The sequence below is a fragment of the Nyctereutes procyonoides genome, unplaced genomic scaffold (genome assembly GCF_905146905.1).
Source record: "Nyctereutes procyonoides isolate TBG_1078 unplaced genomic scaffold, NYPRO_anot_genome, whole genome shotgun sequence".
NCBI classification, from domain to species: Eukaryota; Metazoa; Chordata; class Mammalia; order Carnivora; family Canidae; genus Nyctereutes; species Nyctereutes procyonoides.
In genome coordinates this window covers 5,026,435-5,096,073 of record NW_026575128.1, presented here as the reverse complement: position 1 = coordinate 5,096,073, position 69,639 = coordinate 5,026,435, and the positions used below count along the sequence as shown (strand labels likewise).

The 69,639-nt window shown below is 52.3% G+C and overlaps 2 protein-coding genes across 7 annotated transcripts; one reads left to right on the top strand and one right to left on the bottom strand.

Annotated features, from left to right (window-relative positions):
- Window positions 1-29,263: 29,263 nt before the first annotated feature.
- On the top strand, window positions 29,264-37,498 carry ZC3H12A (zinc finger CCCH-type containing 12A). 2 transcript variants are annotated; one of them, XM_055342079.1, is made up of 6 exons: window positions 29,264-29,383; window positions 30,185-30,659; window positions 34,755-34,894; window positions 35,137-35,371; window positions 35,872-35,978; window positions 36,057-37,498. In XM_055342079.1, the coding sequence occupies exons 2-6, from the start codon at window positions 30,265-30,267 to the stop codon at window positions 36,914-36,916; spliced, it is 1,737 nt and encodes a 578-aa protein (XP_055198054.1). In that variant the 5' UTR covers window positions 29,264-29,383; window positions 30,185-30,264; the 3' UTR covers window positions 36,917-37,498. The 2 variants fall into 2 exon arrangements, with proteins under 2 accessions (XP_055198054.1, XP_055198053.1); XM_055342078.1 differs by having other exon boundaries at window positions 29,264-29,395.
- A 6,879-nt stretch (window positions 37,499-44,377) lies between these two features.
- Window positions 44,378-68,552, bottom strand: MEAF6 (MYST/Esa1 associated factor 6). 5 transcript variants are annotated; one of them, XR_008666652.1, is made up of 9 exons: window positions 68,432-68,552; window positions 65,489-65,604; window positions 61,836-61,923; window positions 61,635-61,680; window positions 51,224-51,416; window positions 47,287-47,316; window positions 47,124-47,181; window positions 46,468-46,501; window positions 44,378-45,955 (listed from the first exon to the last, which is right to left on the bottom strand). XR_008666652.1 is itself a non-coding variant. In XM_055341901.1 (8 exons), the coding sequence occupies exons 1-8, from the start codon at window positions 68,519-68,521 to the stop codon at window positions 45,947-45,949; spliced, it is 606 nt and encodes a 201-aa protein (XP_055197876.1). In that variant the 5' UTR covers window positions 68,522-68,552; the 3' UTR covers window positions 44,378-45,946. The 5 variants fall into 5 exon arrangements, 2 of the variants coding, with proteins under 2 accessions (XP_055197876.1, XP_055197877.1); XR_008666654.1 differs by having other exon boundaries at window positions 47,124-50,590; XR_008666653.1 differs by lacking the exon at window positions 47,287-47,316.
- Window positions 68,553-69,639: the final 1,087 nt, after the last annotated feature.

The window sequence follows — 69,639 nt, the reverse complement described above, 5'->3', positions numbered from 1 at the left end:
GAGTGTCCAGTGCAGCGAACAGGTGCCCGGGAGGGAGGTGCTCGTCGGAGTTTGCGCATTTGTCTCAATGTGTCGGGGTTGGGGGGGGGGGTGACTGTGCGTTTGTGTCTGTGCATCTGTGTGATTGTCACTCACATGCGTCTGCGACTGTGTCTCGGTCCCTGCATGAATGTGTCTGTGGCCCTGGGACCCTGGCCCCACCTGAGCACCCTGTCACCAGCACCCGCATCAGCACCCGCCCCCCCAGAGCTCACTCTGTGCCGGGTGCTCTACCCACGTGGCTTCATGTATCCCTCACAGAAGAAGCTCCCCAACTCCTTCACCGAACCCCACGCGCACAGGGCCCCAGAGGGTAGGCCAAGCTCCAGCCCCGTGGTGCCACCTTCGAGGTCCCTCGGATTCTAGCTCAGAGCCATCTCCCAGGGTGAATCTCCCACCGTACCCCTCCTCAGCCAGGACCCCCAGCCGCTCACATCAGGACACTGCCCCTCGCCTTGCAACACCCAGAAAACACTGCTTTCCATGGAAGCACCCCTACAGGACCCAGCCACCTCCTCCAGGAAGCCTTCCTGGCTTTCCAAGTGTGGGCCCCTTCCGCCCACGCGCTGAGCTCTGCTGCCCCGCGGGCTCACCCGTCCAACTCCGCATCTGCCCGGAGCTCCAGACGGAGGCAGGGCCTGATTCTCCCCCTGAGCCTCCAGCACAGAGTAGCTACTGGGGGAAGGGTGGCTGAGCCTGCGGTGCTGGCCGGGGGGGAGCAGGGGGGGCCCGGTGTCCGTTCCCTGAGGCTTCGTCCAGCTTCACTCGGGGAGGCCGCTCCGAGGTCTTTCCTGGCTCATCGGTAAGGGTCAACGGCCTGGTCCGAAGCCCTTGCCCACCCGGGGGCGGGGAGGGGGCCCTGAACAGGCGCAGACTGAACTCTCCCCTTGTCCCCAGACCTGAGGCCAGTCCCCGAGACCAGGAGCCCCTGCCCCTCCCTGCAGTCACTGTGTCACCATCCGGGAGGCAAAGGACCCTCAGAAGAGGGCGGGGCAGAGGGAGAGGGACATGGGCGGGTGGGGGAAGAGGAGACCAAGGTCCTGGATGGGGGGAGATAGGAAGGGGGCTAGGGGGGAGAGGGGGTGAGATTGGGGCAGAGGGAGAGGGATGTGGGCAGGTGGGGGATGAGGAGCTCAAGGTCCTAGATAGGGGCAGATAGGAAGAGGGGAGGCAGGGGGAAGAGGGGGTGGGATTGGGGCAGGGGAGATGGATGTGGGCCGGTGGAGGATGAGGACCTCCAGGTCCTGGGTGGGGGGACAGAGAGGGAGGGAGGGACGGCAGCGGGGAGGGGGTCGGATCAGCCATTTCTCTGGGTGTCTGCGGCTGCCGCCCCGGGGAAGGACTGCTGCCTGGCGTCCAGGCAGGCCCCAGCCCCTGCTAATTACCATGATTAGCACTGAGCATGCAGCCGCATTTTATGACTCTCCAAACCAAAAAAAAATAATTAAAGCAATTACTGTCATTAACACTCTGCCCTCTTCACTGGCTTCCCTGGGAGCGAGCAGCCAAAAGGCCCCGGGAGTCGTGACTGGACCCTGGGTGCCCCACTCCTCGGTTTGCAGCCCCCTCAACCCCCCCCCCCGACTGCCACCACCTGCCACCTCCAGGAGCACCAGCCCAGACAGTCCAAGCCCCAGCAAGACAGGAAGGGCCTCAGAGGGAGCCCAGCAACCTCTCCCTACCCAAACCACCCTGCACCCCCAGCCCCCCAACTTCCCCCCACACCATATGTACCTGGAAAAGCCAGAGCCAGGCCCTGGGAAACTGCATGAGAGGGTGCCACTCCCAGGGAGGTGCTCCCCAGCACCCTCCCCGCCGCCCCAACAAGCAGGACCCCCCCAGCCCTGCACCCTCTGGGCGGCCATCCCCCACCACAGCCAGGCCCAGTGCTCCGCCACCCCCAGCAGAGGGTCGGGGTCACCCGAACCGCAGAGTTTCCGTCTCCTTGTCTGGAGGACGGGCTGTCCAGTCGCTTGGGCTGCTGTTTTGTAAAACACCACAGATGGGGGGTGGGGGGGCATCTGAAACAACAGCTGGTCAAGGTCCTGGAGGCTGGGAAGGCCAAGGCCAGGCTGCTGGAGCTCAGCCCCGCCCGGTGAGAGCCCTCCCACCTCTGGAGCCATCTTCTCACCTTCCCTGGGTTAGTGCACTGGCGGCGGGGACGGAGAACTGGGGAGAGGACAGAAGCTCTGCTCTGGGGTCCCTTCCTCTAAGGGCACCAATCCCATCACGGGGGCCCCACCCCCCTGTCCTTCCCAAAAGGACATGACTTTCCAAAGACCCCATCTCCAAATACCATTACGTGGGGGTTTAGGGCTGCAACAGGTGCATTTGGGGAGCCTGGGGTGGGGAGCACCATTGCATCCCTAGCTTGGGCTCTGAAACGTCTGTGAAACAATCCTCTCCTCGGGAGCCTTTGAAGACCACTGGAGACAATCGCAGGAAGCACCCACAGCAATACCTGGCCCAGGGTAGGCCCCAGGCAGCACCGCCCCCCCCCCCTTGAGATCCCCTCCAGAGAAGGGAATGGCTGGGGAGGGCAGGAGGAGTTGCTGAGGAGGTGGGAGAGGGGGCCAACCCCTACTAGGCTGTGAGGATATTGTAAACCACGGTGCCTGTGACCCAGGCTTATGGCCCTGCCATCCTACCTGGTGTCCCCACCCTGTCCCTGCCTCCTGCCCTTCCAGCAGATCCTCGACACACAGCCAGAGTGAGTGTTTGAAAGGCGAAGTCCGAGCACAGAGGATTTTTAGGGCAGTGAAAAGACTGTGTAGGATTCTGTAAAGACGGATACATGTCCTTACACATTAGTCCAGGAATGAACCCCAGTTTGTTTTTTTTTTAATATTTATTTGTTTGTTTGTTTGTTTATCCATGAGAGACACAGAAAGATGCAGAGACACAGGCAGAGGGAGAAGCAGGCTCGGCTCCATGCAGGGAGCCCGACGTGGGACTCGATCCCGGATCCCCAGGGTCACGTCCCGGGCCGAAGGCGGCTCTCAACCGCTGAGCCACCCAGGGATCCCTGACTCTGGCATTTCTGTACGCAGCAATTATAACTAAAAGTGACAGAAAAGACTATATTCTGTAGCACCGGCTTGCAAGTTTGACCTGTTTAATGGAAGTATTATGTCCACAAAAGAAATAATCTATTTGCAACATGGATTTTTTAAAAAGTCTTTAAACCGCCCCCTCCCTAAAAGTCATACAGGTTTAAATTTTTAAAAATGAAGACATAAATCAAATCAACTTCTCTGCTCAGAATCCTGCGTGGATCCCCATGTCACTCAGAGGGAAAGCCAAAGTCCCTCCAATGGTCTCCGAGGCCACGTCCCGCTCCTGCTCCCCCCACCCCCCGCCCCCCCACTGGCTCTGACCCCAGACGTGCCCAACATACTTCTGCCCAGGACCGGCCCACCGCCCAAGCCCCCTTCCTCTAGGTGCAACTCGCTGCTTTCAGGACTTTGCCCACCGTCTCCCCGCTGACGCTCGCCCCCCTGCCACCACCCACACTGCCCGGCCCGTCCCCTTGCCCTGTTTCACTTTTCTGCTCTCCCAGGGTGCTCAACACCTTCCAACACACTCTGCAATTTTCTTGTCTCTTGCGGTCATTGTTCCATGTCAACCCTAACCCAGAAAGGCAGGGATCCTTGTCTGTTTTGTTCTCATGATTTCCTAGAACCACGCCTGGCGCACAGGAAGGCACTCAGTAAATATTTGTCTCATCTAATTGAGGAACTGTGGCCTTACCCACGGGCATTGTTTCCCCTGGAAGAACCAGCCGTGCCCATGGGGCGACGTGAGCCACCAGAGACGTCAGCAGCGGTGGCTAAGCAACGTGCCCGTGCCCTGGATGGCGCAGGACAAGTATTCCAGGGTGACACCAGGAGGGAGCCGGGAGGAAGCAGCACTGGGTGTGGTCCTGGAGGTGGATTGATGTCATTGCCTCAGCAGCCACCGGGGTCCTGCCAAACCAGAGGCCCAGGGCAGCTTCCCTACTGGGCTTTCTTTTAAAGTGACACTGAGAGGGGCGCTTGGGTGGCTCAGCCGGTTAAGCATCTGCCTTCAGCTCAGGTCATGATTCCCAGGGCCTGGGACCGAGCCCCGCATGTCAGGGCTCTCGGCTCAGGAGTAACTGTTTCTCCGTCTGCCTCTCTGCCTGCTTGTGCTCTCCCCCAAACAAATAGATTTTTAAAAATCTAAATAATGATAATAACAATAATAAAGTGATACTGAGCCATTATTTTGAAATGCAAAGTTCAGGGACGCCTGGGTGGCCCAGGTCAGCCTTCGGCCCAGGGCGTGATCCTGGGGTCCCGGATCAAGTCCCCCATCGGGCTCCCTGCATGGGGCTTGCTTCTCCCTCTGCCTGTGTCCCTGCCTCTCTCTCTGTGTGTGTCTCTCACAAATAAATAAATAAAATCTTAAAAAAAATAAAGTAAAATAAAACGCAAAGTTGATATCCTAACGGATGGCTATTACTTAAAAACAATCACCGAGTAACAGATGATGGCCAAAACGTGCGGGAATGGGAACTCTTCAGGCACTAGCGGCTGGAGTGCGAAAGGGAGCAGCTGCGGAGGAAAACCATAGGGCAGTTGCTGGAAAACTCAAACATAGTTACGATCCCGTTATGATGCCACATCTAGGGACGAACCCCAAAGAATCGAAAGCAGGGATTTATTTTTTTTAATTTTTTTTATTTACTTATGATAGTCACAGAGAGAGAGAGAGGCAGAGACACAGGCAGAGGGAGAAGCAGGCTCCATGCACCGGGAGCCCGATGTGGGATTCGATCCCGGGTCTCCAGGATCACGCCCTGGGCCAAAGGCAGGCGCCAAACCGCCGCACCACCCAGGGATCCCGAAAGCGGGGATTTAAATAGCTGTTTGGGCCCCAGTGTTCACAGCGGCTTCATGCACAGAAGCCAAAAGGTAGAAGTAGCCCAACTGTCCATCGATGAATAAAAGAATAAAAAAAAAAGAATAAGCAAAATATGGTCTATACATGCGATGGGATACTGCTCAGCTTCCAGAGGAATGACACCCTGACTCCCGCCACAACCTGGGCCAACCTCACAGACACGATGCCCGTTGAAACAAGCTAGTCACTGGGGCACCGGGGTGGCTCCGTCGGTTAAGTGTCTGCCTTGGGTTCAGGTCATGATCTCAGGGCCCTGGGATCGAGCCCCAGGTCAGGCTCCCTGCCCAGCGGGGAGGTTGCTTCTCCCTCTCCCTCTGCTGCTCCCCTCACTCATGCTTGCTCCTCTCTCAAATACACAAATAAAATATTTTTTTTTACAAAATCAAAACTAAGCTAGCCATGAAACAGCCCACGCTGTATGGGTTCCACTACTATCAGGGACCTAAAGTAGTCAGATTCAGAGAAAATAAAAAAAAGAAAGAAAGAAAGAAAGAAAGAAAGAAAGAAAGAAAGAAAGAAAGAAAGAAAGAAAGATGATTCAGAGAAAGCAGAATGGTGGGTGCCAGGACTTTGGAGAAGGGGGGAGTGCGCAGCTGTGGCTTCACGGAGACAGAGTCTCAGTTCCAGAAGATGAAAAATTTCTGGACATGGACAGTGACAGTGGCTGCACAACAGCGTGAACGTGCTCACCATGATCTGTACACTTTGTTGAAATGGTAATGTTCATATTATGGATATGTGTACTTTACAGCAATAAAAAAAAATGTTTAATTTTTTTTTTAAAGCAGAAAAATGAAACAGAAAATAACAAGGTTGGGGTGACTCTGGGTCCAAAGAGAGATGCTCCAAAGGCACGGCACGGGGGTGGGCTCAGGCCATCCTTCCCCCACCCCACCCCCCAAGCATGGAGCCCTCGAAGCCACTGGCATCAAGCGACGCTACACACCTTATTGGGATCCAAGTTTGGCTCATATTTCTTTTCGGGGCCCATCTAGAATAACTCTGAGCTCCTGGAAGTCAAACTGCACAAAATTTATGTTCCTCTATGAAGTTCCCTTTTTCAAAACTTTGGAAATAGACCTCTATTTCTACATATAATATAGAAATATATTATAATTAACATAATTAAGTAATATAATTATTATAAGCCTATAATAGGCTCCTCGTCCTCTCCATCTCCGCATCTGGCGAGCTGGCCCACAAGCCCGTCTAGAGTCAGCCGGCTCTGCGCACAGCTTTGTTGATGCTCTAATTACTATTGATTAGGGCCCATGCTCTGTGGAGTTAGACGTTCACTTGTGGAAAGTTGATAAGGCGCAGACGATTGCCATCCCATAAATAACCCCAAGGTTTTCGAGGGGTTCGCCGTGTGGGATGTTAACCAGTTTCTTCCTATCTAACTTGGTCATCTGATTCCATCACTGTTTCTCTAATGAGTTTCCGTATCCTCCTTTGAAACAGTTTTGTTGGAAGATTCTCTCATTGAGTTGAACAATATTTTGATCGTGCTCCCTAGGTAGTGCGTGAGAATGGCATTTTTTTAACATCTTGGGAGTTATACTTGGGCATCTGGGGAAACTGGACAGGGGCTCGTACGTCCCAGACCCAGTCCTGGGGCTACTGGTCCCCTCGCCACCTCTGTGCTCCTACTTCTCCCCTCCCCTGCCCCTCCCTTCCTTTCCTTCTCACCTTCCCTCTCCCTCTCCCTCCTTCTTTCTCCCTCTCCCTCTCTCTCTCTCTCCCTCTCAATCATCCGAAAATCCCTGAACTCCTCGGCTCCTACCCCAGTCCCAGTCGATAAAACCGGGTGACATCCATAGTCCTATTTGAAATGTGATCGTTGCAAAACCAAATATTCACCATCTCAGCTGGCCTTCCTGCACTTAGAGGTCTTCCTCAAGGCCTCTTGCTAGCAAAACGGGTGCTGTTTGCCTTCCTATGTAGAGGAATAAATTTAAAAAATATATTTAAAAAATTTTTTTTAATAAATAAAAATTTAAAAAGTAAAGACTTTCTCCTACAGATGATCCATTACAATATCTTAGGACTGATTATTGTTATTATAGAAAGAGTGCTTTTTTTCTTATTTTAATTATCTTGTGATTGGCATCTTTCTAAACCCTTTAATGGGCCATAATTAATTGTTTTGAGTTAATTTTATTAGGTTTTCCAGTGATACAATTGCGTCTTTGGCAAATGATCATTTTCCCGCAGTTAAGTTTGTAATCGTATTTTCTGTCTTCTCACATCGGCTGTAATACGTGTGCTTCGCTATGATTAAATGTGTTGAGCTATTTTGCATACAGCTATTGAGAGAAATTTATTGGCGAGCAAGGAGGGTAGGGACTAAGAAGTCAAAAAAATAAAATAAATAAAAAATAACAGAAAGGAGCATAGTAAACTGTGTGGGGAGATGGGACGAGGCCTGGACCGGTATGTCTGCCAGGAAAGAGCCATGGGGAAGAGAAAGTTTAGATGATAAATCAGCAACTAGGGCAGAAACCGAACACAACTGTAGGTCTGCACACCTGAAGCCCACCTGAGGGACCAGGTACAGTGGGCACCCATCACCCATTCCACCTTCCTAGGTACCACAGTGATTATTTTAGGAAAAGGCACATGATGGGGCACCTGAGGGGCTCAGCAGTTGAGCGTCTGCCTCCAGCTCAGGACAGGTCCTGGAATCGAGTCCCGTGTTGGGCTCCCTGCATGGAGCCTGCTTCTCCCTCTGCCTGTGTCTCTGCCTCTCTCTCTTTGTCTCTCATGAATAAATAAATAAAATCTTAAAAAAAAAAGAAAAAAGTAGAGGGGGCTCTTGATCCAGACTCCCACCAAACAGGCCCTCATCCTCCTCGCCACATGACTCAAGTTGGTCCAATCAGAAGCAAAGCTCAGGAATTCTGTTGGATAGTTGGCCAAAGGGCAGCCTCTCTCCCTCTCTCTCTCTCCCGGAATTTGAAGGAAAAAGCCTAGAAGCCACTGGCGCCCAACACAGAGAAGCTGACCTGTGCACCAGGTATAACTCACTTTGGATCAGACCTGTCGAGGCTCAGGCTCACCTTTGTGCTTTCGGAATCCGTAACCTCTGCCTGCCTCTTTTTTTTCTTTTCTTTTCTTTTTTTTTTTTTTTTTAAGATTGTATTTATTGGGCAGCCCAGGTGGCCCAGTGGTTTAGCGCCGCCTACGGCCCAGGATATGATCCTGGAGACCCGGAATCAAGTCCCACGTCGGGCTCCCTGCATGGAGCCTGCTTCTCCCTCTGCCTGTGTCTCTGCCTCTCTCTCTCTCTCTCTCATGAATAAATAAATAAAACCTTAAAAAAAAAAGATTGTATATATTTATTTGGCAGAGAGCGAGCGAGTGAGCACAAGCAGGGGGAGGAGCAGGCAGAGATGGGGGGGGAAGCAGGCAAGGAGCCTGATACGGGGCGCATCCCAGGACCCCGGGCCCACGCCCTGAGCCGCCCAGCCCCTCAGCCCCCCAGGCACCCCTCTACCTTCCTGCCCTGGTTAAGCCCCTGTGCCCCGGGCCGTTCTGTAATTCTCCGTATAAAGCGTCCCGACCAGTACGCCAGGAAAATGATGATATTTTTAATAGATCCTCTAACTCTCTTGTAGTGTATTCATCTGAGAAAAGGTGTGAGGGCGGAAAAGTAATTAGAATTCTCAGTTTATAAACATCTCTGAAAATGTGAATCCAAGAGAGAAATTAGCAGATATTTTAATTGTCTGCTCCATTTCCACATCCTCACACTTGATGTACCTACTTCCTAAATATATTAGTTAACGTTTCTATAAACACTTTTCTTTTTTTTTCTTTTTTTTTTTTTTTTATAAACACTTTTCCCAGTTGGCATCTTCACACATCTTGACTCACTTGGTTCCCACAACAAACAAGAGACACGGCTGGTAAGAGCCACACCTTACTTTGTGCAGCCCCACACGGTTTGCAAGGCTCTTGCTCTATTTTGCCGCTATTTTGTGCGGCACCAGTACGTCCGGCTCTTTGTCCGGCAAATCCTGAACTCCAGGAACACGGGTGTACTTGTAGGTCGTTCTCTCAGCCCACAGAGGATTGTTGGACATTTCTGCGTATTCACCGGCGTCAGTCAACACTGGTCCCTGCCTCGTTCACCAGGTGAACAAACTCCTATTCATCCCTGAAAGCCCATTTCAGGTAAGGCGCATCATATCTTTCTCCCCAGAGAGGCGGACAAGGGGATGTGGTCCTCAAAAACTGTTGTCTTTGCCAGATTGGTCGAGGTAAGCCAGCTGGTTGTTGGGATGGAAGGGGAGGTGGGGCCGACTGCTGGCCAACTGCTGTGTGGTTTGGGGTAAACGTCATCCATCACCAAAGGAAAGATACTGGCCATAAGAACCCGCTTCAGGCTTGGCCAGATTTCCCCTCTTTGTCGTCTGCAGGGAGAAGGGTCAGGGTCAGCCTTGGCCTCGGGCCATTTTTTTTGTTTGTTTGTTTCATGCTCCTGCCCTCAGGCCAACCCAGCCAGTGTTCGGGCCTTTAAACAGGCCTCAGAGAGACTTACAGATAAACCTCAGACAGGTTCTCAAATTGGTGTCAAAGAGACCCTCACCTGGATCCTCAGATAGACCTTGGACCCTTCAACAGGCCTGGATCCGAGCGCAGACCTCCCTATGACCTCGACTCCCTCTAACACACCCTCCCCAAGAGCCAGAACCTGGCACCCGCCGTCCACACCCCTGCTGGAGGTCTGTGCCATGGCCTGCAGGGCTCCTAGGTGATTTTATGGGTCCAAGGGTCTGGTTGGGGACAACTCAGGTTCCTGGAGGCTTGCAGCTCGATTTCCTGACTCAGAGCAGGTGGGGCGGTTGGCCTCCCCCTGTCTTAGTGCTGTTCTGGGGACTCTAGTAACCAGAGTGTTCTCCCCATAGAGTCAGGGGGCAGAGGGCAGAAAAGGTGGAGAGAAAGCTGCCCCAGTGGGGTTCAGAAAGAGTCAGCAGGGGGCAGGAGGGCAGTGAGGGGATCAGAAGCGGCAGCCCAGGCCCTTTCTCTGCCCTCGCCCAACAGTCCTGGGGGGCTCAGCCTGGACGAAAGCCGCCGTTAACCCAGCTCACGTTTCCCTGCCCTCCCACCAGGCTCCGGAGTCCCTTTTCCAGAGACCACCTCTGACCATATCGATCTGCCCAGAACTTCCCAGGATCCCCACTGCCTGGGAGATCAAGTAGAAAGAAGCCCTTCCTCCCGTGCGTCACCATCTGGCCCCCACGAACCCCTCCCAATTCTTCATCTTGCACACGCACACACCTCCTCCCAGCCAGATTCGGTCACTGCACTTCCCGCCCCCACCTTTCTCCTGCCGGCACCCCCCGCCTCCCCACCCACACCAACCTGGGCCACCTTTGCCTCTGGTACCGTTCACTCTACCCTTGCGGGGTTCACGAGGCCGCTCTCCCGTGGGGGCCCCACCAGCCCTGCCCCTCCCTCCTAGGATCTCAGGTTGCATCATTGACACCTTCCCCCCCCCCAAAAAAAAACCCCAACAAAATGCTGCGCTGGCTGAGAAGCGCGGGGTGACTCAGGCCTGAGTTCCATTGCTAGCATTTGCTCCCATGGAGTCATCGCTCAGCCATCGGGGATTTGGGGAGCACCTGGCACATTCCTGACAGTCTGGGACCCGGGGCACAGCCATGATCGAGCCCCGGGTCCCCGCCTTGATGGGTGGGACTCGTACCATCCCTGAAGAGGACAATCGGGTGAAATCTGGCCCTTGCCGAAGCCTTAGGGAGTCGGGCTGCCTCTCCAAAGTCTGGTGTCCCGGGAATCCGAAGGGGCCAGCCCCCCTCTCCCCCATGAGCTCAGAGCACCCCGTGAGCTCACCCCCACAGCTACCTGCCTTGGAGCGGGTCCGAGGCCCCGGGGTGCTGGGTGCTGGGTGCCGGGTGCCCCCCCCATCGCGGCCCCTTCACCAACAGCTCCCTGCACACCGCGCTGCTGATGTTTAATTTTGCTGAACACCAAGTCCCAACCCCGTGTTAATTGGTTTTACTCCAGCCTTTTGTGCCTCCCATTAAACGAGGAAATGCCACCCATAAAATTTTAATTTTAAAAGCCAACTTGTTTGTTTTATATTGAAATTCCCCGGGCAGCTCCAGCAGAGGGAAACAGACACATTTTTGTTTCATTAAAGCAACTTGAGTGAGGATAAAAAAGAAGCTGAAAAATTAGATTTAAAAAACAGAGAGCGAGAAGCGTTTAAAGACAATGAAGGAAAATGAGCTGCCGCGGAGGGCGGCGAGGGGGTCCTGGGCCCACCTCCGCCGACTGCTCTCCTGCGGGGACACCACGGGCGCTGAAAATCAGCCACCACCCGGAGGGACTCAGCAACCCCCTGCACCCCAGGGCCAGCAGCATCCTCTTCCTTGAGGACAAAGTGCACCATGGCTAAGCCGACTGTGAGGCCTTGACTCACTTACCAGCTGTGTAACCAAGAGCAGTGACCTCAGTGTTCTCACCTGCAGAATGGGAATAATACTGTTACTTGGTTTATAGGGTTCTTGTGGGGCTGAAGCAGGTCCATACCTTGCAAACGCTTAAAACAGAACCCAGTATATGGCAAGTGCTTAATAAATGTCAGCTTTTGTTATTCTCGTCCTGCTGCTCCCCTTCCACGCCACACTCCTAACACCTTTCCCTCTGCTGAGCACACCTGCCTGCCTGCCCCCTCGTCTACACATGCCCTCACTGCGCAAGTTGTCCCTTTAATGATGTTCCTGAGCTAAAGACAGCTAAGAGAGATCAGCGGGGGCGGGGGGAGGTCTGAGCAGAGGATCAGGGAGCCCCCATTCCATGATCCGATTCTTGCGGCCCAAACTAACTCATTAAAATTATATTATAATCCTTCCAAGGAACGCCAGTCTCCCTGGGTTCAGATCCCAGCTCCAATGACCAGCTGCGTGTTCTTAAGACATTGGGCCTCAGTCTCTCCATCAGTACAATGGGAACAAAACCTGAATCAGCCCCACATTGTCAGGAAGGACCCAATAAAATGAGCTCCGCAGAGTGTCCAGCACAGCCAGGCGCCCAGTGAATAGCTGCTGTTCTGCATCCGGTCTAGGGGGCTGAGGCTGTGGGGGTGGAGAAGGAGGGGGGTCAGGCAGTTCCAGGATGGGGGTGACCTTACTTCCCATTTCTTAGCTGTTGCCACAGGGTAATTATTACCGGCACTCCCTTTCATTCTCAAAAGTGCCCTAATCTGGATGAGTCATGATCTGGTCCTCTTATTTCAAATCCCCCACCTCCGCGAGGGGCCTCAGAGCTCGCCCTGGGGTGCCAGGAAAGGGTCCTGGCCCTCTGCCTGACTACCGGGTCCTAACCCTCGGCCTTAACCTCACTCCTGGCTCACACGGGAAGGGAGAAGCCCAGGGAAAGACCCGGGGCACGGGGAAGGCGCTGGGATTGGGGTCTGTTGGGAGCCCTGGCCTCTCCTCCGCCTGCCCAAGGGCCAGTTAGGCACCTCTAACCCTAACTTCCTCTTCTGTCCTAGCAGGGCGGGGGGGGGGGGGGGGGGCGGGGGGGGGTAGGTTAATAAACCAAATCTCATCAATTGTTGCCAAGATCAAACCAAATCGGCACACAGATGTGAAAGTTTCCTGAGTGTTGCTCCCAGGCTGTGACAGCTGCTCCAGCCAGCAGAGTCCCAGGCTCTGTTCCCCAAGGTAGGCAGAGATGGGGACGCCAGGGGTGGCCCGCCCCACACCTCAGCACCCGGCAAGCCCCGGGATTCACGGCCCGCGTCCTGCCCTGCAGACCCTGACCCTGCACCCGACTCATCCTGCAACAGCTTCAAGGGCTGCTTCTCAGAACAGCTTCAAGAGGACACCTGAGTGGCTGCAGAAGGGCATCCATTCTCCTGGGCAGATTTCTTTTCCAGGGACCCCAAAGGGTACACCGAGGAAGCCCTAGGACTTGGTGACAGTTCTGAGAGAGGGGGACCAAGTGCATGGGTTCCTGGTGGACCTGCAGGCTCCCTCTCTGTCCCCCTCCTCCTCTCTCTGTCTCTCCCTCTCTCTCCTACTCCCTCCCTCTCCCTCTCTCTCCTCTCTCTTTTTAACCAGAGCATCTCTTTTTGTTTTTGTTTTTTTAAGATTTTATTTACTCATTCATGAGACACAGAGAGAGAGAGGCAGAGACACAGGCAGAGGGAGAAGCAGGCTCCACGCAGGGAGCCCGATGTGGGACTCGATCCCGGGACTCTGGGATCACGTCCTGAGCCCAAAGGCACACGCTCAACTGCTGAGCCACCCAGGCATCCCGAGCATCTCTATTTTATATAATCCAAGATATTGCACAGAAGTTTCCACTGTTAGAATATTCTTTTCAAAAAGCACTGCTCTGTTCCTCCTCTTTCCCTCCCTCCCTCCCTCCCTCCCTCCCTCCCTTCCTTCCTTCCTTCCTTCCTTCCCTCCCTGTCTCTCCTAAGGTCCTCAGGTGCAGCAGAGCAAGAGAGACCCCTGCTTGGGAAGGGGGTGTAGGAAGGACCAGGGCAGGGTGCCAGAGCCAGGTGAGGATGGGCCCAGCACAGGTATCAGAGCCCCAACAGGGTGAGGAGAGCATCTGTCACCAAGGGGCAGCCTGGCCTGCGGTGTTGGGGTACAAATGGGCTGAGGGGCAGCCTGATGCAGGTGTCAGAGGCCCGTTGGGGTAAGTGGGGCAGCCACACTGGGGAGAGGGGCCCAGGGTGGGAAATCAGAGGCTGAGCTGGACGAGGAGGGGTCCCTAGGTGGGCCAGCCTAGACTGAGGGGCTGAATGTGCAGAAGGGCCGCCCCACCTAGGGGGGTCAGAGCCGGAGGGCTCAGGGATGCAGAGGGAGTGGGACTGCCCGGGGCCTTCATCAGTCAAGCACGGGGCTTGCCTCCTTCTCCGCCCGCCCAACCCTTCCTAAAGCCAGAGAAGCCCCGGGACGCCTTCCCAAGTCAACTGAAGTCACCAACCATCCCCGGGGCACCTGGCACTGCCAGGTGCCGGGGAGAGAGCCAGGTTAGGGCTTACGTCAGGCACAGGGCACAGACACGGGGCCGCCGTCCAGAACGGGAGCGCGGGGCGCATGGAGCGGGCCGGGGTGACCTCCCGGGAGGGACGGGGAGCCGGCCAGACAGGAGGCCAGCTGAGGGGCGCAGGGTGAGCCGGCAGTGACTCTGGACCGGGTTTCCTGCCCGCCCGCCCTCGCCGGCCCAGTTCATCCCATCCCCAAAGGCCACAGCTGCCGAACGCCTCACGGAAGGCCTGTTGGTCCTGGGACCCTGAGGACTACAGCCCAGGTCCAGGTCCTCGGGATGGACCGGGAGCTTCTGGGCATCTCCCCGCCTTCGTCCAGACTTGCTCTGGGGGTCCCCTGCAAGGGAAGGTCCCAGCTCGGCTGTCTTCTCTGAGGTCCTGCATCCCTCCTAAATGAGAAGTCCTGCTGGGGCGCCTGCCTTCAGCTCAGGTCAGGATCCCGGGGTCCTGGGATGGAGCCTGCTTCTGGCTCCCTACTCAGTGGGGGGAGGTCTGTTTCTCCCCCACCCCTGCAATGCTCCCCCTGCTTGTGCTCTCTTCGTCTCTCTCAAATAAATAAATAAAATCTTAAAAAATAATAAAAAGAAATTGGGAAGCGCTGCCTGGTGTGGTGTTCTGTGTTGTGCAGACCAGCCGCTCACTGAAGGGCCTTTGCGGGAAGAGCACCTGCCCCTGGAGGCCCGCGGAGAGGCCCCTGCAGTCAGTGAGCCGGGGCTTGTGTCAGAAGCATCCTTCGGGCCGGGCCGAGGCTCCCTGCGCATCCTCATTTGTGTCCCCTCAGCTCCACCCTTCCCTGGGGGCCGCTCTGGACCCCTCGGCCGGCACCCTGACTCCCCCGGGGCCCCAGGCGGCCCCCTCCGTTAGGGCCTGCAGGTCGTCGGGCCGCGCAGGAGAACACCTGCTGGGACTCCGTGTGCCCCGCCTCCCGCGGGCGGAGGGCCGGCAGCTGCCGCGGGGGGAGGGGGGGTTGGTCGGGGTCGCGGGGTTCAGAGCCGAAGCTCGGCGTCCCGGGCGCGCGGCCTCCCCGCGGCCACCGGGAGGGGGCGCCCCAGGCCAGCCCACGGCCCGCTCGGCGGAGGGGGCGACCCGGGCGCGTCCCCGGGAGGAGCGCGGGGGGCGGGGGGCCTGAGAGCGCTGCGGGGGGGGCGAGGGTCAGCTGCGGGGGCAGCCGGGTCACCGGGGGCTGGGGAGGGGACGGGGACGGGGAGGGGGCGCCTCAGCCCGCGCGCGCCGGCCGGGAGAGGGCGTGGCACCGCGTTCCTGCCGAGTCATCCCGGGGAGGACGCGTCATCGGTGAGGTCAGGCCCCCGAGGGGCTCGGCTGCAGCTCGGGGCTCCGGGAGAGGGGACACGGGAGTCCCGCCGCCCGTGGGTGCAGATGCAGCCGCCCGGGGCGCGCTCGGGGCGCAGGTGCCGCGGGGCCGCAGGTGCCTCCTCCGGCGCACACCGCGCTCCTGGCGAGCTCGCGGCCCGTCGGGGCCTCCTGAAACCGCGCGTGTTGGGAGCGGAATCGAGGCCCGGGGCCCGGGAGGGGGGCGGGCGGGGGGGCTCCCACGCTCCCAGCGGCCTCCCTGCTGGCCGCCCCGCCCCCCGCGGGACCCCGGGCCCTCCGGGCTCCTCCTGAAATGCGCCGGGTCCTTGCGCTCCGCTCCGCGCGGTGGGCGCTCAGGCCTTTAGGAGAAACCTCCCTCCTTGAGGATGGACCTATTCAAACCCAGGTGGTGTCCCCGCAGCACAAAAAGTGACCCCCGGGGATCCCTGGGTGGCCCCGCGGTTTGGCACCTGCCTTAGGCCTGGGGCGTGACCCCGGGGTCCCGGGATCGAATCCTGCGTCCAGCTCCCTGCATGGAGCCTGCTTCTCCCTCCGCCTGTGTCTCTGCCTCTCTCTCTGTCTCTCATGAATAAATAAATGTAAATCTTAAAAAAAAAAAAAAAAAAAAAAAAGCTCTCTCCCAATTAGGAAGAAGTAGGTTCTCCGTTGAAGGAATCACATCTCTTGAGAAGGGCGCCTTTTTTTTTTTTTTCTCCCCTCTCCCAGCCAAGAACCTGCTGCTCTGAATGTTTTTAAAACCGACTGAATGGCCTGTCTCCATTCTGCTTCAGATGCCAGGGCCCCAGGCACGAGGCGGAATGTCACCCGGTGATGGAGTCAATAGATTGAGGATAGCTTCACTAGGAGAATGTAGGATTTAATTTTTTTTTTAAAGCTTTGGATTTATTTAGGTCGATTTCTTTCTTTCTTTTTTTTTTAGGTCGATTTCTTTTAATTCAAGACATGCATTTGGGCGGGTCAAGGGTCAGGTGAAGTACAGATTGTCAAAGAACCTTCCCCATTGGACACTTTGCCGATTCAAAAATGCTTGAATAACAACTTTCCAGGAAAGAAGGATGCATTCAATATACATACCGGTTGTAAGACAGCCCCAATTTCAGTAATATTCACTTTTTAAGTAAGTGCACCTTAGAATGGGGAAATATGGATTGCATATTTGTTGACCGCAAAATGCATCTACAGAGCCAAGGAGGATTTTCATCGATTTCTATATTGTGATCAATTAATAAATATTTATTAATGCTTAATTAAGCTGTTTGAGAAACTTTTGAGTGCTCACCAAGTAGGCATTCGCAGTAACTCAGTCCTTTTTGTCGTGACTGAACACTGCCAGCCCCGGGGGGGCAGCTTTGCCTCTGAAACTGTTTTTGAATTATTTTTATTACCATAACAAATTCATAGTCGACACCCATGATGCATCATTGGTTAAAAGACAAAAATTCTTTTTTTTTTAAATATTTATTTCAGAGAAAGAGAGCAGGGGCAGGGGCAGATGGAGGGAGAGAATGCTCTAGCAGACTCCTCACTGAGCGTGGAGTCTCACACGGGGCTCAATCTCTTGACGCTGAGATCATGACCAGAGCCAAACCCAAGAGCCAGCTGCCTAGCTGATTGAGCCACCCAGGCGCCCCCCAAAAATTCTTTAAGAAAAAGGATGGTAAACTACAATCAGGACAACCCTTTTAAAAAAAATAGATTTTATTTATTCATGAGAGGCACAGAGAGAGAGGCAGAGACACAGGAGGAGGGAGAAGCAGGCTCCATGCCAGGAGCCCAATGCGGGACTCGATCCCGGGACTCCAGGATCGCGCCCTGGGACAAAGGCAGGCGCTAATCCACTGAGCCACCCAGGGATCCCCTTTTTTTAAGATTTTATCTTTAATCTGTACACTCAAGATAGGGCTCGAACCCACAACCCCGAGATCAAGAGTCACACGCCTCATGGACTGAACCAACCTGACACCCCAGTCAGGACAACTTTTTAATGAAAATATTTCTGCAAATTCCACATATGGACACACTGTTTACATCTGATGGTGGTTTTCACACATTATTTGATAAATGCTGTTGGGACCACCAAGTATCCACCGGGATGGCTAGATTGGGTCCTTATCTTACATCTATGCCAAAATTATGCTCCAATAGATTTTTTTAAACTATATACATAAAAAAATGAAACCATTGGAGCACCTGGGTGGCTCAGATGGTTAAGCATCTGATTTCAGCTCAGATCATGACCCCAGGATCCTGGGATCGAGCCCTGCATCAGGTTCCCTGCTCAGCAGGGAGTTTCCTTCTCCCTCTCCCTCTGCTCCTGGCCCCCACTCATATGTGCTCTCTCCTTCTCTTTCTCTGTCAAATAAATAAAATCTTTAAAAAAATGAAACCATAAATGTGTCAGGAAAAAAAAATAGGAGAATTCATGTTATAATCTTAGAGTGGAGAAGGCCTTCCTAAGTATCACAGGAACCCCCCAAAAGAAAATAATAAAAGAAAATGAAAGAAATAAAAGAAATAACCTGTCCATGTACATTAATTTGGAAGTATTTTCCCCCTTGGGTAAAGAAAAAAGAAACTCACAAAGTCAAATAACAATCAACTCATAGGAAAAGAAAACATGTGAAATACTCACAAAGCATTCATTTCCCTCATCTTTACAGAGCTCCCCCAAATCAGGGATAAAAGACCACTAATCCAGTATAAAACAGGCAAAGGATGTAAACAACTGGCCACCAAAAAAATGCAAGTCGCGGGCACCTGGGTGGCTCAATCAGTAACCAGCTGGATGTCGACTCAGGTCGTGATCTCAAGGGTCATGAGATCGAGCCCCACGTCCAGGCTCCACCATGCTCAGTGTGGGGTCTGCTTGAGATTCTCTCCCTCTGCTCCTCCTGCTCATGCTCTCTCTCTCTCTAAAATAAATAAATAAATCATTTTAAAAAATGTAAGCTGGGGGCAGCCCAGGTGGCTCAGCAGTTTAGCACCTGCCTTCAGCCTGGGGCATGATCCTGGAGACCCGGGACTGAGTCCCACATCGGGCTCCCTGCATGGAGGCTGCTTCTCCCTCTGCCTGTGTCTCTGCCTGTGTCTCTACCTCTCTGTCTCTTTGTTTCTCATGAATAAATAAATAAAATCTTAAAAAAAAATGTAAGCTGGTCTTCAATGTAAGAAAAAAGAACCCTTTGAGGCTACAATGAGATACCATTTCTGTTGTTTTTTTAAAGATTTTAATTTATTTATTCATGAGAGACACACAGAGAGAGACAGAGACACAGGCAGAGGGAGAAGCAGGCTCCTTGCAGGGAAGCCCAATGTGGGGACTCAATCCCGGGACCCCGAGATCACGCCCTGAGCCAACAGCAGATGCTCAACTGCTGAGCCACCCACTCAGGCATCCCACGAGTTACTTACCATTTTTCATCTGCCAGACTGGCTGAGATCACAATGTCTGATGACCCACTGTGTTGCCAAAGAAATGTCATCTGGGTCATTTTCATCACCGCTGATGGGAACGTAAGGTACCGTTTGTAGGAAGAGCAATTTAGCAACAAGTGCTCTAAAGGTAAACTCTCAGGTACCTGCAGTTCTGGACTGAGCTGTGTCCCCCTCCCTAAACCTCATATGTTGAAGTCCTCACCCCCAGGACCTCAGAATGTACCTTTCCTTGGAAAGAGGGTCATTCCTGAAGTCACCGGTGAAAGCGGGGTCATACCAGAGTAGGGGAGGCCCCTAATCCAAGAGGACTGATGTCCTTATTAAAGGAGGAAATCTAAAAAAATTAAAATAAAAAATAAAATAAAATAAATAAAAATAAAGGAGGAAATCTGGCCGCAGACATGTGCCGAGAGAATGCGAACATCAACACGGAGATGGGGTGACGCATCCACAAGCCAAGAAACACTAGAAATTGCCAGCAAACTGCCAGAAGGCCTATTTACCTTCACAGCCCTAGGAGTGAACCAACCCTGCCCACACCTTGATCTTGGACTTCCCGGCCTCCCAAAGTGTGAAATAATCCGTGTCGGTTGTTGAACCACCCAGTGTGTGGGGCTTGGTTTCAGAAGCCCTTGCAAACGAAGACACCCTTTGACCCAACAAGATGAACGTATCCTGCTGTGTATGGGCGCAGTTGCAGAGCGCCGAGCACCCCAGAGTCTAGGCTGCAGTATTGCTTTGCAACAGCTAAAGATTAGAAAGGCCCAAATGTCTAGCAGCCGAAAATGGCCTAAACAAATTAGGATGCGCGCTTATGATGTAATTGTTTTCAGCTGGATATTTTTTGGTGAATAACCAGCAATGAGGCAGCATCACATGTACCGACTGGAATTAAGACGATTATTATGAAGCGCACAAAGCCAAGTGCGGTCAGTTGTGCAGAAATGAGGGGAGATCCAGCAAAATAGTATATGTGCAAAGATTTGCTTGTAGATGCACAGAATCTGTCTTGAAAGGTGTTTAAGGAACTGCTCACTGCAGTGGTTCCTGGAGAGCTGAACCACTTCAAGGACCGGGGAGGAGGAGAGGCTTTGGTTCTACTACAAACACACCTATACCTCTAGAACCTTTTACATTGTTTATGTATCACCTGTTCGGGAGAAAGAAAAAAAAAAATCTTATGCGGAACGTCGAAATGGCTCTAATACTTCAAAAACCCATACTAAAAGAGCAAAAATATAGCCATTTTAGCTTTTCATCTTTGGGAAATAACAGCTATTTGTCCCTGAAATGGGTTATTTGAGGAGATCCTATCTCCTCTCCTCTCTCTTCTTTTAGAATCAAAGCACAAAATTTGTTTTTAAAATAACTAAATAAATCACAGAAATGAAGCACAGAATGCAAGGATCCTAAACTCACATGTAGTGAAAGCAAAGTCTATTTTTTTTTAAATTCACGGCATGTACACTTCAATCTATAATGATCATTTCAGCATACAGTCAGCCCCCAAACCAAGCCTGAAAAATGTGTTTAATTCATTCGTCTATAACTCTGACTTGTTCTCCTAAAATTAACTTAAATTCTGTTAAACAATGGGCATTACTTACTAAATAGGAAAGCATCCGAAGTCACCTTTAGAAAATAAGGAATCGTGGGACGCCCGGGTGCTCAACGGTTGAGCATCTCCCTTCGGCTCAGGGCGTGATTTCGGGGTCCCGGCATCGAGTCTCGCATCCAGCTCCCCTTGAGGAGCCTGCTTTTCCTCCCCCTGCCTATGTCTCTGCCTCTCTCTCTGTGTCTCTCATGAATAAATAAAAAATTTAAAAAGATAAAATAAAACATAAGGAATCGTAATTGATAGAAACTTTTTAGTACAATCTTTGGGATCAGACGGATGTAAAAAAATAAATTTTCTCCATTTATCTTCTTTATCTTGCAAGAAAGTTGAAAATTTTTTTTCATTTAAAAAAGCGTTTGCAGGCTCATTTATGGCTGTGAAACCAGTCTGAGTGTTCAAGCTTGTTGGGAAATGAAACCTAGGCTCACTGTGTATGGTCGTGCAAGCGGTGTGTGGACTGCACACCTCCAGGGGGTGCCATTCAGACCATACTCCACAGTAGGCAGTGCCCCACCTGTGCAGCTGTGCATATCCATCCCACAACTACTGATAGTGTCAGGAGCCATGGAGGGCTTTTGGGTAGAGGAGGGGAGGTGTCAGAGCTGGGGCCTTACAAGTATTGTAAGGCCGGATTCTCACACACACAGTTCCCCACCTCTCTGGGTTGGCCTCCCTTGTGGGGGCTCTGGCCTGAGCTCTCTCTGAGCCTCCCAGCTTTGGTTTTCCTGAGGCTGGGGGCACGGACCATCCGCCAGGGTCTACCATCCCTTCCCTGGCCTGACCAGCCCAAGGTCCTCAGTCATTGCTTGGGAGCTGAGCAGAGAGGCCACAGGAGGGGACCCCGCCATGCGCCTACCCTCTACTTGGAGAAAAACAAGGAGGCAAGAGGGGAGAAAAAACAGGTAGTGATGATTTCACAGGGAATTAGGGGAAATTCAAGCATTCCAATGATCACGAAACATCAAGAATTAGTGGACTGGGAGCCAGAGGCCCTACTGAGCAGCTATAAATCCCCAAGCAAAAAAAAAAAAAATTAATAATAATAATAATAAAAATTTAAAAACCCAAGCAAATCTGGTGACCTCTGTGGGCCTCACCACGTGCCAAACAGCAGACCTTGAACTAGCTCGGCCGTTTGCTGGTCTTTTCACCACTAAGAGACTGCCCTAGTAATTTCTAAACAGCCCCACAGAACTCAGGTTTTGTACAATTTTATCCTCGAAGCTGTATTTTAGGCAATTATCACATCCTTAATAGTCATTAATTGCTGTTCACCATTATCAAGGATATTCTTGCTTGTGAGAGACAAAATTGATGTGCTTGCTGAGCCAAAAGGCTTAGAGTTAGGGATAGCTTCAGGCAAGGCTTGATCTGGCTGTGGTAACCAAGGACCTATGTTCCTTCAGTCTTTTGGCTCTGCCTCCCGTGATGTGTCACAAGGTGGCTTCCAGAAGCTCCTGGCACTACTTGCTTTACTCATCTGCGATTGGCAAAAGCCAGAGAGCTTGCTCCCCAGTTAGCTGGAAATAAAAACCCGGCACCAGGACTCATCAACCCAGATTGGCCTGCGTGGGGTCATGTGCCTTTCCCTGGCCAATTACTAGAGCCTGGAGAATGAGATACACTGACTTGCTCAAGCCAGTTAGGCCCTGCCTTGGAATGGGGTCAGTTCTGGCCAGATCACATGGCTGGGAAATTCCCAGTACTGTTAGGAGGGGAATCGGGCAGGGGCGCCATGGGGACCACCAGCTGGCTTCCTGCCGCGTGTTCATCAGCCAGCGAGCCCACAGACAGCCCATCACTGCTGACCGGCTTGGGAGCTCCACTCCAGTGACCTCTGGGATCTTGTGAGTTGGTCCAGATGACACCCCCGTGCGTGGGCAGGCACGCTAACCATGTGAGCTGACGTCAGCTCGGCTAGCAGCAAGCTCCTGACCCTGTGGTTAGACCTGGCCTAGATGCGAGCTCATCTAAGTCCACCTCCCAGTTCTCCACTCCCAGCTGAACCTTCACAGGGGGCTCAGGGGGAGACCCCCAGGGGAGGGGGGCTCGAGCTCTCATGTTCCCAGGCCCACGGCGGCCCTCTCAGGACGCCAGGGGCCACCTAGGAGCCACACTTGGCAAAGAAGGTACAACACAGATGCCCACCGCAAAACATCCCTAGAGCCCCTCAGGCTCGCTCACATATCGGGTCACCGTGTACTCACTGACGTCTGTGCCCAGTCCGGTCCTGGGGAGCCACAGTCAGGTGGGGGGACAGTGGGGTCCCAGACCATCACGGTTCAGGGTGGGAACACAGTGTAGGAGGCACGGGGACCCGGGGACAAGGCCAGGCCCCTTCCCCTCCCAGGGTCCATGCACCCCAGCACACTGGCTCTGCAGCAAGGCCACCTTGGCCCAGCCCCTCACTCCCCAGCCCCCGGGGAAGCCCAGGGGCCTCTCTGGCAGCTCCAAGGATATCCCCACGGTTGTGTTCCCCAGCATAGATTAGGGAGCGAACATACAACCCCAAATTGGGGACCCGACCTCAGTGCACACCATTAAGGCTTCACAGAACTCCCCTTGGGTGCGGTAGCTCTGGAGCTGGGGCCTGCAGACTCACCCTTCCGCCTCCCTTCAGCCCCCACAGGCGGGCCTCACCAGGTAAGGAAGCACACGGTGGGGCCAAGGGGAAAACAGCTGCCGCACCCACCCCCTGTGACAGACACCTGTGATGTGACCATTCGTTCGGGTTAGGCACTGCCCGGATCTAGTCCCCAAGTGAGTCACCAGGACTTCCAAGCACTTGCGTGGGTTTGAACCTCAGGTCTGCAGCAAACGGGGCCATGGGATGCCTGGGATGGAGAAAGCCCGGCCAGTCCCATGCTCAGCTGTGCCCAAATTAACTCGCTGCGTGGCCGGGGGCAAGTCCCTGTCCCTGGCAGTCTCCCCATCTACACAGCAAAGGTTCCCGGCTAGTAGAGTCTCTCTGGGGCTTTCCAGCTCTAACCACGCAGAATGTGAGCAGAATTCAAAGTTCAGAAAAGAGGGAGCTGGGGTAGCGGAGTTTGGGGGGCGGGGAGGACCAGCCAGGGAAAAGAGGCAGGCAGGAGGGCCATCTGGCCAGGGCCCCATAAACAGAAAGTCCCCAAGTGTAGACTTTGGACACTTATCTCCCAATGGAAACACACTCGGTCACAGCACGTATACACACAGAGCCGTGGAAACGGACGACGGCGTCGGCCCCTTGCCAAAACACACGGCCCTCGAGGCCCATGAAGGTCTAGACAGATAGGTGTGGTTTTTTTATCACCTTTTCACTTTGGGAATTGATGTTAGATTTACAGAAGAGTCGCAAAGAGTGTGCCGAGGTCCCGTACAGCCCTCACCCGGGCTCGGGTTCCCTAATGTTATCATCTTCATCTCACACATCTTCATCTTGGCCCCACTTGTGACAGCTAAAACGACACGGCCCCGATGCGAGCCTGTCACTAAAGTCCAGCTCTGCTGCGGACTTAGCACTCTCCCTGATCCAGGAACCCACCCAGGGAACCATGTCGCATCCACTCGGCTGGTTTCTCCGGAGTCCCCTGGGGGCTGTGACTGTGTCTCTTTTCAGGCTTTTTAAAAATTAATTAATTAATTAATTAATTAATATGATTTTTTTTTTTGAGAGAGAGAGAGAGCAAGCAGGGGGAGAGGGACAGGGAGAGAGAGAACCTCTAGCAGACCCCCTACCACCGACGAGGAGTGTGGAGCCCGACGAGGGGCTCGATCTCACGAGCTGAAATCAAGAGCCGGACGCTTCACCACCAGCCAGGTGTCCCCCCAGCCGTGCTTTTTAGAATCCTTTCTGTTCTGAGGCGTCCCGGGCAAGGGTTTTGTAAAAGGTCCTTGGGTTGGCATCCGACAGAGGCGTCCTCTAGGGTCGTGAGTTTGGGGGAAGAAAATCACAGAAGGGACGTGCGCCTCTCATCAGGTGACCCCGGGAAGCACGCGATCCACTCCGCTCACTCCAGGCGATGTCAACCTTAGAGACTTGGTCAACGTGGTGTCTACGAGGATTCTCCACCGCAAGGTTTCTATTTTCCCGTCTCCTGCTCTATGGCTCAGAAGCAAGGGGGGCGCCTGGGTGGCTCAGGCTGTTAAGCAGCTGCTTTCGGCTCAGGGTGTGATCCCAGGGTCCTGGGATCGAGTCCCGCATCAGGCTCCCTGCTCCTCGAGGAGCCTGCTTCTCCCTCTCCTGTTCACCCTGCTTGTGCTCTCTCTCTCAAATAAATAAATATTAAAAAAAAAAAAGTCTAGTGCGCTGTCAAGGGAAGGGGAAGGGGGTGGGTTAATCAAGCTCCGTCTCCTGGACAATCGACATAGATTATTTCGAATTCTTCGGTAAGGAAGATTTAGTTCTTCCTTCCCGGTGAGCTATCTATTCAATAATTTATTTCTACTAGTGTGGACTCATGGATATGTATTTTATGCTTCGGGTTATCATCTAATATTCTGTTATTTCTTTTATGGCTCTAATTGTGGCTGCCTTGGCCACTGGAGTGATTTAGCTCCTGGGTCCCTTTGACACACCCCATCCTTTTGTGTTTTGAGCACTTGCCAACTCTGGGCCCACCAGATGCTCCAGGCTCACCCTTTTCTGGCCCCAGCCCTACAATCAGCCATTATTCCAAGGAAACAATATCTTCTTTAAAACCGATCCTGCTGGGGATCTCTGGGTGGCTCAGCGGTTTAGCGCCTGCCTTTGGTCCAGGGCGTGTGTGGTCCTGGGATCTGGAATCGAGTCCCGCGTCAGACTCCCTGCATGGAGCCTGCTTCTCCCTCTGCCCGTGTCTCTGCCTCTCTCTCTCTCTCTCTCTCTCTCTCTGTCTATTATGAATAAATAAAATCCTAAAAAGAAAAAAAAACGATCCTGCTGATATATCGTGTACAGTAGTCCCACTGCATCTGAGCATATGATGAAAAAAGTTACTTCGTTCCACTACTGTTTATTTTTTTCCACTGCTGTTTAAAGCATACCTCAATCCTTTTGTAGCTCTACTGTGATGTCTTCTTAAAATATACTAGGAGATGAGGCGCCGGGCTGGCCCCGTCAGAGGAGCACGTGACTCTTGATCTTTGGGTTGTGAGTTCCAGTCCCATGTAGAGATTACGTACATTTTTTTAAATTAAAAAATAACTTTAAAAAAAATATGAGAAAAAAATAAAAAAATATATGAGGAACATCAAAAAAACATGGGAGGGACCTGATTTTTTTCTCTGCTTCTGTAAGTCCTGGATGAATTTAACCTCTGTGGCCACTCTGCCAAGGCCTTGGGGGCAGCCTGCCCACCCTTCCTACACAGGTAACCCCCCCACCCATGAGCTGCCCAGTGGAACCATAAAAGCCAAGGTAATTCCTAGCACCTTTCTCTCTCCGGGTCCCCCATCCCTAGCCCAGGGGGTGGGCCAGTCTGGGACCCCTGAAGACCTCACCCAGGCCGGCCAGATGCAGGCAGGTGGCAAGAAAGCAGGCAGGTTCCGGGAAGGAAGCTGGCAAGCCCAGCCTCCAAGACGCAGGCGTGGGCTGGGCATCATCACGTCCAGAATGCTCCCGGGAATCAGGGCCAAGGTTTGCAAAATCCAGCTGTAAGTGGAGCAGGGGTTCCCCGGATTCTGGATTCTGCAGAAGAGTCAGCTTCTCAGGAAAGAGCCGCCTTCCTAAGCCGGAAGAGAGTGAGACTCTGGCCCGCGCGGCTAGCTTTGGGAGGGGACGGAGCTTCGTGACTCATCACCCCGTCGTGCCGGCTACAACTGGCGCAGCGCTGGACCTCCCGGAGGAGGTCCCCTGCGGGCAATCACAATCCAGAACGTAGGGACACGGGCCAGGCGCGGTGGGAGCAGAGGAGCGCTGGAAGAGTCTCGGCGGGCCTCCCGGAGGAGGTGACATCATCAAAAAAGATGAATGGAACTGGGCAGGCAGCCGTCGGGGGCGGGAAGGAGGCGAGGGCACTCCCAGGCAAGGACGAGGCACAGAGGCACATGCAGAGCGCCTCGGCCCAGCCCAGGGAGCAGTCCCCAAATGTGAGGCATTCTCGCTGGGGTTGACGTATCATCATTACGGTGATCAACCTGGCCTTGTTTCTCAATATTTTTACTATCTTAAAAGTAGTTATGAGGCCGAGTAAACACCTAATGTCACTGAGCTTAATGTTAAAAGGGTTCCCGTGAAGATGGGGGCACAGCAGAGTGCTTAACAGGAGCTGAGACCACTGAGGGCCCCCCTGGAAAGGGGGCTTTGTTTGCCCTCTGTGCCTGGCTTGGGGTCAGCCCCCCCGGGGTTGCTATGCCTGGAGGGCGCAGGAGGGAACCGTTTGGGGTCTTTAGAGTTAACGTAGGTAACAAAGCAGGGACTTGGGTACATGGGGTCAGGCAAGTCCGGAGGAGCAGCTTCAGGGCCTGGCTAAAGATGCACGCACGCACGGCACGTTCCCTCCTCTCTGGGTCTTCCGTGACCTCCTGAGACAGGCAGGTACTAGAGGTGGGTACCTCAGAGCTCTGCGAATCCCAGCCCCGCTAGCTCCGGGCCCCTGGGCCAGTGACTTCACTCTGTTTGTTTCTGTGACTCTAGTTAAGATTATGTACGAGGATATCCAAAGCACACTCCTGGTAATAGCCACATAGGTAAATAAATAACAAATCCCAGAAATAACATCCAGTAACAGAATGGCTGAATGACCAGTGGTATATTCCTAAAACAGAATGTTATTCAGTCACCAAATGAGTAAGTTATAGGTATACAGGCAATAGAAAGGCATTTTCTTTTTTTTTTTTTAAAGATCTGATTTATTTATTCATGAGAGACACACAGAGAGAGACAGAGACACAGGCAGAGGGAGAAGCAGGCTCCCCACGGGGAGCCTGATGTGGGACTTGATCCCAGGACCCCGGGATCACACCCTGAGCCAAAGGCACACGCTCAACTGCTAAGCCACCCAGGCACCCCAAGAAATGTATTTTAAAAAGCAATGTGGTGTTGCCTGGCTGGCTCTGTCGGTGAAACCTGTGACTCTTGATCTTGGGGATGTGGGTTCGAGCTCCACATTGGGTGTAGAGACTAGCTGAAAATAAAAGCTTAAATTAAAAAAAACAACAATGCTGTGTGGAAAAGGGGAGTCATATAACTATAGAACGATGCCCTTTGCACCCCAAAAAGCAAAACCCAACTAAACAACATGTTATCTTGGGATTTCTACTAAGGTTGGTAAAACTAAGAGAAACATTGAGGAAATGATTAGCATAATTAAAACAAAATTCAGGAAAGTCCTCCTTCGGGATGAGGGAGGAGGCTGCAGTGGAGGCAAGTGGAAGGTCTTAAAGGTACTGGTATAGGTCTTGTTTATATAAATGTATATATTTATTTATTTATTAGATTTTATTTATTTATTCATGAGACACACAGAGAGAGAGGCAGAGACACAGGCAGAGGGAGAAGCAGGCTCCATGCAGGGGGCCCATGCAGGACCCGATCCCAGGACCCTGGGATCACCCCTGAGCTGAAGGCAGACGCTCAACTGCTGAGCCCCCCAGAGGTCCTGGGTCTCATTTTGTAATGAGCTAGTGGACATGCGAATATCTTACTGTTGTTACTATCATTCATTCAGCTGTCCCCGTGCAGCGTATATGGTGTCTTCACATCGAAGCTTCCAGCTGTCCCACTAATTCCCTATGGGGCCCAGGCCTGGGGGAGGCAGCTCTGTTACCAGGGCCCCCGCTCCCTGAACCTGTTTCCCCATCTCCAAAGGGAGCTGGTGTAGGTAGGGTGGCTCAGGCTGTGTCCTCCAGCTTGTGGGTTGTGTTCCCTTTTTTTTTTTTTTAAAGATTTTATTTATTTATTCATAAGAGACAGAGAGACAGAGAGAGGCAGAGACACAGGCAGAGAGAGAAGCAGGCTCCATGCAGGGAGGCTGATGTGGGACTTGATAGCAGGGGTCAGGCACAAGTCTCCCCTCTGCCCAGAGTCACTCACTGGTGGTTTCGAAAGTGGCAAAGGTGGCAGCTGGTCCCTGGATGAGGAGCTCCTGGCCCTAGTCCCAATCCTTTCCAGATGAGGCAATTAAGCGCTTTCTGAACTTCTGGGGGGTTCAATGGGCACCGCGGTCTGTCTGTCTTCCTCACCTAAGCCCAAGGGGTGGGTAGTGGGAAGCGCTGTGCTCCGCTCAGAGCCCAGGACTGCCTGACCCGGCCCCGAAAGCGTCCTCCCCGTGGGGGGGTGTGTGTGCATGCGTGTGCAAAGCACAGTGTGCACACTCACGGCGACCGCTGTAAGCACCTCTCTGCTGCTTTTTCACCCCCCATCGAGGGTACTTCCTGGCTGTGCTGGTCCATCCCGGCCAGTGTCCTCACCGCCCCCCGCCGTGTCCCCGCTGCGGTCCCGGTGCACCTGTTGCGTGTTCCCGGCTCGGTCGGGGGCGGGGGGGCGGGGGGGGGAGCCCGGGTCTGCCGCTGCGGACCGACCTCCAGCGGCGGGTGGGGCGACCTCCGTGCACCCGGGTCACTCGAGGCGCCCGTGGCCGAGCGGTGGCAGCCGGGGCGTAGGTGTCGCGCGGCGCGGAGCGCACCCCGGGGAGTCCGCGCGCGCCCGGCTGGGCCCCGGGGGGTGCGCTCCCGCCCCGCGCACGTAGCGGCCGCCGCGGCCCTGCCCCGCCCCCCGACCTCGGGCCCCGCCGGCGAGCGCGCTCTGGCTGCGGGGGCGGGGCCGGGCAGCCCGGGGGCGGGGCCTGGTAACCCGGGGGCGTGGCCCGGCAGCCCGGGGGCGTGGCCCGGCATCCCGGGGGCGTGGCCTGGCATCCCGGGGCGTGACCGGGGCGGAGCAGGAAGGGGCGGTGGCCGCTCCGCCCCCTGCTCCCGGGCCGCGGGCCGCCTCCCCGCCGGCTTCCGCGTCACGGTGCCGACCGCCACCTGCCCGCTCCGTATAAAGGCGCCGCCGGCCTCGCCCCCGGGACTCGGCCCCATGGAGACGCCGCGGGCCGCGGCAGGTGCTCGGCGGGGTGAGGCGGGGGCGCGGGGCGCGGGGCGCGGGGCGCGGGGAGGGCGGCGGAGGGGGCGCGCGGGGCGGCTCGCCGCGGGTCCTCGGGAACCCCTGCCTCCTCCGACTTAGCCCAAGTTGGGGCGGCCGGGCGGGGGGAGGCCCAGGGTCCCGGGGAGCCGAGGGAGCGCGGCGCTCGGGGCCGCCTCCGGGACACCCCAACCGGAGTTTCCCAGCAACTTTTCCCGCCGGTGGGTCGCCCCGGAAACTTCCTCTGTCGGGCCCGGGAGTCGGGTCGCGGGGCCCCTCCTGGGCCTGGGCTGCGAGCGCCGAGCGAGCGGAGGCGGCGGCCTCGGCGGGGAAGCCCCCCTCCTCCCCCTCCCCCTCCCCTTCCCCCCCTCCTCCCCCTCCCCTTCCCCCCCCCGTTTCCATCCCGGGGCCCCGCCCCGCAGCGGTGGGGGCGCGGCGACGTGGTGCGAGGCCGCCCGGGACCTCTGGGTCCCCCGGGGCGCCGTGGGGCCGGGGGCGGGGTGGGAGGTGGAGCCTGGCTGCCCGAGTTCAAGCCCTTGCGCCACCAGCTAACAGCTGGATGGATGACCTGAAGCCAGTTCTTGAAAGTCTGTGGCTCGGGTTCATCCTTTATAGAGTGGGGATGACAACTCCCAGCCAGGATGGCTTTTGAGAGGGGAGGAGAGGCGACACATGCAGATGGCTTTGCCTGGTGCCACCGAGTCCGTGTGGCCTCGACCTGCCGGGTGGGAGAGAGCAGCCCCCCAGCCCTGCATCTCTAACTCCTTCCGTGGTCCTACAGGAGCTGTGACAGGTGTCTTCCATCGGTCTGAGCTGTGATTGGCACGTGGAGAGAGGTCCGCTCAGGAGGCCGGCCCCACCATGAGTCTGTGGGAGCTTGACGGGCGCAGCTGCCCAGGTTCCCCCAGGCCACCTCGGGAGCCCAGCGCCCATGACGACGCCGCGGCTGCGGAGATGCAGATGAAGGTTGATTTCTTCCGCAAGCTGGGCTACTCGTCGGCTGAGATCCACGGTGCCCTGCAGAAACTGGGGGTGCAGGCCGACACCAACACAGTGCTGGGCGAGCTGGTCAAACATGGGTCGGCACCCGAGCGGGGGCGCCAGAGCTCCCTGGACCCCTGCACTCAGCCCCCCCTGGTCCCCCGGGGTGGGGGCACTCCCAAGGCTCCCAGCCTGGAGCCCTCACCCCCGGAGGAGAACAAGGAGGGCAGTGACCTGAGACCTGTGGTCATCGACGGGAGCAACGTGGCCATGAGGTACGTGTCGTTTCTGGGGTCGAGACGAGGGCCTGCGGCCAGGAACGGTGGCCATATGCTTCTGTCTCTGGTAGAGGGGCTTGCTGGAGTCTGACCCGTTCTCACAGGCTGCTCTAGAGGAAGGGAAAGCCCTTGCTTGAGGCTCTCCCTTAATCCTGATGGCTTCTTAGAAGTGGGTTTGTTAGGAATGTTTTGGAGTGAGGATAGGAGCTCAGAGATGCGCTCATGAGCACGCTGCCGGGAAGTGGTAGAGCAGGGATTCGCACTCGTGTCCTTCTCTGCCTGGCGTTCACCACGGGCTCTTCGTCTCTCCCTGAAGACCAGCACTCGTTCTCGGTTCTTCTCCTGCAACCCAAGGCCGCATGCTGGTATGGGATCAGGCTGTGGGGCCGGCTCGCCCTGTGGGAGCCAGTCACTGCAGGTCTCTGAGCTTTCCCTCTCGGTCAGGGAGACCTAGCGAACCCCTGCTCCGGGGACACTGTGAGGAGCGGAGGCACAAAGCCTGGAAACGCAAGCTCAGTAAGCGGGAGTTGTCGCCACTGTTACTTAGGGTCTGGGGCCTCTGAGGCCTTGTTGTCCGAGACCTGGACCCCTGAGGAGGCAGGACTGGGTGCTGTGACCAAGAGTGACCTCGAGGATCTGGCTTACATTGTGGGGCGGGGGTGCGGGGGGCAGGTCAGCAGTGACTTGGGTCGCTTCTGCTACAGCCCAGCTACCTGGGCTGCGCTGGGCCTGGGCTCCCGCACACCCCCTCCCCCTGGGGCCAGGAGTCCACCCCACTGAACCTCCCCTTTCCGAGAGGACTGTCACAGGGAATGGGGCCAAGTGAAGCCCAGATCTCCCTTCAGTCCAGGCCCCGCCCTCTGGGTCAGGGTGGGGTGGATCCTTCACCAGGAAGAGTCCCAGTGGCCTGGGTCAGGGAGACCCTCCGACCCTTGTGAGTGAGCCTGGGCAGGGCCCCTCCCCCAGCTGCCCCAGGGGCCTTCCAGGTGGGCGCCTCCCACTCCCAACCCAGCTGGGCCGAGTCAGCGGTCAGGCTGCTCCAGGCCCAGCTCCCCCGGTGTGCAGGCCGCCCTGCCCGCCCCACCTTGATCGGTCTTCCTGTCTCTGAAATGGGCTGAGCCGAGGCGGGAGGTTGGGTAAAGCCGGCTCCCCCTTGCTAGTGGCAGCAGGTCACCGCCTGTGCTGTGAGAGGGGGTCTCCTCTGGGGCCTGTGACTTCTTCCCCAGGGCCAGCCATGTGCTTTGTGTGTTTGTATCCCGGCGGGAGGAGGGGGGGGAGGCGGGGCGGGAGGCGGGGGGGGGGGGGGGGGGCGGAGGGAGGGGGTTTCTGAGCCGTCCTCGGTAGCAGGAGGGGAATTCCAGCCTCTGACTTCCTGTCTCCGCGGCGGTTCCTGCCCTGCTGCCCCCCCCCCAGGGCAGGCCGGCCCCCACCGTATGCAAATCGTGGGGAAATTCACCTCTGTTTCCTTCTAAGGGAATTTTTCTCCTCTCCCGGGGCCCAGCCCAGGCCGATCTCTTCACCTGGCCGGCCTGGCCCGGTCCTGCCCTGGATCCCGGGGTGGGAGCAGCCCAGCCGAGTCCCCTACGACCTCCCACAACTTAGCCAGCCTAGTTAGCCAGGCTGGGGGCGGGGGGTAGGGGTGACCTTCTGGGCAAACCGGACTGCGCGGGGGTGGGGAGGATGTCTGGTTTTCCTGTGCCAGTGGAGCTTCCTCCATTGCAGCAAGAGGGACTCAAGTTGGCTGTAAGGAGCCACTCCTGGCCCGGCTCGACTTGAGGAACTGCCTGGTGGGTTCAGCTCCTAAGAGCCAGGCTCTCACTGCCTGCCTAGCGAGTGTTTGGGAGCGAGGGCAGCTGCGAGCAGACCTGTCCCCGGCCCAGGGTTTGGATGCCCGAGGCGGGGCGCCGTCCTGGAAGCTCGGGCGTCCCAGTAAAGTCCTGGGGCTTGCAGACGCTGGCCGGGAGGGGGCATATGCATGTACACGCGTGTGTACGGAAGCAGGCACGGTGGGTGCGTGTGCCGACGGCTTACCCGAGCCAGAGAGCCACGCTGGGGGTTTGGGGAGGCCGCAGAGGCCCAGGGAGTGCGGATGTGATGGGGGGGGGGGAAGCACCGGGCTTTGTGAAGAGAAACCGGGGATCCTGTCCTGGAAGGTCCGGGAAGGCTTCTTGGAGGCAGTGCCATTTGGCTCAGGGTCTGGAGGAAGAGGAGGAGCTTGCCAAAGGCCTCGCGTCCCCTGTGCCCTGTCCCCTGCCTGCCCCTACTCCACACTTGGGAGCTTCCCTCTCTGCTGTAAGAACTTCGGGGCCTGGACATGCAAGCTCTGTCTCTTAACCGCTGGCCGGGGGACCGTAAATGAGTTGCGGCTCCTCAGGTTCCTTCACGGTGGCCTCGAAGGGACCAAGGAGGCGTGGGCCTCGTATGGCCTCCCGTAGGAGCTTGGGACCCCCTCAGCCCACCTGGCCCCGCCGCCAGGGCTGGTGCTTGTACCTGTCTGAGCATCAGCACTGGGGGCGGAGGTGAGCACAGGCTCCATCCCCCTGTCCCCGTGCCTGCACCTGCTGTGCTCTGCTCTGGATCAGTTTTGTCAGGGGAACGAAGGGGAAAGGGGCCTTTACGTGCAGGACCCTCCTCAGAGGCTCGCTGAGGGGTGCACTCTGAGCTCTTGGGTCAGGGCCTTGCTCGTGGCCCCCGGTACGCGTGAACCCCGGTACGCGTGAACGTGCCCTGGGAGCAGGCTGGTGGGCAGGGGCGGCCCCAGGCTCTGCCTCCCACTGGACTTTGGCTCCCTGACGGTCTATGGAGACCTTCAGACTGGGGGCCCTGGCCTGTGCCCCCCCCCAGCGCCCTCTGTGCCCCCCCCGGCGGCCCCACCCCCGTCTCTGCCTTCTCTTGGGACTCCAACTACCACCACCCACAGGATGTGGTCGCCCGTGGACTTGCCTCTTTTGTGTAACGTTCATTCTGTTTTATTTGCCAAACACAAACGTCAGGGCTGTTGATGGAGGGCTTCGTGAGGGGCAGGGGCTGCTGGGGAGGGAGCCGCAGCTGGGGCCTGAGCCCCCCCCCACAACACCCAGTGTTCCCCGGGAACCCCCAGCCCCCTCTTACCCTCCCAGGAAGCCCGTGGGAACTTCCACTACTTTGTGGGGCTGTCTCTGACCTCAAGGAAACAGGAAAGTTAGGCCACGGACACGGGCTTTTCCTAACGAGACTGCAGACGGACAGGCCCGTTTTTTTACAGATAGGGAAACTGAGCCAGAGCAAGCCAGAGGCTGCCAGGCTGGCTTCTGGATCCAGCCAGGTTTGGATGGGGTGACATCCAGCCATCAGACCCTGCAGGGCGGATGTCCCCTCTCCCAGCCCTCCTGCTAACAGTCCCCTGGCTGCTTCCAGATGGTCTTTCTGCCTCAGCTCACACCCTCCTGAGGGGGGCAAGGAGGGGCCCCGGGACAGGCATTTGGGGGAACTGGCAGCCTCGGGAGGAAGCTCTTTCACTTTCAGGCTGCGACACTCCTAAGCCGTGTCCCACTGTCACCACCCGCCCCGGTTTGGACCATGGATCCTGCCTCCTTCCCTTGAGCCGTCCTCACTCCCGGGCCCTGGGGCCTGTGTGGGACTGAACTTTAATCCACGTTTAATCCGGAGCAATCTGGTTTCTCTCCGGGTTAGTTTGTCCCTTCCCACCCCCACCGCCAGCACCGCCCAGCGGGCGAGGGCGGAGCAGTGACTCAGGGAGCCTGTGTCCCCGTGGTCCCGGCCCCCCCCCCCCCGCCCCCCGGGTGGGGCAGGAACCAGAAAGCTCCCGCAGCCTTTCCCCCACCCCCAGGTGTGTTGCAAGCGGCCTGACCCTCCTCCACACGGGGAGCGGGTGCCACCGGATTCCTGGGCGGCTCCTCACTGTCGGGAGATGGAAACTCAGGGAAAGTCCCTGGTGTGGCCATCCGGGACGCTGTGGGAATCAGCGGGGAATGCGGGCCTGGGGCCAGAGGGCAGTGGGCTGAGCCCCGCGTCCGCACGCCTGGCCAGGGCCCAGGGCCCTGTGGGCCGGCCACCCCTCGCAGGCTGACCCCGACCCTCCTGGTCCTGCAGCCACGGGAATAAGGAGGTGTTCTCCTGCCGCGGCATCCTCCTGGCGGTGAACTGGTTCCTGGAGCGGGGCCACACAGACATCACGGTGTTTGTGCCGTCCTGGAGGAAGGAGCAGCCTCGGCCCGATGTGCCCATCACAGGTGAGTGGCACCCCCATCCCGCCTCACCTGGGGTGGCCTCGCCGCCCCAGCAGGGCTTCTGCCCAAGAGAAGACCCTCAGGCTGTGTGACCGGCCACCCCTAGGACTCAAGCAGGGACCAGCGTCTCCTTTCCCAGCTGCCCCTTCCTGCCTTGGTGTACCTGTGGCTCCGAGCCCCTGGGCCTTGGCCGCCAGGACGCTCAGGGTCCAGGCCCGGCCCTGACCTGTGCCGCCATCTCCCAGACCAGCACATCCTGCGGGAGCTGGAGAAGAAGAAGATCCTGGTGTTCACCCCGTCGCGGCGCGTGGGGGGCAAGCGCGTGGTGTGCTACGACGACCGCTTCATCGTGAAGCTGGCCTACGAGTCTGACGGGGTCGTGGTCTCCAACGACACCTACCGGGACCTCCAGGGTGAGCGGCAGGAGTGGAAGCGCTTCATTGAGGAGCGCTTGCTCATGTACTCCTTCGTCAACGACAAGTACGTGCCAGCCCTCGGGTCTGGGGTCCCCGGGGGGAGGCAGACGCGTCCTCGGGCGTGGGGGGTGGGGGCGCAGCTCTGCTGGGGCCACGGCCTCGCATCTGGGCAGCTTTGGGGGTGAGGGATCTGGTGCCAGGTGGAAGGGGGCATCGGGCTGGGCCAGGCCGGGCAGGGGGCGGAGCAGAAGTGGGTGTGGGGGGCTATGGTTACTGGTTCCAGCACTGGGTTCCTGGGGACCGACCGCCCTAGGTGCAGACTTCCGGGAGCCCGGCCTCCCCACTGCCCCAAGAGCTCCCCCCTTGAGGGCTGCTCTGAGGGCCCCTCCAGCCGGGCCCCCTGGCCACCCCCCTCCTTAGAGCATTCACGCTGGCTGCCAGGGACGACCTGCAGGACGATCGATCGCCAGTTTTAGGGACTGCTCTCCCTCCCATTGTCCCTGGTGGGGTCGTGGTCTGGCCTCTCCCCGGGAAGCCCTTCCATGCCTCCCGCCTGCTCCCCAGGTTCATGCCCCCCGATGACCCCCTGGGCCGGCACGGCCCAAGCCTGGACAACTTCCTGCGTAAGAAGCCGCTGACGGCAGAGCACAGGAAGCAGCCGTGCCCCTATGGTAAGAGACCCTCGGGGGCCCCTTCCCTGTCCCAGCCCCAGAGCGGGAGCCCCCCGCTCTGACACCCCGTCCTTCCAGGGAGGAAGTGCACCTACGGGATCAAGTGCCGGTTCTTCCACCCCGAGCGGCCCAGCCGCCCCCAGCGCTCGGTGGCCGACGAGCTCCGCGCCAATGCCCTCCTGTCGCCCCCGCGGGCCCCGGGCAAGGACAAAAGCGGCCGGCGGCCTTCACCCTCGTCGCAGCCCGGCTCCATGCCCACAGAGCCTGAGCCGTGCGGCCTGGAGGGGACGCTGGGAGCACAGGCGACCCCGGGGCCGCAGCGAGAGGGTCCCCCGGCGCCCTTGGGCCCCGCGGGCAGGAGCCTCCCACCTGGCGGGGGTGGCCCGGGTGGGCGCACAGACTGGTTCCCGCAGACGCTCGACTCCGTCTCGTACACGTCCCAGGAGTGTCTGGACTCGGGCATCGGCTCCCTGGAGAGCCAGATGTCGGAACTGTGGGGCGTCCGCGGCGGAAGCCCTGCTGAGCCGGCCCCAGCCCGCGGCCCTTACGCGGGTTACAGCCCCTACAGGGCGGAGCTCCCGGCCCCTCGGGGGGCCTTCCCCGCCTTCGGAGGGCCCGTGGGTGGCGGCCACTTCAGCGTCCCCACGGACTACACGCCCCCGCCGGCTACCTTCCCGGCCCGGGAGTACTGGTCGGAGCCCTACCCGCTGCCCCCACCCACCCCCGTCCTGCCTGAGCGCCCAGGGCCAGCCGAGGGGGGCCCGTGGGGGGCGCCGGGCAGCCTGGCCAAGGAGCGAGCCAGCGTGTACACCAAGCTGTGCGGGGTCTTCCCCCCACACCTGGTAGAGGCCGTGATGGGGCGCTTCCCGCAGCTGCTGGACCCGCAGCGGCTGGCGGCGGAGATCCTCTCTTACCAGCCCCAGCACCCTAGCCAGTGAGCCAGTCGGAGGGGCCATCGAAGTAGGGAAGGGAACCCACAAACCAAAGATACTGTAGGATTGGTCCTACCCCGCCCGGTGGCGCCGTCGCGGGGCAGGAGCGATCACCCTGTTGATGCACATTGTATCTGTAGTTTAAGGAGACGCTGCCCTAAGGCGTCGTGGCTGAAGCCCAAACCCTCCTTTCTCGGAGGGCGGGGAGGGCGGCGGTGGGGAGCAGAGGCCTGGGCTGGGGGCCCTGTGCGCGGCCCCCCCTCCGCCCCGTCCCTGGGACGCCGGCCTCGGCTGGCTAGTTAGGCACCGTGTGCCTGCCCTCCAAGGGCCCCTCCTGTACGCCAATGAGGCCTCTTGGGTGCTCTCGCGGGGCACCCGGCTTCATGTCAGTAAGCAAGATGCTTCTTAATACCCCCTCCGTCCTGCTCTGTTCGCCGTGTCCCAGCCCCCAACCCCCGGCCTCTGTGCTGGGGGTCCTCTCGCCCTCCCGCGGGGGTGGGGTGCGTGTATGTACCTGTACAGGTGTAACGTGACTATCCTAAGTGTAAGCCCTTGCCTCTCTTAACGTGTCAATAAAGTTTAATGCGAGCCCTGTGTTGTGCTTGGGGTGTGGCCGGGGCCTTTGGGCAATGGGGGGTCCGCAGATGTGCACCCACCCAAAGTGCTCTGCCCCTTGGGGGCAGGGCCTGGAGTGGAGGGGGGGACCCACAGGCGGGGGTGGGGGGTTGGTGGGGGAGGTCCCGGAGTTGAAGCAGGTAAGGGCTTGAAGTCCTGAGGCCGTGGTGTGGGGAGGGGGTGGCAGGGGTTGGGGGCAGGATTGGTCTGTTCCCCTTTTCTCTTCGGTGACCAGAGCCGAGGACAGAAAACCACCTGGCTGAGAAGAGGGCTTCTAGGACAGCTGAGGAGACAAGGGGGGGGGGGGGGGGCTGGGTGCTTGGCTCCAGCCCCTTCCTCCCAGGCAGGTGATGCCAGCGTCACCTCGGAGGTCGGGGGTCCTGCTCCCCAACTCAGGAACTGGCCTGCCACCAACTATGTCACCGGGGCAAGTGACTACCTCTCTCTGGGTGGGCCTCAGTTTCCTCATCTGTGAAGCGGGGAGCATGCGTGTTGAGCACATGACCCAGTGCCTGGCACATAGTAAGTGCTGCAGGCTGTGCTCACCTCACCATCCTGAAACTCTTAGCGGCCCCTAGGAGGAAGGAAGCCAGGCAGGGATATACATTTTTTTTTTTCAGATAAATCAGATCTAAAGGTTAAATATTTTAAGTGAAAAGCTGGATTATAAAATGATCCCAAAACAAACACTATCAGCAGGAGAAAATGGAAAAAATAGGGGTTTTTTTGAAAAAATACAGTCTTAATCATTCTATATTTGGACACCGCACCTAATCTGTACTTATTGTGAAGCTTTTACAGTATCTGTATTCTTTCTTTCTTTCTTTCTTTCTTTCTTTCTTTCTTTCTTTCTTTCTTCTCTTCCTTCCTTCCTTCCTTCCTTCCTTCCTTCCTTCCTTCCTTCCTTCCTTCCTTCCTTCCTTCCTTCCTTCCTTCCTTCCTTCCTTTCTTTTTTTTTAGAAACTGCTTTGCCACAGAACAGCTGCACAGCCTGGTGAAGAAAACGCCAGCCTGGCCATCTCCCTGCGCGCTGAGTTCTTCACCCTGAACATCTTTTTTTTTTTTTTATTAGAGAGACAGAGCAAATTGTGTGGGGGGTGCAGAGGGGCAGAAGGAGAAGCATATCCCCACTGAGCAGGGAGCCTGACCTGGGGCTTGATCCCAGGACCTGGGGATCGTGACCAGAGCAGAAATCTAGAGTCAGACGCTCAGCTGACTGCACCACCCAGGCCCCCACCGAGGCCCCCACCCTGGCCGTTCTGTAGAAGCCTGCATTTGAAGCGGGAACCCAGGGGCAAGGTGGGAATGCTCTGAGCAAACGTTCTCTTGCAGCCCCCACTCGTGCTCTTCAGGGCACCCCATGCCCATTGCTTCCAGCCTCTTCGGAAGGTTTTAGCTGCACAAAGAAATGTCATTGCCTTATAAGATTTTTTTTTTTTTTCCAATCAGGTACCGTATTCCAGATTAAAAGGCTATTTATGGGTCTTTGTTTTTTTGGGACGGGAAGCTAAAAGACCAGACTGTCCAGTTCGTTATCAGCCACTGGCACGGCCAGGGAAGGCCACCGGCAAGGCAAGGCCGAGCGCGTGGCCGGAGGTCCCAGGGACAGGGCAGGCTGGAGGAGGCCCTGGGGTGGGGGCCCCTGGCTCCACACAGCTGAGGAAGCAAGGCCTCCAGACGCTGCTGGTTTGCTTTGCAAGGGCTCGCAGGCCCTGGGGGAGGGAGGGAGGCACCCCCACAGAAGCCCTACTGCCCCGGGAGGGGGGCAGGGCCATCCCAGCCACCTGCTCAGCAGGGGCCGCCCCAGCAGCACCCACCAGGCCCCTGTCGGTGCACCGCGTGGAACGGGAAGGCCACGAGGCCTCAGGAGCGGCCTGGAAGCAGCGTGTGCCCCCTGCCACCCCGCCAGCCGGGGGCCAGCCCCAAGGGCCACAGCATGTGGGGTGTGTGGGGTGAGGAGCGTGCGGGCCGGAGGCAGGGGCCCCTCGGCGCCGCCACCCCCCCCCCCAGGACCTGCAGCCACGGGCACCTGGCCCCCTGGCCCGGGCCTCCCCGTCCCGCCTCCCGCCGGCCGCAGCCCCTTCCCTCCCAGGGCCTGGGTGCTCCCACCGCCCACAGGGGGTCCCCAGGGGGGCCCTGCGCAGCTCCAGGCCGACCAGGAGACCCCTCAGCTCGCTGGGGCCCGCCGGGGTGGGGGGGATGGCAGGGCCTGGCCATGTGGCCTGCGCAGCCCCCTCCCCTCCAGGCCCGGGCTCCCTGGCTGAGCCCCAGGCTGCGGCGGCACGTCTCACGCGGGCTTCTGGGGCCCAGAGGGCGGCAGAGACCCCCAAGCTCCGGTGCCGAGGGGACCCAGCCCACAGGGCCGCGCCGCTGCCCTTTCCTCCTCCACCTTCCTGCCTCCAGGGCCTAGCGGCTGACGGGGAAACCAGGGAGTATGCAAATCCCTGCATTGCTGGGAAATGATCCTGGGGAGCTCCCGGAGGGCCAGCCCCCCCCCCCCCCCCCCCCCGCCCCGCCACCCCCAGGCTCTGGCCAGCACGGCCTGACCCAGAGGCGGGCTAACTTCCCCAGGGGCCAGGGTCACTAACAGAAACCTTGGCCTCCCTGGGCAGAGAAGCAACTGGGCCCCAGTGGATGAAACTTGGAACCCTCCCTTGGGTGTCCCCACCCCACCCCACCTGCCTGCGGGAAGCCCAGAGGGCCCTCAAGGTCCGTCTGGGGGACTTCAACCAGGAGCAGGAGGGCGCTGGGGCTCCAGGGGAGTCGCTCTCCCAGTCCCCCCAACCCCCAGCCCCGGTGCTGGTGCGGGGCAGTGACTGGGGAGAGGCCACCCTGACCGCTTCCTTCCCCCTCCCCACCCCATCTCTTCCCGCACACAGAAGGGCAGGACCCCTGCCCGGAAGGAGGGGCTGGAGGGGTCTCCCGCAGAGAAACTGGGAAGGACACATCTGGGACCTGGGGGGCGGGGGGCATGGAGCCAGCACCTCAAGCCCTCAGCCCAGCTGGTCCCCAGAGACTCCTGCCCCCCAAATAAGGCAGTCCTGGGATCCTAGCACTTTTGCTCCAGGGCTTCTCAAACCTCTGGCTCAGTTTCTTCCCCAGGACCGTAGCTCGGTGGGTGGAGTCGAGGGCGGTGAGTAAGAGCCGGTTCTGGGGACCTCCCGGTTCATGGGAAGGGTGTGGGAGATCTGGCTCAAAGAGGCAGGAAGCAGAGTCCTGCAATTAAGGAAACTCAAGCCATCCCAGGCCACGGTATGTAAATCCTTCCAGCTAGTTCCTGGATGGGGAGGAGGCCCCAGGCTGTCAGGCTGGGATGCGGCCTTTCGAAGCCCATCTCACGGCAGCTGCTGGCCGTCTTAAACTGGCCACCCGCTCACGAAACGGCCGCAAAACCAGGTGGAGGAAAAGGATAAGGTGACCCCAACACCCCCCCCCAACACTCTCCCCCCAGATCAGAGCCCCGGGAGGCCGCGGCGCTTGTGGGGCTTTGCCTGCCACCTGCTGGCGCCTCCTGGTACGACCGTCTATGCAGCAGGAGGCGGCTGGGCCCCAGGGCCTGCAGCACTGGCCTCACAGAAGCGCCTGGAGACAAGCATCATCAACAGGGTCCCAAAACGAGACTCTAAGAGAATTATATGGAGAGCGCTAAGGCAAAAATGGGAATTTTTGTTTACTGTTGTTTTTTCTTTTTAATATGAGCTCTACGCCCAGCGTGGAGCTTGAACTCAGGACTCTGACATCGGGTCACATACTCTACCAACTGAGCCAGCCAGGGGAATTTTTTTTTTTAAGATTTTATTTATTTATTTATTCATAGAGACAGAGAGAGAGGGGCAGAGGAACAGGCAGAGGGAGAAGCAGGCTCCATGCAGGGAGCCCGATGTGGGACTCTATCCAGGGTCCCCAGGATCACACCCCAGGCTGCAGGCGGCGCTAAACCGCTGCGCCACCAGGGCTGCCCTACAAGGGGAATTCTTTTTTTTTTTTTTTTAATTTTTTTTATTTATTTATGATAGTCACACACACACAGAGAGAGAGAGAGAGAGAGAGAGAGGCAGAGACACAGGCAGAGGGAGAAGCAGGCTCCATGCACCGGGAGCCCGACGTGGGATCCGATCCCGGGTCTCCAGGATCATGCCTTGGGCCAAAGGCAGGCGCCAAACCGCTGCGCCACCCAGGGATCCCTACAAGGGGAATTCTTAATGGCATTTGCAGCTCCACCCTGGAAAGCAACACCAGAGGCAACAGTCATGCCTTTTACAAAGCTGAAAGCTCCAGAATATTCCAACTGTTATGGGGAACAGATTACCCAAGAAAAATCCTCAGGAGCTGCAGGAATCAAAAGGAATGGACAAGGAGAAAAAAAAATACAAGTATTCACGTGTAAAAGAGTGATCTGGGCGACATAAAGTCACAGTGAGATCCCTGACGCATTTCCCCACGGCGCAGCAATCCCACCACTAAGAATCGTATTTGCAACACTGCCCGAAATGGCAAAAGATGAAAAGCAGCATTAATGCCGTCAGTAGAGGACTAGTTACATAAATTTTGGTGTGCTGTACGCATATAAAGGAATGTTCGGTGGCCAACAGAAATGAGGCTTGTAAGCTGCATTTCTAGAATGCTTTCTAAGCTGTATTACCAGGTGGGAAAAGGCACATGCACGTGTGCATATCACTCCTGTGTGTGCAAAGCTCGGCCTCTGGAAGGACAACTGGCCACATGGACTTTTTTCATTGACCATTCTCCCGTACTGCTGGAATATATGCCACTGGCATACGAATTATTTATTCCAATTTAATCTTTTAAAGCCTCTTAGGGTACAGAAATAAGCTTTGGGGGTGCGGGCGGGGATCTGAGGAAGGTTACATCAGCCAGGGGGCCTCCAAAGGTTTTTCTTATACACGAACAGTAAGCACCTTGAGCATACACACCCTCGACACGTTGGTAAATCATGACCACTGTCCGTTTTGAGGATCAAAATGGTTGAATAACAGCAGTTGCTTGTGGTTCAACCTAACATTTATTTATCAGTTATCCACACGTACTGATGTTTATGTATTTATATAACACAAAGTGACAAGTCAAAAAGGCTGAGCCAGAAAATAAATGCAAATGCAAGGTCGTCCCTCCACCTCCCCCCCAGCACGAGCCATCCTCCGTGGGGGGACCGGGGCCCCTGCACTCAAGTGGGGGGTCAGAATGAACACCACAGCCCATCTTAGCAGTGAAAATGTTTAAGAAGGAGTTTTCCCAAACTGTTTCCAATCCTGAAGCTTACCACTTAGAAAATTCCAGACACAGTAACATTTATGAGAACACAGGAGAACCCCAGTTCCTTCGCATCATCTCTGCGTCTTCATGCACCTCACCTTCCCAGGCCTTGAGCAGGGCAGCAGCCTGGGGGAGGTACATGCGAACAAGGACGCACACCTGTGCTCTTGCTCCAGGTGGCACCAGCACAGTGGCCCTGGAGTCGGGCTTCAGACGTTGAGTTTTTAAATGTAGTAATTCATGCCTCAGTACTTTGGAGTGAGGCTGAGGGGCAGAGAAGTCATAATAAAAGCAAAAACTGGGTTGCAGAGTGTTTCAAAACAGTGTATTCACTCTTTTCAAAGTCAGGCCATTGAAATACTTGTTTCAATTCCCTTATTCACTTGCACGTGTCAAGGGATCAAGGGTACTCTTTGCAGGATACTTATTCTGTGGCAGGAGACTTATTCTGTAGCGCCCAAAGACTCCATTTCTCAAAGCAATCCGAAGGCCCCTAAGACGTGTACAGCAGCTTCGAAAGCCCCTGCTCTCAGCCCACACGGGCCCAGCCCAACTCAGGGCACTTCCCCCAGTCCCTCCCATCGGCCCTACAGAGCTGCCCATCCTTGGCTTTGTGGGTTGTCCCTGCTTTCTGTCTTCAACCTGCAGGGTTTGGTGCTATTCAGGACATTCTGAGTTTCGACAAAATAAACTATTTCCTCAAAGCCCCTGGAAGAGCAAGCATACTTGAGACTCCCTCGGGAGCTTTGTCCAGACACCATCCTCCCAGGAGGAGACATAAAATACAACTACCAAGTGCTTGGATTTTTTTAAAAATGTCTTATCACTACCAAGAGGAGCAAAGGACAACCTCTTCCCAGTGTGGAGATGAGAAGGCTAAAGGCCTAAAGTAAAACACTATTCCTGACTCAAATAATCTGGTGAAAGCCTGCCTAGAAGGAAGGGGTCCTGGCAACCCTTCTGGCAGGGTCACAGGTCAGGTCTCAGTTTGTCAGAATAACATAGTTACCAATAACCAAAGTCACAAATATCACAAGCATGGTAAGCATCTGTTTTTCTTTTTTTTTTTTTCCTTAAACCTTCCCAATTTAGAGAACATAAGCAGTCTCTCTTAAGTATCTTCAGTCTGTGGCCAGCTTACAAGGAAACCAGGAGGTCCCCTCATCAATGATTGAAAACTTTACAGAGGAAATGAGTATAGAGCAAGCAGCCTGCCTCTAACCAGGATCATACGCACACGTGTGTAGTCATATACACAGGCATGTCTTCACATAATACAGTTTTTTAAGAGCAATCCCACCGTATCTCAAGCAAATATCCAACTATGAGAGAAATAGTCTCAGGTTTGCTGTGTGCTTTCCTCTGGGTCACGGAGACTGCAGGAAGCCCTGCTTCTCTCTCCCGGGAAAAGAGAGATAAAAACTGACAAAGGAGGGTACAGAAATCTAGTCCTCAGTTTTCAACTTTATAGCTTTTTTTTTTTTTTCAGGGAACAATCTAAATATAAGCAGCTATTTTCTCAAAAACTTTGACATTGGAGTTCTGCTACCAAAGACATCTAATTAGCCACAGAGTCAAAAAAAAAAAAGTTTATTTGAGAACAAGAGTGAAAGCTTTCGCACATCTGACAAGGTAGACGCGTTTTGCTAACAGACGCCATCCGTATTCAGCTCTACCAATATTATCACAATGCAACATACTTGTTCTAACAAAGATATGGGCCTAAGTCGAGGACTAGGACTGGACAGCATCGAAAGAAAGGCGGGGCCCCAAATCTCATCCCCTAGACTGATTCGCAACATAGGATTTCAATCAGACACTCCTCATGCAGTGGTTCTCAACCTGGCTTCTTATCAGAACCCCAGGGCCTCTGTGGCAGGAAATCCCAGGAACTAGACTGTACCCCAGTCAGAGTCTCTGGGGGTGGGGACCTAGGCATCAGTAGGTCTGTAAGCTTCCCAGGTGAGTCATGAGCGGCCGAGATAGAGCCCCACTCAAGAGACAGGAGTTCAACAAATCTGCAAGTTCCCCAGCCCAGCTGGCTCTGAGAGGAAGGGGGGCGGGCAGTCTTGCTGGGCATTGCTGGCTCTCGCGGATCCTATCTCTCACTCTGCTCAAGAACTCCAGGCATTACCAGCTTTGGGTGCAAAGTTGAGCCCTTCCATATGCCTTAGTGATTTTTAGAGCAATGTTTAGTCAGGCAGATACCAGCAAAGAGAGAAAAATGGAAAAAGGGAGAAATTTCCATAAGGCATGATACGAATAAATAAAATAAGTGAAAAAACAATCTCAGGTTTAAAAGTAAAGCATGAGAAGTCAACACCTGTGAAATTTTATTTATATAAAAGAATAAAAATATCTATTTTAAAAGGATTGATTTAAACTTAGGTTTTTTTTTTTCAGCTTTTCCTGTTCCTTGAACACGAAACTGCTTCCAATGCAGAAAGATTTAAGATAGGTAATTATTAAATAAACCCTCTCTACCTTCCCCCTGCAAAAACACAGAGCCAAGTTCCCCATTTTCTCTATGATAAACCAGATTATTTTCAGTTAAGAATGTTGGCAACTGCATGAAACAGATTACCAGATATGTTGGCAGGAAGGTATGAGCTGTACAACGGCATTACAAAAAGTCCCTAAAGAAAAGAAGATGGTAAAAACAATAGAAAAATAATAAAACACAAACAAAATAAGAAAATGCCAGATATTTACAGCCTCCCTCTGAAACGTGACCTATGTTCTACCTTCAGCATAAACAAAACCAGAGAACATTTCTCAATGGGTATCACAGATGAAGCTGGTGCCAGCCAGTTTTTGGGGCGGGGGTTGGGGGTGGGGGGGGTAGGGGACACACATTCATTCCAAGAAGGGAGAAATGCAGAGTTAGCAACTTGCTGGAATTATAACCATGTCTTGGTCTTCTTGCAGTTCTGTTACTAAACATGACACACAGTAAATGATCCAGTGTGGTCTTAGAGAAATGACTTGTCACCACGTTTCAGAACAAACTATTCAGAGTCACAGGCACTGGGTCTGGGAAAGCAGAGGTGGATGGCCGCGCACTCAGGTGAGGGATATTTATCTTTGTGAGGTTGGAGGAGGGAAGCAGGGCTCTACAGCCTGGAAGCTTCTGCACTAATGAGTCTTCTAATAGTCCTAAAGAGAGAAAAACACAAGTCCCAACTTACTCTCGGCAGAACATTAGTTGGAACCTAAGAAAAAAACTCATTTACAACCCTGCTGGGGATTGTTCTGTAGCCAAAGATTCTACTTCAAATGCAACAGACAATATTTCACATCTGAAAATGTCCTGTCTTCCACGGGCACAGAGGGACCAAAACCTCAATTCTGCCCTTGTTAGTTAGGCCCCCTGAGCTCACCAATCAAAAACAAAACAAAAATAAAAATTAAAGCAACCGGTATTAACAATTCATTCTTTAAGCAAAGGGACTTTTTCTTCAGTAAAACTGTGTGACCCCTTTCTCTATCCAAAACATACCAAAAAGTAAGTAACACCTGAAAGTTGAAGTGTATCCAAACGGACACCCCAGCCTTTAAGAGGAGAGGCATAACCTGAGATTAGGAACACTCAGCTCTGAAGACAAACACGTTTTTCTAATCATCTACAAAATCACCAGCCTCTCTGAAATGGTCTGGCTGATACTTACAGCTCGTGGTTTTTTGTTTAACTTCAGATCAATCCTGTGATAGAAAAGATAAAAGATATTTGCATTTTAATGTACGGAAAGAGGGGCCAGGAATCAGCTACTGCATAGGGCACAAGCTATAACAAAGACTATTTGGTTAAGTAAAACCCACATTCTTCATTAGACTATGTCATACTTAGTTGTTTACCCAGATATTATTAAGCAAGTATTTAAAAACATAAGCAGATACTCTCGCCACAAGGCAAACTTAGATGACAAAAAGAAATATACAGCAGTTATAAAAGCCATATAATTTTAAAGCTATTCAAAACTATGTGTTAAAGAGATTGGATTAAGAGAGCATGCTCTATGTTAATGTGTTAGCTTTTTAACTGTATCACTGATAATCACTGAGACACATAATGATTAAGAACATGAAAGAGACTAGGAGTTTGCATTTCTGGACATGAAACACAAAAGAAATTAAACAAATTTCAATTTTCAAATCTTTCCAAAGCAAATTATCAAGATCTTAAACTATTAATCTCCTTATGAAGCAAAGCCAGAAAATCAATTTAAATGTGAATTAAAGTACAGGTTATCTATTTTTAAAGAAATTAAAACGCATAAAAGTGAAGTTTACTTAATTTTGCTTAAGTTATTAAATAAAATGTTACCTCCATCACGTTTTTCTGTTTTTAAAAAAAACTTCCCAGCCTAACCTAATATACATACCTACAATTAAACAGATAAACTATGGGTTAGAAAGGTCTCAAAAAGGCATATTGGTCTCTACACACTAAACAACACAGCACAAATACTAATTCAAATCAAACTTACTCAAAGTCATAATCAAACATGCCAGACGGGCTGAGGGGCAGCATTTGAAAGGAAGAAAGCAATAGAAATTAATATACTAATTGAATAAATTAGTCGATTAGCCACCCTAGCAAGATTCGTAGAAACAAAATCAGCTTTAAGAATCTTAAGCCATAAAGTTTCAAACATCAAAGCACCAAAGATTCTGTGGTTGGGAGAGTCCCTTCCCTCACTGGATTTTGTATCAGAAGAACAGACTATGAAAGGAAAAGTTATTTCATTAGAAAACGAGGGAACTGCAGGCTGTCTATTAGGTGCCAGATTCAGAGTTAGAACTTTTAAAATACGTAATTGTAGTGAAAAATATAAATAGGACATTAGAAGAAACAGAGAAAGAAGGGTTTAGTCATATAATGAAAGGTGCTTTGAAGACAGTACTAACAATTCAGCACAATATACTTTGACCAACATAAAAGATCAAAACATTATAAATTTTTCTCAAAGAAAACATTTTGCAGCTTTTAACTCAACTTAAAGTTATAAGTTCTAGGAATGCCCAGGGAACATGGTACTCTTTTTTTCTAGAGCATTCATCCTGGAGGCCAAGGGTCAAATGAATAAACTTTGGTGACAGTCTTGTTCCAGAGAACTGCAGAGCCACATCACTTTGCCCCTGAAATGGTGATGGCAGGTAACTGTTTATGTCAGGGCTAGTATTAAGAACACCCCAATGTACAGCATCCCTACTAAATAAAACAAAGGAGAGCTGACATCCACGAGCACCTGAGCCCCAGGGATCTGGAAGGGAACAGTGCAGGGGAGGAGGCTGTTTCGGACATCGCTGCTGACAGACCATGGTCTGGGCAGACCTCCAAAGCAAACATCAACCCTGAGCATGATACCACTCTTTGGCTGGCTCCAACACCTTTCACACTGTAGGCAGGTGCTAAAACAAAATGCAAAATACTCGCTTTTCCTCCTGGCCCATGTTTGTAAGAGTGAAGCTAAAGCAAAGTGTAACTTCAATCTCTTATGCAACTGCCTCACTTAAGTCACTTGGGGAAGAGTACACAGTGTACAAACCAGGAACTATCAATTTAAATCTCAGGGGCGCCTGGCTGGCTCAGCTGGAAGAGCATCTATGTGACTCTTGATCTTGGGGTCTTGAGTTTGAGCCCCGCATTGAGTAGAGATTACTTAAATAAGACTTAAATTTTAAAAATTCACTTTCAGCATAACAATTTTTTAAAAACATTTTATTTTTTAAAAAGATTTTATCTATTCATCTGAGAGAATGAGAGAGCATAAGCTGGAGTGCACAAGCAGGGGGAAGAGCAGAGGGAGGAGAAGCAGACTCACCACGGAAGGGGCCCGACATAGGGCTCGATCCCAGGACCCTGAGATCATGACCTGAGCCAAAGGCAGCTGCTTAACTGACAGCCATCCAGGCGCATCAGCCTATCTTAGTTTCTTTTGCAAATCAGACTGTACCTACTTAATGAAAACATCACAAACTACCTAGAAGAATTCTAGAGTTTTGTATATTAGGAAAAACCTATAAGAGTAGCTACAAGTTATTACTTCAACTTTTTTCTTTAAAGGCCCTGGGACTTAAGATTCAGATATCATGTAAAATATAAAAATTTAGGACACTGTGATCATTTATGAATGCTAAAAAATTATTTGACAAGTGTTCATATTCCTAAGGAGGACAAATCCAAGTTATTCCTTTTTGCTACAGTACCGTATCTATTCCCACTTTGCTTTACTCACCCCTAAACAGTGCCTGGCACGCAGTAGGTAGTCAGACATTTGTTGAAATAATTCACTATTGACTTTATCTGAGTATATGGGGTGTGGCGTGTTGGGAGCAGAAACAAGTACTGTACCAGATGCAAATATACAAATGTGTATGAACAAAGTGCCCCACCCTCACTCAATCTGATAGAACCACAAAGATAGCAGTGAGGGGGCAAGGGGATTGGACAGATCCTGACTGAAGATGGTGGGAATGTAGAACCTTAACTGGCCACTGAGACGCCACTCTGGTGCACAGAGCCTTTTACACAGGAAGAAGGTAAATCAGCTCCACTCTGCTCCCTGAGGGCACGTATGTGCCTATGGCCAAGGGAGAAGGCCAGCCAGATAGTAAACCAGGAGGATGACAAAAAAAGCCAGCCTTCCAAACAGAAAACACCATCTGTGAAAGCAATAAAGAACATCCATGATCTTTAGAAATCCTTCTGTTTTTCTGGGAGGAGTTAGCTCTGGGAGCCAGGAGAAAAAAGGGTAGGAAGAAGTGCTGTTCTTATGGAACTCTACTAGAAACGTACAGGAGGAAGTTCAGTTCCTGCCTAATTCCCTTTTATCAGTCAACTGATGATGGCATTACAAAAAGGGAAGTGTCACCTACAATAAATGGTAGCTCTCTATTGTATCACTAATGGAAAAAATGTCGCAGAAACTTTCAAGGAATTGTCCCCCTGCTCTAAACACTGTGAAATAGGAAAAGAATTATTGCTTTAAAATGACACTGAAATAAATTTCATAAAAGCAACACAGAGCCCGATATTTAATTATCTGAACTTAAAAAAATATTTTAAGACTTTGGTTCCCTGCTATTGTTTGTGATAAGCTAACATTAGTCCTACCACAGTGATTAAACAGCCTATAACCTTACACACAAAATAAGATGTGCAATTTTTGCTATTTCTTACTGCCGTTACAAGACCGGCATAGTGACTTTTGGTTTGCAGGAAAGCGTTAAGCAGCGATCTTGAGTCACTCTTTGGAGGAAATACTATTTCTGCAGTCTAAAAACCACCACCGCCATTGACAAGAAAAATTCTTTAAAGAATTAGAGAATCTGCTGATGCTTATAGGAGGCTTCAACTAGTTCAAGTTCATTGTATATTATCCCCATGTGCCATAACCACGAAGCTAACAACATGAATGCCTTGGTTATCCCACAGGTCTGTAAGGCAACCTAACCCAGAAGTGCACTGGGGGACAGGGAATCCCGCCCCTTTCTTGCTTGTGCCCTTTCATCTCAGTACGAGCTCCCAAGAGGAGCAGGACAAAAGCCAGCCTAGGGACACCTGGTTTTCATGCCTGCCAGAAGGAAGTTTGAGATCAGAGCAAGATTGCTCGCTCACTCTAGAAACTATGCATTACCCATTTTGAGTGCAGCTGTGTAATTTCCAATTATCTGAGTTAATAGGCCCTGGCATCATCATACAAACCCCAGGCAGAGTGAATGCTAAAATCCTCTCTGGGTGACACCTGACCTCTCTGTCCACTGATGTCATTCCTATCTCATTACGCACTGTAAAAAAACAAAAACACACATAGTGGACAAATATTACCTAGAAAAGCACTCTCATATCTTACAGACTTTACATTATTCCTCTCTGATATGTGCAATCAGCATATTACAGAGATACATAAAACAAAGAAATCATAAGCAATCAAAAAAGAGAAAGAAAAAAAAAAGGCATATCAGATCAGCTCGGTCCACCCACGAGGAAGTTAAGTATAGGTGGGGATCAGGATATGCAGCAAAAGACTCTCTCCCACTTTGCAGCTTCCCAACACGTCCTAGTGCCATTTTCCAAGTACTATTATACAGACTTTCCCTTTTCTGCTTCAAATTCACCATATGAAATAATGTTTTTAGGGAATGAAATTCTTCTACACTGGATACAGTGAGAAGGCTGTCTTCCTTCGCTGTTACTCTAATGCCCACCATTAAATTAAGTAGAAATTCTACTGGAGAAAACTGTGCCTCTTTCATTTGGACCACAGCAATTTCTCCCCATCAGCAACAGAAAGATGGTGCCAATCCTGACAAATTTTTCCTCTAGAGAAGTCCCTTCACTGAGCAGTGGTCATGGAAGCTCTGGGCAGGGGAGCAGGGGGTAGGGGGGCAGCGGGGGGGGGGGGGTCCCCGACCACTGACCTGTGCCGGTTTTTATTCTTTCGTTTTTTATGGCTGCTGTGATGACTCCCTGAGGAAGTAGAAGAAGCAGCCTTCTGAGGCTTCACGCCCTGCACAGATCCGTCCAGATCCTCAGGGTCCTCCTGGCTGGGCTCATTCTCCTGATTGTGGAAGTCTGGAGAAGTATCACTTTCCGTCCCACTGCCCGGCTCCCCTGGAGGGAATAAACACAAGTCCCAGAAGCATCAGCAGCACTCCTCAGGCAGTCTGTCCGTCAGCCAGGACAGAGGTTATTGAGCACTAATATATAAAAAAAGAAACTACTTCCCATCCTCCAGGACCATACATTCTAACTGTAAGGAAAATACTTGCTGACAGAAGATATATATACAGTCAAAGCATCAAAGTTACCAGAGTTCCGGAAACACAGGTAATCTGAAACAGTGTAACCAGAGGCAATCTCCCTAAGGACAGCTGGGGGATGGGGCTACAGGAGCATGAGGACCTCTTCCTGGCTGTGCAAGGGTCATTTAAGCAGCCAATACACTAATAGGATTAATAATTACACAAGAAGCCTGGGTTCCATGGTAAATGAATATCTATTTTTTCCTGAAAGGAATTTCTTGAAACCATAATAGATAAGGATAGAAAAATACTTTCACTTTACTCAACTACTGGAGGAGTCCAAATATACATGGGTTTTCCTTTTTGTATTACTGTTTCTAAAAATTGTCAGAAGAGGTTAGGTGGACAACAGGACCAGGGAGTGGTTTTCTTCTGTTTGTATCTTCACTGTATTATAAAGCGCTGGGAAGGGATGTCAAATGCAGTAGCATGTGGGTAAAAGAGGTAAAGAAATGGTCCTCCCCCCCCCCAAAAAAAAAGAAATGGTCCCCAAAAAGCAGAAGAGAGAAACGGAACCAGATCTCAGAAATTATGGAACCCTACTTTTGAACATATCTTGAAAGCAACAGAAGAGGGAGCTCTACAACTGTGAAGCTAGAAAAAGTATGCTTATGAATCCTGCTTCTTTAAGGTTCAGAAAAACCAATTTCTTTTTTTAATATTTTATTTATTTATTCATGAGAGAGAGAGAGAGAGAGAGAGAGAGAGAGAGGCAGAGACACAGGCAGAGGGAGAAGCAGGCTCCATGCAGGGAGCCCAATGCGGGACTCCATCCCAGGACTCCAGGATCACGCCCCGGGCCAAAGGCAGGCACTAAACCGCTGAGCCACTCAGGGATCCCCAGGAAAACCAATTTCATATAAAAATTCACCAACTTCAAAACTTACTACCCAAAACTACAGTAACCAAGACTGTGCAGTACTGGCATAAGAAGAGACATACAGATCAACAGAACTCAAAGTCCAGATACAAATCCTTACATACATTTTTTTTTAAGATTTTATTTATTTATTCATGTGCAACACAGAGAGAGACAGAGAGAGGCAGAGACACAGGCAGAGGGGGAGCCCGACCTGGGACTCGATCCCGGGTCTCCAGGATCATGCCCTGGGCTGCAGGTGGCGCTAAACCGCTGCACCACCGGGGCTGCCCAAATCCTTACATACATTAAGGGTCAAATGGCTTTCAAGGATGACAAGACAATTCAATGAATCATCTTTTTGATAAATAATGCTGGGACAAGTGGACACCCTCAAAGAAAAGAACGAAGCTGGACCCCTATCACACTATACACAAAAATTAACTCAAAAATTTCAGGCCTAAACAGAAGAGCCAAAAACATAAAACTCTTAGAACCCATTTGATTAGGCAAATAGTTTTAGATATGACCATAAAAGGAAGCCTAACAAGAAAAGAATACATAAATACGGAAACCTCATACATTGCTGATGGGAACAAAAAAGGGTGCAGCCACCTTAGAAACTGTTTGGCAGTTGCTAAAAAGGCTAAGGATACAGTTACCAAATGATCCAGCAATTCTACTCCTAGGTATAAACCCAAGAAGAATGAAAACAGGTTCACACAAAACTCGTCCTGAATATTCACAGCAGCACTATACGTGGTAGCCAAACGAGCACTAACTGATAAATGCATAAATAAAATGTAGTATATCCATACAGTGGAGTACTATTCAGCATTAAAAAGAAATGTAATAGTAATACATGCTTTGTTATTATTGTGGTAAGAGCCTATCGTTTATAGAAGTGCCATACAACCCAGCAATCCTACTTGTGGGTAATTATCCAAAAGAACTGAAATCACGATTTTGAAGAGATACCTGCACTCCTATGTCCACCGAAGCATTATCCACATTACCCAAGGTGTGGAAAAAACATAAATGTCCACCAATGCATGAATGGATAAAGAATACGCAGTATATAAATACAGTGGAATATATAATTAAGCCTTAAAAAAAAAAAGGAAGAAGGAAATTGTCATATGCTACAATACAGATGAACCGGGAGGAGATCATGCTAAATGAAGTAAACTAGTCACAGAAGAACAAATACTGTCTGATTCTATTTAGGTGAAGTATCTATAATAGTCAAACTCACAGAGGCATGGTGGCTGCCGGGGAGAGGGAGAAATGGGGAGTAGAAAGTTTCAGTAACGCAACATGAACAGGCCCTAGAGATGTGCTGTACAACACTGCACCAGTGGTTAACAGCATCATATCAGGCACTTAAAAACCTGTGGCAGTCAGGGCATCTGGCTGGTTCAGTCGGTAGAGCACAAAACTCCTAATCTCAGGTCATGAGTTCGAGCTCATGCTGGGTGTGGAGCCTACTTTAAAAAAAAAGCAAAACCATGGAACTTGTTTTTAGTGTTCTTGCCACAATTTTTAAAAACCTATCATTTGGAGATACATACTGAAACGTGCATTCAAGAAAATATGATGTCTAGGATTTTCAATGTAACACGGGGTAGAAGAGAGTGTAGATTAGACATGGACAGGGCACTGACTGTGGTCTGAGATTGGGACAGTGTGATGGATACACACGTTTTTTTTTTTTTTTTACCTTTTTTATTTGCACAGATTTTAAAAATTCACTTTAATAAAGAATTAAAAAGCATTTTCTCTCCCCTGTAGTTTATCCCGATAATATCTATAACAGGCCTTCCCAAGCTAGGCTTTTAGTATAAACGGTGATACTCTTTTTGGAAAGTCTAGGATGTTTTCCAAAACCAAAACCCGATCCCTGATTCACCAGACACCAACAATTTGATTCCATTCTGACATTTAACTAACAGAATTAGGGTAGATCCAAAGGTTAAGGGCTCAATCCACAAGTGGGCCCCCCACGTTAAACACTAGTTTCGGGACGCCCGGGTGGCTCAGGGGTTGAGTGTCTGCCTTCGGCCCAGGGCGTGATCCCAGGGTCCCGGGATCGAGTCCCACATCAGGCTCCCTGCAGGGAGCCTGCTTCTCCCTCTGCATGTGTCTCTGCCTCTCTCTGTGTCTCTCATGAGTACATGGATAAAATATAAATAATATAAATACATACATACATACATACATACATACATACTAGTCTCAAGTCCCAGGTTTGTTACAATAGCCCTAAGAACTCAGGAATACAATTTACCTACTGTTAACAATCTATTATAAAGGACACAACGCACACATAGCCAAATGCCTAGGGCAAGGTATGGGGAGGGGCAGGGAGCTATCGTGCCTTCTCTGGGCACACCACCCTCCTAGCACCTTACCTCATTCACCAACAAAAGCTCCACAGTTTAAGGGGTTGTTGTTGTTTTTTAATTTTATTTATTTGAGAGAGCGAGTGTGCACAATTGGGGGGAAGTGGTGGGGGAAGCAGACTCCCCACTCAGCAGGGAGGCTGATGCGGGGCTTGATCCCAGGACCCTGAGATCATGACCTGAGTCAAAGTTGGAGGCTTAACCTATGAGCTTAACCAATTGAGCCAAAGTCAGATGCTTAACTAACTGAGCCCATCCATAGTTCAGGGGTTTTTAAGGAAGTTTCATTGTACGGTCATGATACATATTAAGTCATTGTCTACCAGTGATTAATTCAGTCTCTAGCCCCCTCCGCTCTCTGAGGTTTGGGGTAAGCCTGAAAGTTCTAAGACCCCATCCTGAAGCTCTCTAGGGGCCACCAGCCATGAGTCATCTCCATTAGTGTACAAAAATTTCTTTTGTATGCTAGTATATGCTAGTCATTCTTACCACTCAGAAGACTCCAACAGTTTTAGGAGCTGTGTGCCAGACCAGGGACAAAGGTCAAATATATATTTCCATTAAATCAAAGAAACTGTGCTGTATTTATGAAAATCACTCTTTGACACAGTAATGCCACTTCTGGGACAGTCATATAGAAATAAAAAGCCCATTACAAACAACCAAGTATACAAGGAACTTTCCTGCAACATTGTTTACAGTGGGGAAAATGGACACAGTGTGAATACTCACCAAGAGGAGGCACAACCAGACAGCTGGGTATTTTCAGCTTTTGAAAAGAACATGAGGTTATAACAATAGCTAACAGAGAGTCCTTCCTAGAAGCCAGGCACTGTTCTCTACACTTTAAATGTATCATAGCCATAACCCTCACAGAAACCTCTACAACTGTGATGACTATTTGACAGAAGGAACAGAGGCTGGAGTTTAAGAAACTTGCCCAAGATCACACAGCCAATAAGGTGAAGTCAGGATTCACTCAAAGATAGTTTGGCTCCAAAGCCCACACAACACATCACTACTCTATATGCTAGTCTATGCACTCAACCTGCAGGAACCTATGTGAGCAATGAAAAAGCAGGTAATATGTATTGTTGGATCCAATTTTTTTCCTTAAAAAAAAATCCCTTTTATGTGCATAATTAAAATTCCAAGTTAAAAAAAATCCCCACCTCTGTGTATCTGTGTGTGTGTATGTTAGGATAATGCCAAGCTGTTGATGTTGGTTACAAGGTAATTAACCTATTTCATATTCACCTCTAAATAGTTTTACTTAGTACAATCAGAATATATTACTTTTCTAATTAAAAAAAAAAGCCTCTTAAACAAAATATAGAAAGAGGAGTCTAAAGTGGAGAAGGGACAATCCAGAAAGTCTTCTTCTCCCATAGCCAGTCCTATCTTTATGCAGGTAAAAAATGTCATCTCTAGAACTGCAAATGGTGGAGGCACTGGTTAGGGAGGGAACAGGCTGATGGAGCATGAGGTCACAAAAGCTCTGGATTATAGAAAAGATGAGAGAAGGGGCACAGGACTGAGTAGGCGCTGGGCAGGAACCGAGGATTAGCTAAAAAGGTGGGAGACAAGTAAGAAAGGCAAGTTAGATACAGCAAATTTTGCCTGCACTACAATTCTATCAAATGACATTAATCAACCAAATCAACTGTTTCCTCATTTTGGACCAGCTGCTATGGGAATACTGAGTAAATGGATGAGGAGGTCATGTTCTATAAGCACCCACGTGCAAACACATACAAATCAAATCAAAGCCCTATGAATGGAGAATCCACCTGTGTTACCTCTCTGAGAAAGTAACATCCCAGGCAGTAACAGATGTCCCAAAGGACTGATATGGATATTAAGTTTCCCGGGAGCCAGAGAAGAAAGAGTGGATTATGCAAGAAAAGCTTCCCTGAGGGGTGGAATCTGAACTGGACTGGATAAATGAGAAGCCATAATAAGGACAAGAAATAGCACAAGCAAAAGCGCAGAGATGAGAAAACACAAGGTACATTTGGGACAAATGAATCAAACATCTCTTAAGCAAAAGGCTTGAGAAATAAGAGGGGCCTGAAGGAGCCTTAAAGGATCTGACCTAGGGAGACAATGTGAGATGATGATTAAAAGACCGGACTTGTTGCTTCAATTTTCAGACCCTGTTTCCCCATCTGTAAAATAAGAAATCTTTCTCTACCCTGAATATCTCTTATGGACAAAGCAGTGGGCTCGACACTGGAGGTACAACAACGTTCTCTTACTTTCAAGGAACCTAATAATCTGTACCTATCCTCAAGAAGTTGCTCTAAGGAATAGATGAGATAAATACAAGTGTCTGTGTAATGTGTCTAGAACACAGTGTTCAAGTCTCGATATCCTTGAGATATACAAACATGCCAAGTCAAATTCTAAACAGGAGACAGTTTGCTGTAAAATAGTTGCTAACAGGACATAAGGCAAAGTCGTCAAGTATTTCTAAACAGAGACGTGACATTCAACAATGAATGTTTCCTGAATTATCTGTCTAAACTCATGTTTTAGGATTATGGGGCTAGAAGTGATTTATAACAGGGACTGCAGCCAGGGAGATTAAACACTGTTAAAATATAAAGTGCGACCACAAAGTAAAAATAATTGTCTTGGCTCATGGAAGCAGAAGGGTGAGAGCAAAAGGGGTGCGTTACGACACCCCTAAGTGCAGCAGCAAGTCAGTCCCCTATGACACTGTCACGAGGAAAATACACCTAAGTTCATTCCTCGTTGACATATAAGTAAGCACCCTGTTTTTAGAGTAAAGAATGTCAGATTTTGAGGAAGTGTAATACACCTACAAACAAGGCACTCTCCTTATTTAAAGAAAAAAAACCAAAATACCTATTGAATACCAAGGCACTTTGATCAGCACAAAAACTTTAAAGGAGGAAAGAAAGATATCCAACAGTGCTTCACACAGCCATTTCCCTATCCACTGGAATGATGTAAATGCTGAGGAAAGATCTAGTTTAATGAAAGCTTCAGAGGAGTCTGATAAAACAAACAGCAGAAACTATGCTGATCCTTTAAAGAAAACTGGTTAAAATCTGCCTGTTTGTTTTTCTTTTATTCTTTTTACAAAAACATACAATGCTTCACTGATTTGCATAAAATTCCCCTTTGGGGACCCTGCTAATCCTCTCTATCATTCTAGTTTGGGTAAATAAGCCAAAGGAAGCAGAAAGTTTTGCATTTTTAAAGAAAATTTTCCAGAATGGTTTGAAAATAAAATGCCAAAAATGCCAAACTCCAAGATCCTTGAGATCTAAAAATGTGCAACTCAAAATTCTAAGAGAAAAGAATGTGTAGTTCATCACCATCAAAAATGAAGAACACAAGAGTCATTCCACAAATTTGTTATGCAGAAATTCTGAAACACTGGAGAGATTCTGTACAAAGGAAAAAGAGCAACAGGTGAAGTAGACCATTTCTCTCATGGAATTAAACCTTGGTTTGAAACACCTGGGTCTTCCAAGGACCCTCACCATCTAAGCACCCAGCAGAAGAAAACATGAAGTCTTTGGAAGATGGCACCTTTACCCTCACTCTCAAATTATTCCAAAAATATTTGAAGTTACGATGAGCAGTACACAGTCAAAAATAACAAGGCACACAGGAAAATTAAAATTAAACTTTATGAGTAATAACCGGCAGAAGCAACAGACGACAGACTTCAGAGATTGAAATTTAAAACAGAATATACAACAACTGGGTTTACTCTGCTTAAAGAAGCAAAAGGAAGTTTAAAAATTGCAGAGAAAGCTACTGAAAAATTACATAGTAGATTTTAGAAATAAATAAGTGGAATTTCTGGAAATTAAAAATGTAGTAACAAAAAATTTGAAAATCAAGGAAGGTTTAACAGCAAATCAGACTCAACTGAAAGAATTGGTGAGCTGGCAGGTGGCCCAGAGACAAAGACAGAAGACATGCAAGGGCTGATAACAGACATAAAGATATAATAAGAAAGTTTAACATGCATGTAAGCAGAGTAGGAGAAGAGACAGGAGAGAGCCCAGAGAAAATGCAGTATCTGAAGAGGTAACAAAACTGATGAAAAAATATTAAGCCAAAGAGTCCAATGAAACCCACGCCAGATAATTTAATTCATACTTAGACACATTGTAGTTGACTGCAGAAAATCAAGATGAATATAAACTTAAAAAATAGGAGTAACAGGGAAGGCTGGGTGGCTGTCCCACATTGGACTCCCTGCATGGAGCCTGCTTCTCCCTCTGCCTGTGTCTGTGCCTCTCTCTCTGTGTGTCTCTCATAATAAATAAAATCTTTAAAAGAAAAAGAAAAAAAAAAGGAGTAACAGGGGTGCCCAGATGGCTCAGTGGGTTAAGCATCTGACTCTTGATTTCGGTTCAGGTCATGATCTCAGAGTCCTGAGATCAAGCCCCATGTTGGGCTCTGCACTCCCAGGGAGTCAGCTTGAGATTCTCTCTCCCCCTGCCCCTCCCCCTTCTCTGGAAAAAAAAAAAAACCAGCAGGAGGAAATGATGACAGGTCGTGAGACAGAACTCAACAGAATTACTTTAAAGGGGCTCTGATCATTTGAATTCATGAACTCCAGTATTTATGTACTTCTCTATTCTAAAAAGAATTCAAAGCAGTTTACCAAGATCCATATAATAAAGTCCAATATAATACATTTAAAATGAGACAAGTAAAACAAAGAGGAATAGAAGACTTAATAAGCTGGATGCAGTACTAAGACTCATTCCCAAAACATAGGCTGTAAATTCAGATTTGCTTTCTAGACGAGAAACACTGACCATTTGAGCACCTATACAAAGAAACAGTCCATTAACAGATATTCAGTAAAAATCAACTCGTTCAAGGAAAACAACTATTCTTTTTTTTTTTTAAGATTTATTTATTTACTTGATAAAGAGTCATAGTGTGCACGTGCAAGCAAGCACAGGAGGAGGGGGCAGAAGGAGAGGACAGGGAAAGAAGCAGATTCCCAGCTGAGTGTGGAGCCTGATGGGAGACTCGACCTCACAACCCTGAGATCATGACCTGAGGGGAAACCAAGAGCTAGAGACTTAACCAACTAAGCCACCTGGGCACCCCTCAGGGAAAACAACTATTCCTAAAAGACACAGTAATGAGGGACGCCTAGGTGGCTCAGTGGTTGAGTATCTGCCTTTGGCTCAGGTTGTGATCCCGTGGTCCTGGGATCCAGTTCCACATCAGGCTCCCTGCAGGGAGCCTGCTTCTCCCTCTCCCTGTGTCTCTGCCTCTCTCATGAATATATAAATAAATAAAATCTTAAGAAAAAGATATAGTAATGAGTAATGATAGTAAACATGCACAACATTCTCTTATAAAAGAGTGGCACATTTAGCAGGACCAAAATATAAATCAAAAGAAACTTTATAGGGAAGACCAAGAAACACCAGTGTGACCTATTCCCAGGATGTGACCCAATTCAAGGGGAAGATCTCAGGGGAATGGATGGCCTGCATATGCTTCAGAAAACCTTTAATACCTAAGTACTTGTCTCTCAGCTGAGCTTCTGCAAGTAGTGGCTTTAAGGGTCGTTTCTTCACGAGTACCTAGGTGCAGCCATTCTGTGGACAGATGCAGAACTATCCACTGAGCCAACAGGAAGATTATAGGCTATTGTGAAACTGAGGAGTCAGACATCATTCCACCTCAACTCACAGGAGTGAGGTCCAGGGTGTTCCTTAACCAGTCTTGTGACCTCAGAAGCAGATAATACTAGCTCTACATCCTAGAAGTGGCAAGTGATTGAAGAGAAATAAGATGTAACTTATTTAAACCGTAGCAAAAGAAAAATCAAAGGGATCAAATGTTATTATTGATTAGGCCGGCAGAAAGGAGTCAAAGGTGCCTACAAAGTCTTGAATGAGGGAAACCAGAAATACTAACAGAAAAACTGGGCAGACAAGTTTTGAAGGAAACAGAACAATTCGGTTTTAGAGAAAATGTTTGAGCTTGAATATCTGAGTGGAAAGAACTAGAAGACATTTTTCTATTTAGAAATCTGAACACAGAGATAATAATAAAAGTCACTGAGTAGTTCTAATTCCCAAACTACCAATATCCTTTTTCCTCCAATCACTGGATCAATGCAAACACAAGAACTGAACCCCATAAGATATACCATCTGAAAGAAGTACACAGCCATGATACAAAAAGCAGGTTATGTTTCAAAGTGACCCACTGTACAGGAAGAGTGTCTAATACAGCTACGCAGAGTCTCAGAAATATAAATGCACAGATCTGTATTCCATCACCAGATCTTAGAACAGAATTAGACTGTATGGCTTACATAGAATGATACAATTTCTTTACAAAGTAAATACTATCTATCCTATGTTTTATATTTAAGAACACATAGGTACATTCTGTTCACAGGATCAGATTTTCCTAAGAATTATTAAAGTGGGGACATGGAGAGTTATCAGATATGTCTGAAATTAAAAAAAAAAAAAACTCCCTAACACTTATCAGCAGCAAAGACATATCTCTGTGTCTTTGAACAGCTACAGTCAACCTCTGCATGATAGAAGAGGCTAGAGGGACATGGTTTCTTCCTCCACAACAACAAAAAGACAGGATTAAGGAGACTTAAAGGGTTCCCTAACTTCTAGAAAAAAGAAGAGTATAAGAGATGTAGTCTTCAGAGACACAGTCGGATAGGAGGTAAAGACAAACCTAAAAATGAAATAATAAAGAAGTTTAAAAAAAAAAAACTTACTCTTTTCAATGAGCTGATCCTGAACTCCTGCCAATGCACTTACTGCCTAAAAGAAAAAAAGAAGAAGAAATCTGTTACTAGAAAAATTATCACAGACCTCCAGAGAGCCCCCGGACAGCAGGGAGAAAGGGAACTAGCAGAAATTTAACTGAGGGGTTTCTCCCCAATGGGCCACAGAAAGATTCCCCCCACTTCACTTACAGCTGCTGAAGTAACTGAGGATTTACTGAAGAGTCGCTCAGCTTCCTTAAACTTCCGGTTCCTTCGGTCGTTTTTGCTATTGGAGTTTCTAAAACACACACAAGAAACTCATAAGCACCAAGCTGTATCTATGGCTCGAGTTGAGGATGGCCCAGGGCACAGTAAGGAACTCTCTCTCTCACTGTCTTTTTTTTTTTTTTTAAAGTTACGAGCTTTCAGACAGAAATGCCTTCACACCGTCTGGAGTGACTGACAGGACCCTAACGCTGAATGCCCACCCAGACAGCAACGGTTTCCAGCGTGTAGGAGGGTGCTCCACTGTGGGACATTACTTCAGTTGGGTCACTGTCGTTAACATTTTCATATGTATTTGATACTTATTATTAAAAACGGCTAGCATAGACTAGTGACATGAAATGGTTTTGTCAGATAAGCTTAATGTAAAAAATGTAATGAGGGACGCCTGGGTGGCTCAGGGGTTGAGCATCTGCCTTTGGCTCGGTGTGATCCCAGGGTCCTGGGATCGAGTTCCCATCGGGCTCCCTGCAGGGAGCCTGCTTCTCCCTCTGCCTGTGTCTCTGCCTCTCTGTGTCTCTCGTGAATGGGAAAAAAAAAAAAAAAAAAAAAACTTAAAAAAATTTAAAGAACAAGCCAGGGTTCCTTAAGGAAATGGCTGGTCTCAGTTCTGGGATAAGAAAAGGGCAAGGTGAGGCTAAGAGACCCTGCTAGGACAGAAAGCAGCAAAATGCCTGAAGACTAACAGGGTCTAACAGGGTCACATCAGCAGGACAAAGGAGGCTTCCTCTGGCCACATTTGGGACAAATCAAGCACTGGAAAGGATTATGATGGGTGTGTTTGCTTCGTGAAAAGTCATCAAACTGTATGTTTATGACGTATGTGCTTCTCTGTATGTATTTCAGTAAGTTTATAACAAAAAATAAACCTCCACAATAAAAAAGTAACGGTACTAGATTCCCACACACTAATTTTTTTTTTTTTTTTTTTTTTAATGCACTGGTCTCAGGGCACCTGGGTGGCTCAGTCGGTTACATGTCTGCTTTCAGCTCAGGTTGTGATCCCAGGGGCCTGGGGGGCTCTCTGCTCAGTGGGAAGCCTGCTTCTCCCTCTCCCTCTGCCTGCCACTGCCCCTGTTGTGCGCACTCCCTCTCCCTCTCTCTCTGTGAAATAAATAAAAATCTTAAAAAAAAAAAAATCGGGATCCCTGGGTGGCGCAGCGGTTTGGCGCCTGCCTTTGGCCCAGGGCGCGATCCTGGAGACCCGGGATCGAATCCCACGTCGGGCTCCCAGTGCATGGAGCCTGCTTCTCCCTCTGCCTGTGTCTCTGCCTCTCTCTCTCTCTCTCACTGTGTGCCTATCATAAATAAAAAAAAAAAAAAAATCCATTGGTCTCTAGTGATACTAAAGAGAGAAGGCCAGAGATACAGAATGAAAGGGCGAGAAGATATGAAGGGAAGATTCTTCTTTCTGACTACCAGTGATCCATGTAGTACCAGGAAGAGTAAAATCAGAATCCACAGTATATCAAATGAGTCGGGTAAAAATCAACAGTGGATACTAAAACCACTGAATAAAAATTTGGAAAAGCGGTATATTCACACTGCCTAAAAGTACAGCCCCCAAACTACCTATAAATTACAGAGAACAAATAAATTTTTACAATGGAGAAATCATATGCTCCATCTTTGTACCAATAATGGGACAATCTGACACTATGTGCCTCCCAATAAAATAGAGGTAAACAACACACCAGGCATACAAATCACTTACGCAATATTTTCGCCAAAAATCCTTAAAGGATCTCTCATCACAAAAGGAAAAATCTGGAATTGGAACATTCTGCAAGACAGTGTCACCAACAACTTTACTGCCAAAAAGGGTGGGGGACTCTCTTAAATGAAGAGACAAGAGAGACATAATAGCCGAATATTGATACATGAACACTGAAGGGATCAAAACAAGGTAGCAAAGCATAGGTTTGCAAAGCAAAGTAGGGGACAATTAGGGGAATTTGAATAAAGACTATAGTAGATGATACTATTAATGTAATGCAATTTTCTATATGCAGTAATTGTGGTTAGGTAAGAAAATATTCTTCTTCTTCAAAAGAAAAAAAAACAAAAAGGGCAGCCTGGGTGGCTCAGCAGTTTGGCGCCTGCCTTGGGTCCAGGGCGTGATCCTGGAGACCCGGGATCGGGTCCCATGTCAGGCTCCCTGCATGGAGCCTGCTTCTCCCTCTGCCTATGTCTGCCTCTCTCTATGTATCTCTCATGAATAAATAAATAAAATCTTTAAAAAAAAAAAAAGAAAAGAAAAGAAAATATTCTTAGGAGGTAAATGCTGACATAATTAGATAGCAAAGTGTCATGCTATCTGCTTAAATGGTTAACAAAAAAAAAAGTATGGAGGAAAGCGATGATAACTATAAGGGGTAGCAGGCGGGAGATCTTTGTGGTGATGAAATACTTCTGTATCTTGATTGCAGTGGTGCATGCAGGTGGTGCACGCAGGAGTCTACACGGCAGTGACAATTACACACACACATACACATTGTACCAATGACAGTTTCCTGGATTTGATATTCTACTACAGTTACATAAAGTCCAACCATTGGGGAAAGACTAGGTGAAGGGTACGGGACCTCTGTAATATTGCTGCAACTTCCCATGTATCTGTAATGACATCAAAATTTTTTGACTTTTTTTTTTTTTTTTTTTTTAGAGAGAGAGAGGAGGGGGAGGGGTGGAGAGAGAGAAAGAAAAAGAATCTTAAGCAGGCTCTATGCTCAGCATGGAGCCTGACATGGTGCTTGATCCCATGACCCTGAGATCATGACCTGAACTGAAATCAAGAGCCGGATGCTTAACTGACTGAGCCACACAGGTGCCTCTAAAAATTTTAAGTATAGATATAGGTATGTGGGGATCCCTGGGTGGCTCAGTGGTTGAGCACCTGCCTTTGGCCCAGGGCATGACCCCAGGGTCCCGGGATCGAGTCCCATGTCAGGCTCCCTGCAAGGAGCCTGCTTCTCCCTCTGCCTGTGTCTCTGCCTCTCTCTGTGTATCTCATGAATAAATAAATAAAATCTTAAAAAAAAAGTATAGATATGTGTATGTTTATATACATTAGAGAGAAAGCAAATGTGGCAACATGTTAACAACTGGTGAAAGCAGGTCAGGGGCATCAAGTGTGCACAGTACTATTTCAATGTCAAACCTGAAGATGTTTAAAACGTTTAGACAGTTCTCAATAGTTATCACTAAATTGTAATATGGTCAGCACACAGGGGCGGCAAATACTGTAAAGGTGAAACTCATGACTGATTAAAAAAAAAAAAAAGGGAAACACTAATAAAGTGATACGTCAGGTACTGTCATTCGCTGCGTTTGGTTTATGCCTCACACCACCCTGTACCACCGGCCCGACTTCCCCTGTTTCCCAGATGTAGGATTTGTCCACAATTACTCAGTGAGGCAGAGGCTGAGCCAGAGTCCACGTTGGACCCCAGACGGCTTTTCACACCACCACTTTACCGCCGGCTCCCTCCAAAGCTGCTACCAAGAACGTAGATAATCGGAAAAATAAATAACGACTGGGGGCACAATACCAACACCAACAGGACTGTGACACTCACTTTTGGTTGGTCAGGTACCGATCCCAGCCGCGGATGATATTGCCGTACATCTGAGTGTCTTCCAGGTAGCTTCCTTCAAAAGCATAGATCTGTCTCTCCAAGTTCGCCAGTGTTTCCTGGGAGATGGGGGAAAAAACAAGGACATGGATGGATAATATCTTTTAAATGCAAACGTTAATTCCGACCAGACCAGACACTTAGTATTAGCCCGAGACCTTCGAGGTCCCCTATAGTAGAGACCATCCAGGGAGGAGAAAGGAGACCAGCTGTGGGGAGAGGAAGGCTGCTTTAGGTTAACACTGTGCAAACCTTAGACCTGTCTTGCTGGAGCCCTTTGGGAATAGAAGGGAATGCAGAGAGCCTGTGTCTTGCCCCCCCCCCCCAAAAATGTGCAAAATTTTGCATATGCTTCAGGGGGCTCATGGCAGGGCAGCTGTCAAGAGTCCCCCCCCCCCCCCCGCCAAAAAATGTGCAAAATTTTGCATATGCTTCAGAGGTCTCGTGGCAGGGCAACTGTCAAGAGTCCCCCCCGCCCAAAAAAAATGTGCAAGATTTGGCATATGCTTCAGAGGGCTCGTGGCAGGGCCACTGTCAAGAGTTTTCCCCCCACCCCGGGGTGGCTCAGCGGTTTGGCGCCTGCCATTGGCCCAGGGTGCGATCCTGGGGTCCCGGGATCGAGTCCCGCGATGGACTCCCTGCATGGAGCCTGCTTCTCCCTCTCTCCTCTCTCTCTCTCTCTCATAAATAAATTTAAAAAATAAAAAAATCTTAAAAGAGTCCCTCCCCGCCCCCCAAAAAACGTGCAAGATTTTGCATATGCTTCGGAGGGCTCGTGGCAGGCCAGCTGTCAGCAGGACTTGAGCGGCCTCCATGCCCACGCACAAAGGCGCCGCCGGGGCGCGAAAGGGGTAGGCAACCCCCCAGTCTCGGGCCCGGCTGTCAGTTGCCATGGAAACCTGCAAGGGCAGCCGCAGGTGAGCCGGGCCTCGGCGGTGCACGCGCCGCGTCGCGGGGAGGGGGCGTCGCGGGGAGGGGGCGTCCGCCGAGGTGCCGGGGCACAGCCTGAGTTGCCTGAGTTGCCGGGCGGGGTCCGCGGGCCTCACCTGTCGCCCCCCCGGAGCATCGGAGGCACATGCCCCCCGAGCCCCGGGACCTAGGGCCTTACCTGCCCCCTCCCCGGAGCATCGCAGGCCCCCCCCAGCCCCGGGACCTCGGCCTCACCTGCCCCCCAGCATCGCAGGCCCCCCCAGCCCCGGGACCTCGGCCTCACCTGCCCCCCCAGCATCGCAGGCCCCCCCGAGCCCCGGGACCTCGGCCTCACCTGCCCCCCCAGCATCGCAGGCCCCCCCAGCCCCGGGACCTCGGCCTCACCTGCCCCCCCAGCATCGCAGGCCCCCCCCAGCCCCGGGACCTCGGCCTCACCTGCCCCCCCAGCATCGCAGGCCCCCCCAGCCCCGGGACCTCGGCCTCACCTGCCCCCCCAGCATCGCAGGCCCCCCCCGAGCCCCGGGACCTCGGCCTCACCTGCCCCCCCAGCATCGCAGGCCCCCCCGAGCCCCGGGACCTCGGCCTCACCTGCCCCCCCAGCATCGCAGGCCCCCCCGAGCCCCGGGACCTCGGCCTCACCTGCCCCCCCAGCATCGCAGGCCCCCCCGAGCCCCGGGACCTCGGCCTCACCTGCCCCCCCAGCATCGCAGGCCCCCCCGAGCCCCGGGACCTCGGCCTCACCTGCCCCCCCAGCATCGCAGGCCCCCCGAGCCCCGGGACCTCGGCCTCACCTGCCCCCCCAGCATCGCAGGCCCCCCCGAGCCCCGGGACCTCGGCCTCACCTGCCCCCCCAGCATCGCAGGCCCCCCGAGCCCGGGACCTCGGCCTCACCTGCCCCCCGCACGCAGCCCCCCCAGCCCGGGACCTCGGCCTCACCTGCCCCCCCAGCATCGCAGGCCCCCCAGCCCGGGACCTCGGCCTCACCTGCCCCCCCAGCATCGCAGGCCCCCCCGAGCCCCGGGACCTCGGCCTCACCTGCCCCCCCAGCATCGCAGGCCCCCCCGAGCCCCGGGACCTCGGCCTCACCTGCCCCCCCAGCATCGCAGGCCCCCCCGAGCCCCGGGACCTCGGCCTCACCTGCCCCCCCAGCATCGCAGGCCCCCCCGAGCCCCGGGACCTCGGCCTCACCTGCCCCCCCAGCATCGCAGGCCCCCCCGAGCCCCGGGACCTCGGCCTCACCTGCCCCCCCAGCATCGCAGGCCCCCCCCGAGCCCCGGGACCTCGGCCTCACCTGCCCCCCCAGCATCGCAGGCCCCCCCGAGCCCCGGGACCTCGGCCTCACCTGCCCCCCCAGCATCGCAGGCCCCCCCGAGCCCCGGGACCTCGGCCTCACCTGCCCCCCCAGCATCGCAGGCCCCCCAGCCCCGGGACCTCGGCCTCACCTGCCCCCCAGCATCGCAGGCCCCCCGAGCCCCGGGACCTCGGCCTCACCTGCCCCCCCAGCATCGCAGGCCCCCCCGAGCCCCGGGACCTCGGCCTCACCTGCCCCCCCAGCATCGCAGGCCCCCCCGAGCCCCGGGACCTCGGCCTCACCTGCCCCCCCAGCATCGCAGGCCCCCCCGAGCCCCGGGACCTCGGCCTCACCTGCCCCCCCAGCATCGCAGGCCCCCCCCGAGCCCCCCTCCCAGCGCACCGCCCCCGAGCCCCGGGTCCGCGGGAGGCCCAGCGCACAGCCGCCCCCGCCCCGCCCCCGTCCCCGCCGCCAGCCGGGCCGCTCGGGCCGCTCGGGCCGCTCGGGCCGCGGAAGGCGCAGCCGCCCCCAGGCCTCCGGGCTCCGGGCTCCGCGCTCCCGGCCGCGGCGCCGGGGGAGTAACGGCCGCGGCGCGATCGGGCCGGGGCCTGGGGCCGGGGGCGGGCGCGGGGCCCCGGAGGGCCGCCCCGCCGTCGGCGCCTCACCGCCAGCTCCTGCTTCCGCTTCACCAGCTCCGCCAGCTCCCGCCGGGTGTCCGGGATCTGCGGCGGCGCCGCCTTGTTGTGCATCGCCATGTTGGGCTGAGGCGGCGGCGGCGGCGGCGGCGGCGAGCTGGGGGCGGGCCCTGCGCGCCCTCGCCGCCAGGGGGCGCCCGCGCCGCACTGCGCCTGCGCGCAGGGTCTCGGGGCGCGCGCCGGCCCCGCCCCCCGCCGGGCCCCGCCCTCTCCCGCCGGGCCCCCGCCCAGATCTCCGCCCCCTCCCGCCCCGCAGAGCCGGGTCGCGAGGTGCGGGCGGGTGTCGCCCCGGGTGTAGACCTCGCCGTGGCCCCTCGGAGGGCAGCGCGCGCAGGGCCGAGGTCATGACCCGCCGGGGCCGACTCCCCCGCGGTCCAGGCCGGGCCCTCGAAGTGCAGGTAGTGATAGGGCTTACCCGCGCCTTTGGCACCTTCCAGGGTCCTGCAATGTCACCATCACGACCCGGATTTTTTTTTTTTTTTCATCCTCCCACCCCCCACCCCCGCCTTGCTTGGAAGTCTGGGCTTCTACAGCCTTTGGGTCGGTGATCTTCCCCTGCTTCGGAGACATTCTCATCTTTAGGTATTCCTGGGCCTCACTTTCCTCTCCTGGAACTCAAATCAAACGTAGTAATCCTTTATTATTGTTTTTCACCCACTGGTTTTTGTTGTTGTTTTTTTTTGGTCTCTCTGCTGCATTCTGGATAACTTTTCTCCTGTGTTGATCTTGTAACCTGAAATCTTGCTGAACTCCCTTATAATTCTGGGTTTTATTGCAGATTCCTTGATTTTTTTTTTTACGTGATTTCATTTGCAAATAAAGGTGGTTTTTTTTTTTTTTTCCTTTCCAATCTGTATGCTTATTTCTTTTTTTTGCCTTACTGTGCTGGCCAGGATTTCCAGTTCTACATTAAGAGAGGTCACGGTCTTTCACCATTAAGTACGTTAGCTATACTGTTTTTCTAGATGCTCTTTATTGAGAAAGTTCCCCCTCTACTTATTGAGAGTTTTTATCATGAATGGGTATTGAACTTTGTCAGATACTTTTTTCTACGCCATTGACACGATCATTTTTTCTCTAGTGTCTTGGGATAGTGGATTATCTAGATTTATTTCCATTATGAACCAGTTTTGCATATCTGGGCTGAACCTCACTTGGCCATGTGTATAATTCTTTAT

Bases quoted from the DNA above. Each gene is read 5' to 3' on its own strand.
- ZC3H12A (XM_055342079.1), top strand. From the start codon at position 30,265: ATGAGTCTGTGGGAGCTTGACGGGCGCAGCTGCCCAGGTTCCCCCAGG. The intron at 30,660-34,754 runs GTACGTGTCGTT...CTGGTCCTGCAG, and splicing joins GGGAGCAACGTGGCCATGAG to CCACGGGAATAAGGAGGTGT. The intron at 35,979-36,056 runs GTAAGAGACCCT...CCGTCCTTCCAG, and splicing joins GAAGCAGCCGTGCCCCTATG to GGAGGAAGTGCACCTACGGG.
- MEAF6 (XM_055341901.1), bottom strand. From the start codon at position 68,521: ATGGCGATGCACAACAAGGCGGCGCCGCCGCAGATCCCGGACACCCGG. The intron at 61,681-61,835 runs GTAAGTGAAGTG...TTTTTCTTTTAG, and splicing joins CCTCAGTTACTTCAGCAGCT to GCAGTAAGTGCATTGGCAGG. The intron at 51,417-61,634 runs GTAAGTTTTTTT...TATTCCCTCCAG, and splicing joins GGATCAGCTCATTGAAAAGA to GGGAGCCGGGCAGTGGGACG.